General features: G+C 37.8%; 4 protein-coding genes across 7 annotated transcripts; 2 read left to right on the top strand and 2 right to left on the bottom strand.

Annotated features, from left to right (window-relative positions):
• Positions 1 to 309: 309 nt before the first annotated feature.
• On the top strand, positions 310 to 17,073 carry LOC126593140 (protein virilizer homolog). Of its 2 annotated transcripts, none has more exons than XM_050259045.1 (28): positions 310 to 544; positions 798 to 886; positions 2,966 to 3,089; positions 3,573 to 4,196; positions 4,339 to 4,707; positions 4,804 to 4,908; positions 5,055 to 5,237; positions 6,175 to 6,316; positions 6,455 to 6,588; positions 6,681 to 6,766; positions 6,843 to 6,891; positions 7,413 to 7,479; positions 7,579 to 8,057; positions 8,134 to 8,233; positions 8,642 to 8,769; positions 9,585 to 9,652; positions 9,731 to 9,947; positions 10,556 to 10,771; positions 10,924 to 11,079; positions 11,155 to 11,208; positions 11,299 to 11,513; positions 11,623 to 11,692; positions 12,223 to 12,491; positions 13,283 to 13,463; positions 13,563 to 14,906; positions 15,004 to 15,729; positions 16,038 to 16,109; positions 16,764 to 17,073. In XM_050259045.1, exons 1-28 carry the CDS (start codon positions 470 to 472, stop codon positions 16,782 to 16,784), a joined length of 6,363 nt encoding a protein of 2,120 aa, XP_050115002.1. In that variant the 5' UTR covers positions 310 to 469; the 3' UTR covers positions 16,785 to 17,073. The 2 variants fall into 2 exon arrangements, with proteins under 2 accessions (XP_050115002.1, XP_050115001.1); XM_050259044.1 differs by having other exon boundaries at positions 311 to 544; positions 6,407 to 6,588.
• A 1,814-nt stretch (positions 17,074 to 18,887) lies between these two features.
• Positions 18,888 to 21,318, bottom strand: LOC126593154 (uncharacterized). Of its 3 annotated transcripts, none has more exons than XM_050259062.1 (3): positions 21,098 to 21,318; positions 19,562 to 19,714; positions 18,888 to 19,428 (listed from the first exon to the last, which is right to left on the bottom strand). In XM_050259062.1, the coding sequence occupies exons 1-3, from the start codon at positions 21,276 to 21,278 to the stop codon at positions 19,400 to 19,402; spliced, it is 363 nt and encodes a 120-aa protein (XP_050115019.1). In that variant the 5' UTR covers positions 21,279 to 21,318; the 3' UTR covers positions 18,888 to 19,399. The 3 variants fall into 3 exon arrangements, with proteins under 3 accessions (XP_050115019.1, XP_050115018.1, XP_050115021.1); XM_050259061.1 differs by having other exon boundaries at positions 18,888 to 19,379; XM_050259064.1 differs by having other exon boundaries at positions 18,888 to 19,267.
• A 4,381-nt stretch (positions 21,319 to 25,699) lies between these two features.
• LOC126593633 (uncharacterized) lies at positions 25,700 to 26,839 on the bottom strand. Its single transcript, XM_050259728.1, has one exon. It carries the CDS (start codon positions 26,837 to 26,839, stop codon positions 25,700 to 25,702), a length of 1,140 nt encoding a protein of 379 aa, XP_050115685.1.
• A 4,159-nt stretch (positions 26,840 to 30,998) lies between these two features.
• On the top strand, positions 30,999 to 32,098 carry LOC126593148 (dof zinc finger protein DOF3.5-like). Its single transcript, XM_050259058.1, has one exon. The coding sequence runs from the start codon at positions 31,092 to 31,094 to the stop codon at positions 32,043 to 32,045; it is 954 nt and encodes a 317-aa protein (XP_050115015.1). The 5' UTR covers positions 30,999 to 31,091; the 3' UTR covers positions 32,046 to 32,098.
• The last annotated feature ends 28,850 nt before the right edge of the window (positions 32,099 to 60,948 follow it).

The raw sequence follows: 60,948 nt of genomic DNA, 5'->3' as shown, positions 1-60,948 counted from the left end.
TTGAGCATGGGTAGTGGAGCCTGTTGAGCAGCCCATATAGGCCCTTGAAATTTGATCCAACGGTTACAAATAGGGAGCCTATATAAAAGTTATAATAATTACAACCGTTGGATCAAATTTCAAGAGTCCAGATAGGCTGTTCAGCAGGCTCTAATCCTCATGCTCAGGAGGGGATCCGATTCCCATGAAGAAGTTAGTTTCTATTTAAATTAATTAATTAAACCCAAAACAATAATTAAAAAGTATTGAACAAAATTATTAATTAAAATAATTTTTTCAAGCCAAGACCTTTTTTCTCTCTCATTCATGTCGGTGACACATAACAAACCTGAAACCCCCTCCTTCCCTCCTCCTCACTTCAAAACCCCCACCTTTTGTTCCGGAGAAGAACCTCCAAAACCCTAGAAATTCAAATTCAACGACTCAAATTTCCATGTTTTCTTGATAAGACACTCGAAAATCACAGCGAATGGGTCGCCCCGAGCCTTGTGTGTTGTTCGCCCAGACCTTCGTCCACCCCCATCTCGATGAATACGTCGACGAGGTTTCTCTCTCTCTCTCTCTCTCTGCAATTTTTTGAATTTTCAATTGATCGCCATTCGGTTAATTTAATGCCTGTTTTGCAACTGATTTACGAATTTTTATTTTTTAGTTACTCTTACTTTCTATGGATTCTGTGTTGCCAATGCATTGATCGAACTACACCGTGTGTATAAATTTCTAAATTTGTTGAATTTATGCTTGGTTTTTACTATTAGTTAAATGTTACTCATTCGAAGCGGAATGTCGTTTTTTAGGTATTGTTTGCTGAGCCCATTGTCATCACTGCTTGCGAGTTCCTCGAACAGAACGTGTCGTTTGCTTCTCAGGCAGTATCACTTCTCGGGTAAGCGGCTTTATCGATTTCGGAATTGTTTCAGCCTTTACCTTTGTTTGTGAATTTTAGAATATTGTGATGGGATCTTTTAGATTAGGCCTGAACATGAACATGCTGGTCATTATATTCAGCATTCACATAAGCTTGTTACAAATACCGTATCTTAGATCCGGCCCAAGGCATATGTTTTCACATCTGACAAAATGTTTTTCTATCTTACGAATGCCATATCTTCTGCTGTAGAGTTTTGGTGGCATCTGCTATTTTGTCAGATGTGAAAGCATGCGTTTTGTTTGGGAATTCTGTTTGTCTTGATGTATCTCCCCTAGATATGAGTTGTTGCTGCGGATTACATATTTAGTGTTCTTCTAGAATTGTCGAAATTGGCGAGTTCTTTTAATTAATATTTCTATTTCTTATTAAAAGAGAAAATATAAAAACATTAGTGCAGTTGCTATTGCAAAGTTTACTAACTTAGTTAAAAGATTCAAAGTCAGAAATCTAGTGAGAGATTTTTTATGGGATAACCAAGGGGAAGGGATAAAACAGGAGTTATTTAGTGAAGGGGAATTCGTTTTAAGATCTAAGGAAAATGTGGTTTAGGTGTTGGAATCTTGATTAAGAGGAAAGCCCCTTGATTGTGGACAAGCAGTTAGCATTTTGTCACCTGAAGTAGGTATTGCCATGGTGCTAGGAGGTGGGGTTCCCATTTCGATGTGGTGTTCAGAGGCTCTTGAAACTCTTCTAGAAGCCTTTGAAGAAACATACAGGGAGTGAATTCCTTTTCTCAAAACCTTTGCTTTGAGATAGGATTAAATTTCTGAAGATAAATGGTGTGGGGATAGGTTGCTTATACTCACGATATGTCAATTGCCAATTTGTCACTCATCCTCTTACCTATTGGGTTGGAATTTAACTTCTAAAGGAGCCTAAATGTCTTTAAATTAACAAAGGCTTTCTTCCCTATTATCAATTTATCAAAATTCTTTGAATGAAAATGTTAACTTTTATTAGGCCTGGTTGATACGGGCTTTTCAATTAAAATTTCCTAAAACTTAAAAATCTTGTTTTAATTGGTTGATTGATGACATGTGTTTACCTATTCTCAATCCAACCCAACATAAATAATTTGGAATTCTAGGATACATAGTGAAGTACAAGTGCTTGTTTGGAGAATTACTCATGGGAGAGTTGAGACGTACAACAATGTTGACCACAGGAGGCCTGATATATCTCTTTCACTTTCATGGTCTTGTATGTGCAAACTTGAAGCAGTCATTTTTGTGGAGAATTGTTGTTGTGAAAACTTTTGGGGGGAAGTGTTGGGTATTGACATTTTTTTTACATTTGTATGGCTTGGAATGGCAAGAACTTTTGAATAAAAGATGGAGGAGGTGTCAGAATTTGGGGATAGATCAGAGAGTCAGGTTTTGAGCTTCTCTGTGGGCATTAGCTGCAGAGTTTTTAGAGATATCCCTTTGCTCTTCTGCATGCCTATTGGGGAGATACAGTTTATTGATTAGTTTTATTGAAGTTTTTTTTCCTGTGTTAGTAACATGTAGGAAGATTGAATGAAACTTTTGCATTAGATATCACTCTGTTTAGATGGTAGACTTCTTGTTCACCGCTTAACATTATGGCTATGTTTGGGTGAGGGACTGACGTAAAGTTAGTAAGGAATGGACTACAAAATGTTAGATAGAGGGGATTAGAAATGCACTTCATGAGCATTACAAAGGAATATGAGAGGGATTTGCAAATAACTACTTGTAAGGAGTCATTAACAAATCCCTCATACATGCTTGTGCCATGATTATGTAGTGCATCTCTAGTCCCTTTTGTAGTCTATTTCTTCCTCACTTAGCCTCCATGCATTGGAAATTGGAAGCCCCTCACCCATACTTAGCCTGTATTTGTTCTCTTTCTGAATTTCAAAAATAGGTTTCCATTCTTATACCAAAAATCAATAAAATTTTGGGCTTTTACCACTGAAATTTAGTTTGCCTGTTGTGCCAGATTATGCATGATAGATATTGCATTAGTATCAATGTCGTATCAATGTTTTGAAGTGCTAATTGTTGTTTACAGGGCTACTTCACCTCCTTCATTTGCTTTGGAGGTATTTGTTCAATGTGAAGGGGAGACAAGGTTCAGGCGCCTCTGTCAGCCTTTCCTATATTCTCCTTCTTCTTCAAATGTGCTAGAAGTAGAGGTAATTATCATATTTACACATGATTATGGTACATGCTGTATTTTGCAAATTTCTGCTCCTGTTTTTGAGTACCTTCCGATGGTGGACTGTCAATGTTGAGATGACGAGTATGTTCCAGTTTATAGATTTATTTGTTTTAGCTTTTTAAAATGTGTTTATTCCCTCCGTAAGTAATGATTTTAGGTCATCTTAAACTTCTTATGTGTAATCTACCTCTCTATGAGTAAATAAATTTCTAGACTAGCATTATACTAGAAAATCATAATTTAATGGGTGGACAAATGCACTTGGAGAAAAAAGAGTTGGGAACATTTTGGTTTCAGTTTGTTTTGTTCCTGTTCCCTTCTGCTTGTCCTAGCTATAGGTGAACCTATTGTTAATATTGATGAACAGTCTCCTTATGTATTGCTATAACACACATTTACAAGCATATTGCTGTTTCTTCTCTTGACTATTCTCACAGGAGTCATTGCTTATCTGCAGGCTGTTGTAACTAATCATCTCGTTGTAAGGGGCAGCTACCGCAGTCTGACCTTAGTCATATATGGAAACACGGCAGAAGATCTAGGGCAATTTAACATTGAAATTGATGATAGCTCGATAACTAATCTTGTTAGCTCTTCTGAGGGAAAGCTTGAAGACCTCCCTCTTGCTTTACATTCAACTAATCTGACAACTGGGGAATCCATATCAGCTCTTAATACTCTATCTCTACCTGTTGCGGCATCAGATATATCTGTTGAAGCTAAGCATTTATTACAACTGATGTTGAAGGTTTTTGAGTTGCCCAATCTAGGTGATGCATTGCATAAAGTTGTCGCTGCTGTAGTAACAGCTGCCACTTCTTATGTCACCTCCTCTTGGGGAAGATCCAATGAGTGTGAAGAGTTGCGCAATGTTCTTAGTGAGGCCAGAACAAAGGTTATGGAGCTCTATAAAGTCGTTAAACACGAATCAGGGAATGGCTTAGCTGAATCACATGAAGACAACGGGCTTTTTGAGTTTGAGGCTGAATTAGCAAATTCTAAACAGTTGGTGGATGTGTTAAGTCAGTACTTTCAGTTTAGTAGGGAGTTCTTGAGTGTTGTGCATCACCAACTTCCGCAGGTGATTAAATTACAATTTCTTTCATTTCTGTACTCCATATTTTCAAAATACAACAGACAAAGGCATGTGCTCTCTCTCTCTTTCTACCTGTGTGCCCACATTGAATGTGATCCATTTTTTAATGTTGTATCTTTGTTTTCAGAATACAAATGTCATGTTGGGGTTGAGTGTGGCTTTTCTTTTGTGCTCTGGAAGAGAGAGTTGCTTTCATTTTGTTAGTGGTGGGGGAATGGAGCAGCTTGTACATGCTTTTTGTTGTGACAAGCAGAATTCAACTGCCACTACATTACTACTACTTGGAGTTGTTGAGAAGGCTACTCAGCATTCTTTTGGGTGTGAAGGATTTTTAGGTTGGTGGCCACGTGAAGATGAAAACATCCCATCCGGTGTCAGTGATGGTTATAGTAGATTGTTAAATCTGTTATTGCAAAAACAGCGTCATGATATTGCTTCTTGTGCAACTTACGTCCTTCATCGGTTAAGATTTTATGAGGTTGCTTCAAGATTCGAGGTATACTTTCACTTTGGTGACACTGTTTGTGGTTTTACTTGTGTTTGTGCGACCTATATTTTAAGTGGTTTCTTATGGTAATTCTATTCTTTGCAGTGCGCAGCTTTATCGGTTTTGGGTGGTCTATCTACTGTTGGTAGAGTCACAAGTGGAACTCTGGACATGCTTATCTGTGCAAAGTCACAACTTAAAAAGCTGTTGGTCAGTTCAGTTATCATTTTGTTGCTTTTGTTTTCAGCTATGTGAATCCTTTGGATATATTTTTTCCACTTTAGATGTCACTGAAACTTGCATTGCAATTTTTTTATTCATACTTAATAATTACTTATTGACAAGTATTTATGCAGAAATTGATAAATTCACGTGGTCCAATTGAAGATCCTTCTCCAGTTGCCCAAGCAACCAAATCCTTGATTCTTGGTCAGATTGAAGGTTTGTTGTCAATCAAAGCATCCAATAACTTGATTGCTTCTTCAAATTGTTGTTTCTCAAATTCGGATATCGACATGCATTTGCTGGCTCTTCTCAAGGTAAATTTCCCTGTTTGCTCTTTCAGCTTCTTCCTAAAAAACTGAGCTATGGTTAATTTATATGGTTTATTTGTATAGTCTCTATGATGTATGGCCTATTACTGCTCCATATTTCACTATTATTCTAAATTACATACCTTTTTGTCAGTAATTTTAAAAGGGTGAAAGTCTAGGCTTGGGACTAACTTTGTTAGAATTGAAAACTAAACTTCCCAGAACATTGGCAGACCAAAATAGAGAGGTAGAAGTAGCATGTAGCAAGGAAACTAAGTATGTGATAGTAGGGATGCGGTGGAGAAATATAGTTTTGGATAGATCTGACTGACAGAGGATGGTCCATGTTAAAAAACCTGACTCCCCAAAGACTTGGTTGTTTATGTATTATATGTTAATGAACATAGGGGTAGAGTTAATATTTTATTAGCTCAACTCTATATCCAAATTGTTGCATCACCGTAATAATCACTTGGAAAGAGACTAAGAAATACCTTGCAGTACTTGGATCTAACGGAAGACTTGGCACAAAACCGAGCTCAGTGGCGTTCTAGGATTCATACAGCCGACCCCACATAGTGGGTTAAGACTTTGTTGTTGTTATTCAACTGCATGATCAAATTAAATCACTAAAATACCCTCAAGTTCGTTATCCAGAATCAACACAAATTAAACTCTCTAATCTGTTCATCCCTTAATCAGGTGAAGTTTTGTCCATAAAATTGTTTTTTTCCAACTTTCCTATCATTTTCCCATGTGTTCACACTCTCTTTATTCTGCATCACAGTTTAAATTTAGGTAGTTGTTCTTGTTTACTTTATGTATTGCAATTTATGTTGCAATTTGCAACTGATATTTTAACTTTTTCTTTGTTGCTCAATGTTCAAACAATATAACCATATTAGTTTTTGACTAAGCAATGTTTAAAATACCTTGGTAACAGGAGAGGGGATTTCTACCTCTATCAGTTGCAATATTGTCGTCATCCATATTGCGTTCAGAAGTCGGATGTGTGAGGGACATATTTGTGGATGTTGTGTCATCAATTGAGGCCATAATTCTCTCCCTTCTTTTTTGTCGCTCAGGTCTCTCTAATGCTCTCCTATTATCAACCTTCTTATATCTGTCAAATCCAGATCATGTTAATGACAATTATGACATGTTTTCTTACTCAGGCTTAATTTTTCTTCTGCACCACCCTGAACTTTCTGCAACAATAATAGGTGCACTAAGGGGTGCTGATGATGTGAATAAGGATGCGTGTCTTCCTCTTCGATATGCATTTATTTCATTATCCAAAGGATTCTTTTGTGCTCCACAGGATGTTGGAATGATTGTTGGGGTCCATTTGAGGGTGGTTAGACTTTTGGCCCCTGTTGATTTTAAAATCTCTGTTACAGACTTTCAGCTAAGAGCCTAAGATAGAAACTTTCTAATGCTTTGGTGCAGGTTAATGCTGTAGACCGTTTGCTTACTGCAGCACCTAACTCTGAAGAATTTTTATGGGTGTTGTGGGAACTGTGTGGTCTTGCAAGGTGGAACGAAATTCATCTTGTTGATTTTCAGTTGTTAATACATGGTCTTTAACCACTTTTCTGTTTTGATTTGCAGGTCTGACTGTGGACGTCAAGCATTATTGGCTCTGGGGTATTTTCCGGAGGTACTGATGAATTTGCTTTCTGAAACCATATAGTAATAATTATTGCACAAGTCTTCTTCCAACCAATTTAAACTAGCTTGATTTTAAAATACAACTTTTTTCATCTATATGGAACTTATCTTGGCTTTTGGAAATCATTCTTATATTAATGATTTACTAAATGGTAACTAATTTGCTAAGTTCTTATATTGAGTTCTAAATTTTTCATATTTCACATTATATTTTTGAAGTTTTGTTTTGTTTGATGGGTACAAACAGTTTGAACTTAGGCCTCATGTACAGGCCAAAGAGGGTTTACCAACTAACCTTAAGCAGTATTATGCAATTTTATTTTGGTATATAATTATTGTCACAAATGTAGATTTGTATGGTAGTTTTACAAGTTCCAAAATCTAACAATGTAGTATCTGTGGTATCTGAACAATAGTTCTGTATGTTGTTCTTGGTATTCCTATTGTTAGATTATTCTTTATAGATACATACTTCAGTTATTGACAAATGAGTGAATATCCATTTTGTAGGCTGTTAAAATTTTGATTGAAGCTTTACATTCTGCCAAGGAAACAGAGCCGCTTGCTAAAAATAATGGTTGTGCACTTGCCTTCATCTAAATCTGAAAGTTTGACAATTATGTGCTTTTTTAGTTATGTATTTAGTATTCACTCAGTTGATGTTCTGGATATTCAGGAGCCTCGCCGTTAAATATTGCCATATTTCACTCAGCTGCTGAGATTTTTGAAGTGATTGTTTCTGATTCCACTGCATCTTCTCTTGGATCTTGGATTGGACATGTTATGGAGCTCCATAGGGCTTTACATTCCTCTTCTCCTGGGTCAAATAGGAAAGATGCCCCCACACGGCTGTTGGAATGGATAGATGCTGGTGTAGTATATCATAAAAATGGGGCAACAAGTCTTATACGGTATGCTGCTATGTTGGCTTCTGGAGGAGATGCTCACTTGACTTCAAACATACCGCTGGGGGCAGATTTGGCAGATGTAGAGAATGCAATTGGAGATACATCTAGTGGTTCTGATGTGAATGTTATGGAAAATCTTGGAAAGTTTATATCTGACAAGACTTTTGATGGTGTTAATCTTCGTGACTCTTCTGTAGTACAGTTGACAACAGCATTTCGCATTTTAGCGTTCATTTCAGAGAACTCAGTATGTGATTTTCTACTTTTTTATTTACCGTTATAGTGAATTTTTTACGTTGCTCATGTTTATTTTGTTGATGTAGACTGTTGCTGCTACTTTGTATGATGAAGGTGTTATACCAATAATCTATGCAGTTCTGGTCAATTGTAGGTCTATGCTTGAGAGGTCCTCAAACAGTTATGGTATGTTGATTGGAAATAGTTGATTTGCATATATATTGTATAACCATTATAAGTGTTTCTTTGAAAAGTTTGCTACCAAACTTGTCCCATCAAAATCCAAATATTTCTACACTGTAAACTTAGGGGGAAGAGGTGATTTCAACATCACCTCAACTTTTGAGTGTCAAGAGTTCTCTGTACATTTATATGTCCTTGCTCTCTGTTCATTACGTTCTTTGCTGTCTGCAATTTGGCTTCCCCAACTTTTCTTCCTCTTGCTTATAAGTTTGTTGCAGTTACAGATTCCTCTCATTTCTTTTAGAACCTTCTCCTCAAATTAGACACTTCTTATTGTACAATATTCTGATATTTTAATAGGTCCATTTTGTTTGACTTGTGGAAATTTTGCTCTTATTTTGTCTTGAACAGACTACCTTGTTGATGAGGAGTGCAATACTACATCAGATTTATTGTCGGAACGTAATCATGAGCAGAGTTTAGTTGATCTTCTTATTCCTACAATTGTGTTGTTGATCAATTTGTTGCAGAAATTGCAGGTTTGCTACATTTTGTTCCTAGCTTCTATATGATTGATTTATGTATATGGGAAGTTTTGTTTGATTGAGAGAAGCAGCATTTCACATTGGAGCAAAGTTGTCTGTAAACGGTTACTATCCAATCTGGATGCTCACATCATTCATGTTAGAGATTCTAAAATGTTGGTAATCTCATTGGATAAAACAACCTTTTATCTAGGGCATAGGATAGATGTGTTGACATTAGCAGCTATGGTTTTGGTCATATTATATCATAGGATTGATTGGCTTTAAATCTAACTAAGTTTTGAGAAAATCATGACTAACAAACTGCCAGATGCTGAAATGTTGGTAATCTCACTAGATAAAAAAACCTTTTTATGTAGGGCATAGGATAGATGTGTTGACATTAGAAGCTATGGTTTTGGTCATGTTATGTCATTGGATTGATTGGCTATGAATCTATCTAAATGGAATTTTCCCTTCATACTACCCATGACTTGTAGAAAAGAGGGAAATCTTTTCCTTCTATGCAGGGCAGAGAATAGTTGTGTTTGGTTTTATCCATGAATATATCTCATTTTTGAGAAAGGATGCTTTCACTACCTCACGCTATAAACAAACTGTTAAATGGAAATTTCATTACATCCTACTGATTTGTAAATAGGAAATGCTTGATTGTTCCATCCTTCTGTTTTTAGATCTGGGAATTGCATGAACTTGCTGCTGCATTTTAATTTTCAGTTCATTTGGGACTTGCACACTGTTTGTATTTGTAAGATGTATGCTCTCACCGGTTGTAAGTTAAAATGTGGTCTTTTGACCGCTATCTGTAGGAAGTACAAGAGCAGCACAGAAATACCAAGTTATTGAATGCCCTTCTACGATTGCATAGAGAAGTAAGGTAACTGTGTCGTCCTCATTTTCCTCTTCCCTAGACGTGTTAGTTGTATTCATACATAATGAATTTATTCAATTGCAGTCCAAAATTAGCCGCATGTGCAGCAGACTTATCCTCTCCATATCCTGTTTCTGCACTTGGTTTTGGAGCTATCTGTCATCTTCTGGTGTCGGCACTTGCTTGTTGGCCGGTCTATGGTTGGACTCCTGGCGTTTTTCACTCCCTCCTTGCTAATGTTCAAGTTCCTTCTTTGCTGGCCTTGGGTCCAAAGGAAACATGTAGTTTGCTTTGTCTTCTGGTATGCATTTCTTCTCTTGTTCCTTTCTTTTGTTTTTGGGAATATAATGTAGAACAGTCATTGTAAGTGATTTAGTGAAAGATTAAAGAGACGTTTCATAAGGAGCTTCACTTAGAGCTGTCTGAGACTTTCCTAGTAGCAGGATCATTAAAAACAGCAGTGGTTTAGCATGCCTAGTCCATTTTAGTTATTCATAGTGAACTTAACAACCCTCGTGTATCTGTAACTAGTGGTGCTTACTCCATTCCCGGTTTCTGTTTATTGTGCGCTTGCTGTACCAAAGAGAGTGAATACATACAGCATCATGTTATACTGATTATTCACTTTGTAAATTTCGGAGTGATTCTTTTCTTGGCCGGTAACTTGGACTGTATTCAATGCTTTTGGTTTAAACTGCTTGTCTAAATTGTTATTTTGATATAATCAACGATCATTGACCACGTCTAGTTTCTTTTCTGATACTTTGTTTATTGAGTTGGTAAATGTGGCATACTTTGCCTAAACCATCAGTTATGTTATAATTTCCACCTTTGTGGGCTGCTAAACAATGTATGACACATGTTTTAACATGTTTTCTCTTGTGTTTTCTTCCTTTCTGGGAATGCAAGAATGATTTATTTCCTGATGAAGGGGTCTGGCTCTGGAAAAATGGGATGCCCTTGTTGAGTGCCCTTAGAAAGTTGTCTGTTGGGACTGTTTTGGGTCCTCAGAAGGAGAGACAGGTCAATTGGTATTTGCATCATGTGCACCTGGAGAAGATGCTCAGCCAATTGACGCCACATCTTGACAAAGTTGCCCAGATTATTCAACATTATGCTATCTCCGTATGTGATTTCTTTCAGTGAAGTTACCTGTTATTTTACTTTTTGTTTTCTTTCTCGTACCTCTGAGAGAAAAGAGTAGGCAGTGGACCCACTATTAATGAATACTCGCAGCTTTTGTCATCTTGCACGACTAATGAGATCACTTTAAACAGGCACTGGTGGTCATTCAAGACATGCTTCGAGTCTTTATTATTCGTATTGCTTGCCTAAGAGCTCAAAGTTTTCCCATACTTTTACGACCCATATTCTCATGGATTCGTGATCATGCGTATGATACATCTTCGCCATCAGATACAGATGCTTATAAGGCAAGTTTCTTGCCACTGTTAAAAATTAATAGTTTGTGTATTTTTGTATATTTAAGTATCCTCTTCTCTTTCCAGGTTTATAGATATATTGATTTCATTGCTAGCTTATTGGAGCATCCACGTGCCAAGGTTTGCATTTTAATTTCTGATTTATTTTGTTCCCTTCCTTTTGACTATCAAAGAAGCATTGGATTTTTAATTTCGGTTTTCCTTTTGCAGTCACTATTATTGAAGGAGGGTGCATTTAAGTTGCTAATCAGAGTGTTGGATAGTTGTTTAGTTGCCACTGAGACAGAAGGAATAGAGAATCTTGATGGTAGAAGTTCAGCTACATTTGGATTCGGTTTGCTCAATTGGTGCCTCCCTGTATTCAAGTCCTTCTCATTGATTTTCATTCCTCAAGCATCTCCACACCATGCTGGGGGAAATGATTTGTAAGTAGATAATATACATATACATATATATGTTAATGTTATTTCTTTTCTTTTTAATTGGATGATACAATTTGAATTTGTGTATGCTAAACTACTTCTGGTTTAATAGGCACGAATTTGAAAAGTTGAGTACTGAAGATTGCAAAATCTTTTTAAAGTATTTCCTCAGGTTTTGTCAGGTAACTCTTTCCTTCCTCTGTACCTGAAGTTGGACTAGTGTATGTTGGTCAATGGGATATTTTTCCAGTAGCTAGTTTTTGTTGTTTACTGTCTCGCTGCCCAATGGATCTGAAAGAGTAAATAAGAATTGCGCTTGAACACAAAATAAGCAAAACTTGGTATTCTGAAGACATTTGGGAAAATTGAGTATTAAAGATGATAATGATAATAATTTTCTGGGACTTCCTTCTAATGATTTTGAGCTGTTATGGAATTATTAATATGACAAGCGACTATATCAACTTCACATTGTAAAATGTTGACTCAGATTACTAATATCTAGATGAGGAAAGAATTCTTTAGTTATATATATTTTTTTGCAAGAAAGTAATTGGGGAGAGATTGAGAAGTATAAAGCACCATGGACGGTCCATCAGAATCAGACAACTAAGATATAACCATACTATTCAAAAACTGTACCAAATGGAAGAAACCAGTAAAAGATTTGGCTCTTCTTATTTGATTTGTTGAGAGTATCCTTCCTTTCCAGGTTCTACCAGTTGGAAAAGAATTACTTGCCTGTCTTACTGCTTTTAAAGAACTGGGTGCTTGCAGTGAAGGTCAAAAAGCTTTAGCAGCCACTTTATATCCTGCCCTCTCTGTTGAGGACCATGAATGGAGAAAGAGTCCCCCATTGTTAAGTTGCTGTAAAAACTTGTTAAGATCAGTTTACTCTAAAGATGGGTTGTCAAGTTATGGAATTGAGGCCGTCAATGCATTGTCTGTGGGATCTTTCCGCTTCTGCCTTGATGGGGAAAGGTGACTACTCTTACCTTATCGGCTATTTTACCAAATCATAATTTTAGGGTAGACTTGTTAATTGTTGTATGTTTTGAGTTGTTTAACATTGTCAATTTGTTTGCCTAAAAACCATCTAGGTTTCATGGCATTGTGTCCTTGAACTATGTTCTTTTTTTCCTTCTACTTCTTTCATTTAGTTGTTTCACATACTTGGCAAACTTCAGAGCTATAAAAGATGACTGTCCCTTAAAGTTAAAGTGTTTTTTTGTTTGTTTTTTTTTTCATATGTAGGGAGTTTGTTGCTCACTGAGGCTAAGATGGTGCCATATAATTAATTTTGCCATATAATTAATTTTTCCAATGGGCCTTTTGTAATGCGACGCACATTGGCTAGAATTAGAAGTACTGGGATATCCTCAAACAGATTTTGAAATGCTTGCAAGTCAATTTTGAGTATAGTGATTTTGGCATTAGTTGCGAAATATGTATACTTTAGGATTCATTAAAATGTTATTTCCTAAGTAAACTTTAGCTTTTTTAGAACCATTATATTAGTATTCTATTTCCTGATCACCTGAAGTAACTTTGCATTACAATTGTATGACCTTACTTGAACAGGGTTTGTGCTACAGGTTGTACCTTTCTGTCCTTGAGTTCTGAAGTAATTTGGGGCGTCTCTATGCACATGTGTTATAATATATATATTGGCTTTGGTTTCTTCTGTTCAGTATCTGCATTCTTTTAAGCTTTGGAATGGAATTTGTAATATCCATGTCACTGGTTAGACTTATTGCTTGGTTCTTTGTTAGATTGAATCCAGACATGGTTGTTGCGGTGAGACTCCTGTTCGGAGTGTCTGATGATGATATAGCTGAAGCAGATGGTGTGCCTGATGAAAACTTGAGCTATATTCATGAATTGACCTCTCAATTGAAGACCATGGAGGCTGATCATATTGCCGGCTCTGATACTCAAACCCTTCTGTATCAGGTATAACTGGTTTTGATTTCTTCTTTCATGGGATTCTTTGTAATCTCCAAAATTGTTTGCATAATATTAATATCTGACATCATCTTCATCAATGCACAGGTTTTAGAATCTGCGAAATCATTAACATTGCTATTGCAAAAACCTAGTTCGTCATTAAAGGTGGATGATGTCTTTTCTGTTGATTCTGTACCTCTGTCACCAAATATTCTAGTTTCTTTAAATACCCATATAATGCCAGATGGTGGTGCTGAAATGGATTGTGATTATCTTTACCAAGGATCACTTGGAGACAAGTTTCACTGGGAGTGTCCTGATAAATCATCAGAATCAAATCTTAAAAGGAAACAGCTGCCATCACTTGATGGCCCAAATAGGCGTGCGAGAGGAGAAAACTCCCCAGCTGAAGCTGCAAATCAAAATGTGTTTTCACGAGGACTGGGTTCAACTACTGCATCATCGGGTCCTACTCGTAGGGATACCTTTCGGCAGCGCAAACCAAATACCAGCAGGCCTCCTTCCATGCATGTTGATGACTATGTTGCAAGAGAAAGAAATGATGGTGTTTCTACTTCTAATGTAATAGCAGTCCAGCGGGTGGGATCTACTGGTGGGCGACCTCCGTCAATTCATGTAGATGAATTTATGGCCAGGCAAAGGGAACGCCAGAATCTAGCGTCGCCGGTTGTTGCAGATGCGGCTGTACCGGTGAAGAGTTCAACTCCTGTGAATGACACAGCTACAGAGAAGTTCAACAAGCCTAAACAATTGAAAGCAGATCTTGATGATGATCTTCAGGGCATTGACATAGTATTTGACGGTGAGGAGTCTGAACCTGATGACAAACTGCCCTTTCCTCAGCCGGATGATCACCTGCAACAGCCTGCTCCTGTCATTGTTGAGCAGAATTCTCCCCACTCTATTGTTGAAGAGACAGAGAGTGACTTGGCGACTCCAGTAGCATCTAACATGGATGAGAACACACAAAGCGAATTTTCTTCTAGGATGTCAGTATCACGTCCTGAAATTCCATTGACTCGTGAACCCAGTGTTTCTTCAGATAAAAAGTACTTTGAGCATTCTGACGACTCGAAGACTGCTATACTACACAAGGCTTCTAGTGGTTTTGACTCTGCAACAACAGCAAATAGTCCTAGATTCCCTGTTTTTGCTTATAATAACTCTGCAGCATCTTCCATACAGATACCAGTTGATTCTAGGATGACTCCACAAAATTTCTTTCCAAAGAATAGTCCGCAACATGCTGGCAATGTGCCTCCAGGATTTTATGACCAGAGATTTCTTCCAAATCAACCTCCTTTACCTCCCATGCCACCTCCCTCAACAGCTGTGATATCGCAGACTTCTGATTCTGTTCCAAGTCAATCATCCCCTTTTATGAACTCTATGACTGATGTACAGCAGTCACTTCCGACACCCTTTCAGGTAAGTTCTGTAGACATTTTTCTTCACCTGTCTCGTGTAGCTGTCTCTTGCTGGTTTATATGCATTTATGTAACCTCTTTGCTGTGCTTCATTGCAGATTCGCTCAGATTATCTTTCTCCCTTCAATAATGGTTCCACATCTTCAAGAAATTTCATCTCTTCTCCTAGTGGGGCTGTCAGACCACCTCCACCACTTCCTCCTACACCACCTCCTTTTTCCTCTAGTCCATATAACTTAACGCCCAATAGAACTATTACACAGTCTTCAGTATATAATCAGACAAGTGTGGGAACAACTGAACTTCTTCATAGCTCTACTACACCTTCAGGGGCCAGAGTAAATACCTACTCGCCATCTCCGCACATGGTTTTCCGACCTGGTTCTAATTCTATGAGTCCTTATGGAAGCATCCCAACTCAGCTGCAAGGCGACAATGCAACTGTTTTGCAGAATCTCTCTATCGCTCAGTCTTCCATTCAGGCAATTCATTCCCTTGCTCAGTTGCAGCCGCTGCAGCCACCACAGGTTCCACGCCCTCCACAACCACCTCAGCATCTTAGGCCACCTATGCAAGCTTCACAACAGTTGGAGCAAGGTGTATCTATGCAGAACCAAGTTCAAATGCATTCACTACAGATTCTGCAACAGCCACATGTTTCACCTATGCATGCTTACTATCAATCCCAACAGCATGTACAGCAGCAACAGCAAGTTGACCATTCTCAACAGCAGGCAATGCATCAATCAGGGGATGGTACATCCCAGCAACAAGATCCAGCAATGTCGTTACATGAATACTTCAAGTCTCCAGAAGCTATTCAGGTATTTGTTACGTAGGATACTTGCAGAGCGAAAAAACCTTTTCATGAGTTCTGGATTTCCCTTCAATTTTGGAGACCATTTGGTGCCGTCTTAGGGGAAAAAATGCATCTGTGAAGAACTTCAGTTTTAGAGCTTTCTTCAAATAGACTTTTTAAAATGAAAACAAAAAACAAAAAAACTTTTGTGAAAGATGTTTCTGGAGATGCTCTTTCATATGGACCCTTGCACTTTCTGCCTAAAGCTTTTAGATGTGTTTGACCGATTTGACCTTTGCTCTCTTGTAATTATTTGTTTTCCTTCTATGACAGTCTTTATTGAGTGACCGAGATAAACTTTGTCAGCTTTTGGAGCAGCATCCAAAGTTAATGCAGATGCTTGAGGTATTTTCTTTTGTCTTGGGCTCCTATATCAGCCTGCTAGTTCGTGTTACCTCTTATTAATGGTGTTGCTTTTCTTAATCTTGAATGATGGGGAATACATAATGAACACCAAATGTGTAGGGTTTTAGATATAAATGAGGCTAAAACAGTTAAAAAAAAAAAAAAAAAAAAAGAACGCATGTGAAATGACTATAAATGGTTTTGAATGAACCACAAGGAATCTTTGTTATCAAGTGTTTTTAAAGTTCTATTCTTTTAATTTCAGTTTTGGTTAGTATGGACCGTAATAATCTGATAATATACAACAAAGTGCCCAGGCTTGAATTCTCTCCTCCCATATAGGTCCTTAGTTGACAATTGACGTGCGTATTACTTGATGGCTTAAAGCTTCTTTCCACTGGATTTGTTTGGAAATTTCTTTTTATGGCTTAAACATGACGTCTTGTCTTTGTTTGCCCTGAACATGTCTTTCTAAATTTTAATAACCGAGTTGAGTCTCTTCCTCGTATGGCTTTTGGTTTACTTTATTTGTTCTCTCCTTGTATGTTTCTGCCTGGAGAGGGGCATATTTCTTGTTTGTCCTCGTTGCAAGGTGACCTTGGATGCTATGCCGTTCTAACGTTCTAGATTTGTTTGGTTCTTGTGAATTAACAGGAGAAGTTGGGCCAGATATAACGGAAGGACCAAGAATCGGACGAGTTTCTCAGGCTTCCTTTTAGGATATACTCGGAGCTATCAAGTGATGATCGAAGTCTTGCAACCCCAAAGCATCTAGGAGGTTAACCTTTGATCAATCATTTATTTTTTTGGTCACCTGAAATTTTGTATCGCTAATGTACTATAAAACTGTACATTATATTTTTCCCACCTTGATAATGTAATTCAATCCTATAAGGAAAGGTGTCATATTAGTGTAATTCCTGCCTGGTTTAATTAGCTGCAATTCAAACGCGTTTAATCGGTAGCTCGAATGTGCATTTATGACCTCATCAAAACTTTTCACAAGGTTTTGTGCTCGAATTTTGTATACTCGGGTTGAGTTCTTCCAAGGTTGGCCAATTTGTTGGGTATTCAATTATACCTATTGCGTGTGACACACCCCGATCCGAAATGCCTACTTGGACTTCGAATCGAGCTGTGTTGGCCGATACTTGGAAGGTGACGAAATCATAAAGTGTAGTGCAGTGAAAAAATGAGGATAAATTTAAACCTAAAAATGCTTAAATATAAGAGTGCGCTGTGAGCGGGAATGAACTCATTTCACATGTGATGTCAGAACATAAGTAAAGTAGAGTAGGGTGGATTGAGAATCATACTATCGAAGGTAATCTTTAATACAAAGATTTGCCACGAATCATTGTTGATAAGAACGCTCAGCTATTAAAACCTGGAGGGGTGAAAAATAAGGGTGAGTGGGCCTGAAAATAAAGTTTTATAAAAACCTTTATGAAAACATTATAACCCTTCATTGTAAAACAAGTATAGTTTTCAAAATATAGTTACTACGTATGGTATAAAAAAATATTTACCGTAACATGCAAAGTCTCAAGAATTCATTACGGCACAATATCTTGTAACTAAGGGTAGGAGATCCAAAATCACAAAATCTCAACAATAATATAAGTAAAATCAGGTGCTCAACAATCTATGCTAGCACACAAGTCGAAGTCACCTAATGCGACCTGTACGACTGAACTGATGCTAATCAATCTATGCTAGCACACGAGTCGAAGTTGCCTAATGCAACCTGTACGACATGATTGGGTGTAATAATAATATACGCTCTAGTGCTATAATCACGTGAAGACTGGCACTATTCGCGGTCACCTACGAGTCGGAGTTGCCTAATGCAACCTGTACGACAAGACTAACACCTACTTGGATCCAAGGCGAGCGTGCGGTGCGGATGTGAACATACATGTGAAAGATTGGCCTTGGCCCTGGGCGAGCACTAACACCAGGTGCAGGATATAATCATGCCACATCAATTCAACAATTCTAGTTATTATAATACTATTCATGACCATAAATATAATTAAGGCATCCCCTTAATAATAAGTTTACCCATGCATCCCGGAGGATTATTTCGTCATTTCCCAACAATGAGGCATTTCTTATAACGTTAATATAATCATGGCAATCACAGAGAGAATTTATTTATAAATGTATATATGGAAACTAACCAATATATATATATATATATAAAGTAAAAAGACCCACTCACCTGAAGTTCGCGCTACAACTCTCTAGCACGAATATTGAGGCGTCACAAACGATTGTCGCCTAGAACAAATATCAAATCACGTTTCAGAATTCTTATCGATAGAACACGTAACTTACATAAAACACATCTCTAAGGATGTTCTAGAATGATTTGAAACCCATTGACCAAAAGTTAACCATCGGTCAAAGGTCGACAGTAGGGTCCACAGTCCTACGTAACTCAATCTGAAAGATTCGCACCTCGAATTTCCGATCCGTAACTTCCCAAGAGTTTCAATAAGCTTCTAAAACAACATCATTAAGTTTCGGAATGATCCAACGGTCGGATCTCGACCAATCGTTAAAATTAAGTGGTGGCCGACGTTTTATTTTACGAACTTATAAATCCAATTCGGGAAGATCTGTATGTCGGATTCCCGATCTGTAAGTTCCTAATGTCCTCAAATATTACGTACTATAACGTATTAAAGTTTAGTGACGATCCAACGATCGGATCGTCGATTCATTTAATGTCCAAGTGACGGTCTCTATCAAAACTATAGTCTTACAATGAGATTTCGTCAATCGAACGTCACATATGGAATTAGGGTATCCAAATTAGTCTAGGAAGGGCAGGTAGGGTCGCAGCCCACGCACCGCCTAGGCTCATCAGAAAATTCAACTATTTCAAAAAATTCTCAAATTTTACAGGAATGAAGATCTCAACGAGTAGATCAAGTTTTATACATGTGGCCAAGTCCAATTCGGCCGAGAAACGTCAAAATTTTCCCATGAACGGTCGGAACCCTAGTTTTGGGTGTGCTTTGATTCGATTTCCATGTGAGCTTTGACTCTTCTACCACGGCTTGGGCTTTGTTCCAGACCTCAAGAGAAGTGTTTTGGTGGTGGAGATTGACGTGATTGCCTTCAGAAATGGCCGATCGCTGGCATTAGACCTGACATTCATGTTGTGTTTTCATTGTTCATGTCATTTTCGTGTCATACTCGATATCTTAACGGGTCGTGTCGTGTAACACCCGTTAAAATAAACGGGTAAAATAACCCGACCTGAAATTGATCCGATAATATTAACATGTAATATGACCAGACCTATTACCTGTTAAGGAAAATATATTTTAAACCAATAAATAATCAAATGAAAAACATAATACTAAATAAGTATATACATACCATATTGTCACATCCAAAACATAAAAACACATTTTTCTTTAAAGTATATTTTCACTTACCTAAATTGATTGCTCTAGCCTTTTTCTTTGCAAGACTCGTATTTGTATTGTCTATACTTTCGCTTCCAAAATCTCGTTCTGTTCCCATTATAATCTCCATGGACTCCTCATCACTAAGGTTTACTGAATCTGAATCTCTAGCATCCATTGCTTCTGAAACAAAATGGGTATAAATTAATTAATAGCTTTTTAAACAGGTAGGATTCTAGGAACATCCGAACTCAATCCAATTTATAGAAGCATGAACGAACAATAACACACACCAATAATGGATATTACTAAGCAATGAAGTGACTAATTAAACATGCCTAGTATAGACATTATTTTAGTACAACTTACAATTCAAATAACAACACTGATATAAGACAATGGTAATTTAAAAGAAATTGGCTGAAGAGTTGAGTAAGGTAGATCCACCCATAACCCAACCTCCAGGAAAAGTTAAGTGTTCAATTTCATGATGCATAGATCCACCCATCACTCTCTAATATATATAAACTAATAATTGTATCAAAGAATCGTCACCAACGACGTAAATTTGTTACAATGGTTTAAAATAGAAATGTCATACTCAAAACACTTAATAGTTATATAAAAGCTTTGACATTACTATACATATATGCAATATGAGTAATCAGTACTAAGTACTCTAACATATGCTTCGTTCCACACACACACACACACACACACACACATATATATATATATATATATGTATGTATATCATGTCAGTGGAGAGTATAAGCATGCTAAAAGTATAAACACTGATTACCAACATGCTTCTTTAACAATACACATATATCCATACATATATATGCAGTAGAAAAGGTACTTAATAAGCATATCAGTCTTTTGCATTCGACCAACAACTTCTACATATAATAGATCAAAGCAAGTATCTGCATAAAAATGGCCCTGACTAATATATAATGGACAAATCGACTCCACTTGATCAATCCATATCATACAAAACATGCGTTTCAGCTTTTATACCAAACTAGGGTTTAGGTCTCTGCATGTAAAACTAGTTATTGTATCAAATAAGTATTTGCATAGAAAAGCTTGCAGAGACATTTGCATATAAAACTAGGTTTCCCTAACAGCATTCATAGAAATAACCATGGAAACAAGTTCTGGGAATAATGACCAGAGCCTTAAAAGCTGCAGGTCAATAGGATTTGGAATCATAAACCCACATGTTCTTCAGTAACCCCGATCTCCCTTTTCGTATCCTCTCTAATCGAACTCTCTCTAGACCTTTTTCTTTCTCTCCAATTCGACAGGATATATAAATATGCATCCCCATCCTAGGCTTCCCAAAATCCATATCCTCATCCTTTTTTAACCTCTAAATTCCCTTCCACAATGAATCTAAATCAACACCATCTTGCAATTCTAAGTACAGTAAAACTTTGTTCTTGCGGAGATCGATTAAAGCAGTAACATAACTTAAAATGAAAAAACAATAACTGAACTTATTTAGGAAATAGCCAAAATCTTACATATAAATAGCCAAATTAAGATGCAAAATCGAACCTGGAGTGGAATTTGGAGAATAGAGATGCAGAGATGCAGAGATGTAGAGACGACCAGAGATGACAAGGATGATTCCGTCCACTGCACGAGGGAGGAGAAAAGAGAGACTGAGAAAGGCTACCGGAAGAACTAAACATACGACGGGAGAGAAGGGCCAGGAAAAAACAGACGGCGGGATCATGAGAGAGGGTTACAGGAGTGGGAGAGAGAAAGGGATTAGGGCTTTTGTTTTGATCAAATGGTAAAATTGAAAAATATTGGAATAGAGAAGGGGTTTTTTCGTCCAAAAAAGTTCTAATAATGTAAGTGAAATAGAATCCAACGGTACATATTTACTTTCATTTATCTTACAGCTGTTATTTAAGTAAAGTCTTTAATAGTTTTTTAATTAATGTAGAAGTGTAAAAAAATATAGAAAAAAATATATAAACGCTTGTAATGATAAGCTTTACAACTTTCATGAAGAGCTTAACTTTGAAATTCACCACTATAATCATATAAATCATAGATCAAAATTTAACCGTTGATTGTTGTTTACATTTACGCTTCATTGTTCTCATCAAATTTTGTCTTTTTAGATTTTGTTTTTTAAATACATGATCTATTAGAGGATGCATGAAGATAAATAGTTTGGATCGTTAATAGTATATTAAGAGTTTTACGGTTAGTGAAAATATTGATATCGAAATGTGATATCAAAAGTCTGAATTGTTCATCTTCTTACATCCACTAGATGATCATGTTTTCAAAAAAAAGAAAATTTAAAAAATGATCAGTAAGAAGAATAAAGTGTAAATGACAATCGACGGTTAAATATAAATTTAAGGTTTATGGATTATAGTGTTGGATTTCGAAGCTGACCCCTTCATGAAAGTTGTAAAGCTTGTTACTATGAGTGGTTGAATATTTTTTTTACATTTTTTTACACTTCTACAATAATTATTATTAATTTTATTAATTTTTCCCTCAAATAAAAAACATTATTCATGAGGGTTTGGAGGATTTTAAAAATCTAAACGATAATGTAAGTGTAACAATTATCTACTCGTGGAGGAATAATGATGAATCACGAGTGTTTATATATTTTTTCACATTTTTCATACTTGTATGTATGTCTTCTTAGTTCTTGCCTATACAAATACTATACTAGTTTATTTTAATTTTGGACAACAACATATTAAGTACAATTTAACCTAGTAATGATAATAAGGAACTCTCATAATAAAAATAAATAATGACTAAAACGTTTTTTTTAACTTATATAGAATAATAATACAAAACTATATATTTAATATAGAATATATTGTATATATTAATATGGCTATTGTATTTTATAATAAATCTTTTAGTAATTAAACTTTAAAATTATCAAAATATTTTTTTTTCTTAACGGGTCAAAACAGGTTACCCACGTGTATACCCATTAAGAACCTGTTATTAACGGGTCACCCGATAATAACCTGATTAGTTATCGTGTTGACCCGAAACCCGTTATTTTCGTGTTATGTCAAAAACTGCCGGGTCTAGTCGGCGTGTCCCATCCCACCCACCGATGCAATTCTTCGTGATTCCGAGCCTAATTTCTTCAGATTTGGGGTGGAAATGATAAGGAGAGGGTCGCAGGGTACTTCCCAGATGGTGGTTTAGCTTAAATGAATTTGGCCTGCGGAACCCACGGATTCCATTTATTTCAACTGGGTTGGGTCACAAAACGGGTTAAGGAGGTGACCTAGTTTCTTCCCCCTCATTCTCTCTTCCCTCCTTTCCCTCCTTTCCCTCCTTTCCCTCCTTTCTTTTTTCTCCTATAGGTTCCTTCCTTCCTCTCTCCGCTCCCATTCGGCCAACCTCTCTCTCTCTCCCCCACCCGGTTAGGTAGCTCTGCCCCTTCCTCCTTTTTTTCTTTTCTTTTTCCCACAACCTCTCTACTAATATTAAACTAATAATATAATAACAAATAATTTTAAAATAATAATATAATAATTATGAGAAATATATAAAATAATAGATAGTAATCTTTACAAAAGTGCTTTTCGGATTTGTAGTTCCGTAAAACCCCTATCGTAACTTCGGTTTCGATTCAGATTACGCTTACATGATCGTCATGTCAAGAACTTCGAGAGTACGGTGAAATAATAAATCGTATGCGTCACGAAAGGTGGTCAACGAAAGTCAACAATCTAGCCTCTAGGGCATTTTCATCAATTCACTCATTTAAAAATTAATAAAATCGTAAAGTTAGGGACATGTTGTTACAGCGTGCATGCAGTATCTTACTATCTTTTTGTCAATTTTAGGGTTTTTGTCACAAATGGTCCCTGAATATACAAAATCAATCAATGTCGTCCCTAACATTCACTACCGTACATCAATTTGGACCTTTAGTTGAGATTCCGTCAACTATTTCGTTATTATGTATGTGGGACCCATAAATATAATAAAATGGTGACACATGGATCACACAAAATAAGGGTTTTTATCGCAAATGGTCCCTAACATTGATCAAACTCCTCATTTTGGCCCTGAGTTTCAAAAATTGATAAATTTGGTCCCTGACTTTCAGTGGCGAAGCTACATAGGGGCAGTCGCCCCTTCACTCACCGAAAAACAAGCCTAGGAACGAGTCTTAAGCCCCTCTAGTTCGGCCGGAAACTGGAAAACATGGTGGCTGTTTCTATTTGTTCATACTACTGCGCTGCTTACTGTGCGCAAGGCTTTTGTTTTTTTAAAGTAAAACGGCATCGTTTTACTTGCTATTTGAATAATGTATATGATTATTCATATTGATTAATTGAATTGAATTTTTGTTTATTGAATAATTTGTATGATTTTTGGTATTGATTAATTGAATTGTTAGTTTAATTAGTTATTAGTCATATTGGTATAGTCTACTCTAGGATTAAGAGTCTAATAATTTTTTTTTCCATTATACAGTTACGTAATAAAACGATACTATAAGATCTTGGACATAGACGTCGAATGCTTGATTATCCACCAAATTATTATGAAGCAAATCGTAAACACTATCTCTAAAATACCCTTGCCAACCTAAATCCCACATCATGCCAAGGAAAGTTAGCGATAATTGATGTTTTATCCCTCATTGGTTTGTCATTTTTTAACCTTGCACTCCTTTAAGTTCACATTTCTCCTCGACAATTCCTAGCTTCGCCACTACTGACGTTCATTACCGCACATCAATTTAGTCATTTTGTTAAAATATCGTGATTACTTTTTGTTAGTGTGCTGATGTAGTCCCGGTAGTCCAATCATATGACGCCACGTGGATTAACTATAAGAAACTATTCTTTTAAGAGTGAACCAACTTACGAGTATTCCGCGTTGGCATTTCTCTCGTATCCCACAACCCCAATTGGATAAAAAATTCAATCTAAATTCGATAAAATCGAATCCAAATTCAATTCAAATTTGATAGCATTATAACCAACTAGAGGGAATGAGGAGTGGGTTTAGGGAGGCCAAGTGCTTTACCAGTGCCATGGTACCTTATTTTTGATTCTTAGCACACCAAGATGAAGATGATGATGTCTTTTTATTCTTTTAGTTTTTGCTTTTGGTTTCTTATTTTACTTTTAGTTTTAAATTTATCGATTTTTGAAACTCATGGACCAAAATGAGGAGTTTGATCAATGTCAGGGATCATTTGTGATAAAAAAATCCTTATTTTGTGTAATCCATGTGTCACAATTTTATTGGATTTGTGGGTCCCACAAACAAACTAATAGAATAATTGATGGAATCTCAACCGAAAGTCCAAATTGATGTGCGGTAGTGAATGTTAGGGATGACATTAGTTGGTTTTGAAAATAAGGGACCAAAATGATGAGTTTGATCAATCTCAGGGACCATTTATGATAAAAACCCGTTAATTTTATAACTGAGAAAAATTGTTCGTTCACAAGATGGACGATGCTTGTGGGGCTGCTGTAGGTTGTTTAGAAGTTTTTTCGAGTTCTATAATGTGACAGTATAATCAATAGCGGAGCCAGGAATTATTTGGTGGGTGGGCTAAACTAAAATTATTACTAGGAGATCAAATGGTTAAATTTTTTTGTTACTTACATAAAGTTACACAATGACAAACTTGAAAGCAATAATTTAAAGTAAGAAATTTAGAATAAAGCAAGTTTCAACTAGATTTAACAAAGAAAACATTTGAAGTTGCAACTTATAGTAGAAAGAAACATACATCATCAATCTTGTCATAACAACTTAACAAATGAAAGAAAAAGTACCTATTCAAGTTGTGCCCTTCGATCCTTAATGGAATTGAAATCCTTGGTTATTTCTTCTGAATCAATCTTTTCAGCAAGCTCTTTTTCAATGTACACAACCATTGAATTTGCTAGAAATTCACTTTCCATCTTGTTGCGACGTCTTGTTTTAATAAGATTCATTGCTGAAAAAGCTCGTTCAGTAGTTGCTGTAGAAACGGGAAGAGTTAATACAAGTCGAATTAACCTATCAATCAAATAGTACCTTTCAGACCTCTTTGTTTCAACAAATCCCCGACATAATTCCGAAGTAGTAGACATTTTTTGAAAGACAGGATGATGCGGTACGTCTGATTCATAGATTTTCAACTCACATCTCAACGTATGTAGCTCTTTTTTCTGTGAAATCCATAGAATAAAATTTCTCTGCAAGCTTGCAAATGTGATCAATGTTGAACGCCTTAAAAGCTTCTCTTGGTTCTAAAGCTGAACTGAGAATAAGAAGTTCCATTGCCTCCTCACTAAACCTGCTATTTAGCTCTGCCAACTGAAAATCTATTGCATTATTGAAGATATCAATGTGATAATGATGCTCAAATGTAATATGATCTGTTTGCTGACAAGAACGGCCAGTTCCTACTTTGTATTGAGCATTCATATCGAGCATATCAATGTCATGTTTTTTGCAGAATAAACTCACTTTATCAATAAAGGTAGCCCAACCATCCAATCGCAACTTCTGGAGGACATCTTTTGTAATAGTGACTAGATTCATAGCATTCAGAATGTCTTGTGACTTATTTTGCAGTTCACGACAAAGGATATCAATGATTCCCATGATCTCCTGCAATAGATGCACGATGAAAGTAAATTCAAAAGATCTGATTGCATTATAAGCACCAGTAGCTTCCCCACGCAAAGAGTTTGTAGCAGATCTATCATTCTTTATGTTCTCAAGTACTGTACAAGACGCGTCGTACATATGTATCAAGTCACACACTGAATCATAATGAGAACCCCAACGAGTAGCTCCAGGTCGATGTATAGTACCGATTTGATTAGCTCTTCTTCCCGTCTCAAGTTCACCAGCACCCACTAACTCTTCAATGTTCACTGTGTGTGCAACCTGCAGCTGAGTATGACGCTTTGGAGAAGTAGTAATAACATTTACAATTGAACCTAATTTTGAAAAGAATAACCAGATAACAGCTACTTCTTTTGATGCTGCAACTAATGCCAATTGCAGTTGATGAGCAAAACAATGCACGTAATAAGCAGATGAACACTCTTTAATAAATAAAGATTGTAGCCCATTCCACTGACCTCGCATATTACTCGCACCATCGTAGCCTTGACCTCGTAACTTGTTTATAGGCAACTCATGGAAAGCAAAGACTTTTTTTATCTCCCTGTGAAGTGTTGTTGCAGTAGTGTCTTCAACCCACACAATATCTAAAAACCGTTCTCGTAGAAAACCATCATTATAAACAAATCTTAAAATAATGGCCATTTGCTCTTTATGAGCAATATCATGTGCTTCATCAACAAGAATACAAAAAACACCATCCCCAACTTCTTCACGAATTTTTCTTCATACTATGTTGGCGAGAATGTTCAAAACCTCCTTTTGGATCATGGGTGAGAAATATTTGGCATTTTTTGGTGCATTTTCTAAAACAATTGCAGCCACCTTATCATTAAACTTGGCTGTATGCTTTACCAATTCAATAAAATTCCCACGATTTTTCGAACCCATTGATTCATCATATCCTCTAAAAGGACATGATTGAAATGTAAGCCATCAAACACACTCAATTGTAGCCTTGAGTTGCAACCGATTCTTCAAAATTTCTTCTTTTGATTGTCGATTAATAACCTTGTCAACATGCTGAGATGGATTCATCAATTCCTCCACACGTGAAACACAAGTATTATGTAATGAAGATGGACCTCCAATATGAGAAAGAAATATACAATTCTTTCCATTGTTAACTCTTTTCCAATTGTTAAACCCATCAACAGTTAGTGTCGGACAACTTGCTGGACTAGTCCCAAAAAGAAAGCATGGGAAACAATATACTCTATCTGTTGTCGGAGAATATTCTAACCATGGAAATTGTGAAAACCAAGAATACTGAAATCGACGATATTGTGATCCAAACCGAGACCTAGGATACTCAAGAAATTTCTGTTGGTAAGGCCCAACTTTGATATAAGCACGTCAAACTTCATCTTGTTGATTAATAGGATGCTCATGTATTTGAATCCGTTTCCCCGGGTCTCGTTCCAATTCCAAAGAAGCATCATCAAAAACTTTTTCTTGAGGTTCAATTATATTAGATGTTTGGTGAGAATCATGAGGCTGCTCAGTTGATATTGGTGCGTTATCATTAGATGCAGAAGGTATATCACTCTCTAATTTATCACCATCATCTCTTTTTTTGAAAAATGAATCAATAGTTCTTAATCTCTTCATTGAAGGTTAACCTAACAAATTGAACAACAATAATGCAAGTTTATATAATAAATTATATTTCTAAGAAATCTATTAGACTATCTGAAAAAAAAAAATTAAACTTGAAATCGAAATTTTAAAGTACGAATTCTTAAAATTAAAGCAATAAACAAATAAAATCATCAAGACATAAGAATAAAGTGGTTAAAAACTTACCTGATAAGAAAAATCAATCAGTTTTCTCACTTGTAATGTATGCTTGGTTTCTGTGATTCTGTTTCTGTGAATTGCAGTGTAGAGACGACACAGATGAGACGAAAGCTTTTCTGAAAGTGACAGAAACCCAAAAAGTCGAAATATAATAATAAATTAGTACAACTCCTAGGAAACCTAAAATAATAAAATAATAAATGTACTTTTTAAAACCGGATGGCTATCCTAGAAAACCTAATCTAATCACTATACTACTCCCTAGGACCCTAGAAACTAATCAAATAAAATGACTTAATGGGACGTGTGTGTCAGGGTGTGTATGCAATTTGAAATTTAATAATAATAAATTTTGATATTGATTAAAGTAAATAATTTATTTAATATTGATTAACTCTTACTTTTTTTAAAAGTAGTCATTTTGTTCAGAACTTTTACTTATTGGGTGGGCTTTAACAATTAAAAATAATAAAATAATCTAAATTATCAGTATTTTTAACTTTAAACAACTAAAACTCTCCCTATGCTAGAGCCCACCCTAGCCTTGTTAGTGGCTTCGCCGTTGAGTATAATGTCTCGTGTATAAGAAATGAGCTTGGGTGCCGATTCAAAACCAGATTTTGCGGAATTGTAGTTTTCTTCCTGTATGGTCCCTGTTAGGGTTTAGGAAATATTGATATTTGTGGAAATATCGACATAGATATTCATGGAAATATTGATATCGATGCAAACTTTGGGAAGTTTTTAAAGAACAGAAAATGACTATGAAACTATAAGGACACGAAATTGATTAAATATTCATCAATTAAACATACAATTTTCATAAACTTTGACATATCAAATGAATACATTGCATGTGAGTGTGTTCTTGAGATTGTAACACACTAATATGCAAAAACTTCTTAATTTTCAGAAGCATTCATGATTAGGTTCTTTAATATTTCGACGACACGGTAATTTTTTTGACCTCCAGAAATGTTAGTGGTTTAAAAAATCTATAATTTCATGAAAATGTCAATATATCAATGAACGTTCATGAAAGTATCAATATCGTTGTAGTTAATATTATTTAGGAATGTGATCGTATAAATCTAAAAATAGATTATGATAGGATTTTGGAGATCTAATTCTTTTATGACTTGCATTACTTGTTAAAGCCCACTTGATTAGTATACATAAGGCATAAGGCCACAAACGAGCGTATGCAATTCACAACCTTACTATAAATAAAGGCATAAGGTCATAAGAGAGCGTGTACAATTCACAACCACCAAGCTCTCTCTTTCTCTCTCTTTCTCTCTCTTGCCGTCCCTCTTTTACCCTCACTCAACAAATTTTCCTTCAACAGTATATCAACGAATGTTTTCATCCGTCGCCCTTCTACTGATGTGTTTCTTAAAGCTTAGTATGAGCTTTTGCTCATCTGCGCATGAAAGGACGAAAGAGAACGGCTAAGATTTATGAAAAAACATGTGTGAAGAAGAATTTCCAAGCTTAGTATTGGTTTCCTTCCCAAAAGACATAAAATTCACGAGCTTACGGATCCAAGAAGCCCATGATCCAAGAGATCCTCCATAAAGTATAACTGTATATGCGTAGCTGAGCACCGACCCAAGGGACATTCCCACTTTAAGAAATTCTAGGCTCAAGAGCTCCCACATGATCTAGCTTTGCAGTACTTTTACTTGTTCTTGGTGTAATGTGTTTAATACCAAAAGATGAGGACTAGCGAACAATTTGTGTTTAGGTTTATATGGTTGAGAACAGATCGATGCCATTGATAGGCATACTAATTAAAGTACAATATGGATTGGTTTTACACTCATTCCCGATCAAAGGTAGGTAGTTAACCAAACTAAATTAGTGCTCACAATTTTTATGCTAGCGACAGTCTACACTGTATTAATCTAAATTATAGAGAGATGACTCAACTTGAATGCAAAGGGAACCATATTACTTTAACCTGTAAGGATGTGAAGGTTAAAGAGTCTCACATCGATGAAAGGAAAAACCTTGCAAATGCTTATAAGAGGTTGGGCTATTCTAGAACCCCAACTTTCTTCATGATATCAAAGTAGGTTGGCCACACGTGCGTCACCTGATTAGTGTGTCTATATGCTAAGCTTGAAAATTCAATAAACGTGAGACGGCGTGTTGAGAGTCTCAATTTCATGTCAGGAAAAGGAGGATTCTCAATCAGTAATAAATTGGAGTGATTAGTTTTAATTAAACATAAATCATAAAGAAAGCTGCCTGCTCCTCAAAGGGACCTGAAATTACCCTTTTCGAGGGTTTTGCTTCCTTCAACTCCCTCACGACTGTGCATGATCATGGCATCATTATCCTTGTGCTACGTGTGGCAAACACCGACACCCGCTATCAGCCTACGGGGACGTGACACACGCACAACCCTAACTCCCTTTGCGGCCTCAACGCCACCGAAACCTCCTGTGCACGGGTGCATACACACAGTCAACATTTCTATACAACAAACTTCACTCTTACATAATACTAATGGCATTAGAGTATTTTAACTCAAAATTTTGAAACTTTCTATTGCCTATTTGGTTCATTGACGATGATCACTTTTTATTTTATTGAAAAGATTCTGAGTTCAAATCTCATAAATATTGAAAATGAAGATTAATTGTAAGTTCTTACGTACATGTATGAGATAAAATCTCAACACATATCCTCAAACTTGGCATGAATTAAGCCAAATAATTACACAATACAAATTAGGCTTATTCTGATACTCCGATAGAACTAAAAACGTACCTTTGAACCAAAATCAATTAGCAATCGTTGAAGACCATAATTATATATTGAAAAATCAGAGTTTACATTATCAATGTGAGAAAATCTCTCAACACACTACATACTAGTGTGCAATGTGCACGGGGTTGTGTACTCTACACTACTTCTTTCTTAATTATAATTATTTTACCCCATATAAGCGTATAGACTGTACTATTTCATTTACATGCAACCCAACTCAGCCTTCTCTCTCTCTCTCTCTCTCTCTCTCTCCAACTCTGAAAGGATGAGGGAGTGTTGGAAATTTTGATGAAGCCTAAGAAGAATTGGGTCATTGGTGATGGAGAGAGCAGGATGGAAACCAAACGATGATCATCATCACATATCTCCCAATTGTCCCCGGTGTGGTTGTTCCAACACCAAATTTTGTTACTACAACAACTATAGTTTAACTCAGCCAAGGTACTTTTGCAAGGGGTGTAGGAGGTACTGGACCAAAGGAGGGTCCCTCAGGAACGTCCCCGTCGGAGGTGGCTGCCGCAGGAATAGAAGAGGGTCCAAGTCTTTAAGGCTATCCGCCACCTACACCACCAGCACTACAGAAGGTCACGCGCATCACAACACAAATAAGAGTAGGGCCAGTACTTATGAGGGTGCTCATAATTCCTATGGCACCAACGTGTTGGGTGATTCCACAAGTCCCTCAGTGACTCAAGATGGGTCACATATTGATCTTGCTCTTGTTTATGCAAATTTCTTGAAGCAGAAGCCCGATAATTCAGATAGTACTACCGGATCTGATCATCAACTACCAGAATTGCCAAGCGAATTCGACCCGGCAGCTTTAGATTTTTCAAGCATGGCATTAAACATGAACAATGCAAGCTCAGACAATACTAGTACTCAGGTAATGGATGATCATTATCATCAAAATGGTCTTGTTGGGTCGCTTGGATGTCACACTCTATCTCATGATCACTTGTCCACTGAAAATTGTAGCACCAATGACCGTATGTACTTTGGTGAATTAGACCCATTAATTCATCATCCAGAGAAGCATCATCATCAACACACAAGTGAAGTAGTACAATATGCAAGCGATTTTGGGTTGCCCCCATTGCCAGGCCAAGAGGCATTGTGGTCTACTACTTCTCAAATGATGGATTGTGGTAGTCATACAATGCAAGCTGGTACATCGCTACTAGGACATGAACTTCATAATCCAAACTCGTTAATGGGTAGTTGGAGCCCGTTTGATTTGCCATGTAACGAAACTTTCTCGAGGAGTACATGATGAGAGAAGAAATGTTGTTCATTGTTTTCATTTTGTTTTAATATACTATGAATATGATTAATTATGTATATAATAGATTGAAAATTAAGAATCACACCATGAATAATCCATAAATATAAATATGATCCTTTTACTTCAGTTTTGTGGTAGTATGTACTAATTATATTCAAGAAAAATTAGCTGATATTCGAATTTTAAAACTCCGCTGAAATAAAATAACGACAACATATTACCAAACTCTGAAAAAATGATCATTTCATCTATTGAGATATGCATTTTCATCATTTCAACCAATTTCCCTTCATTTAATTAAAATCCAATCAACAATTTCAATTTCCATTTTAGTGAGTGAGGCACATATGTAATGCAGATTATTCAACTAATCTAACGAAAGGTATTTCTCAATGTTATCTTTATCAGTTTAAGAGAGGATTATTACTTTGTAGCTAGCTAGAATTTCTTAGTTACTCTAGGATATCTTTTCTAAATTCATGCATTGCGCAAATGAAGCTCCTGTATAGAAGTTTCTTTAATTTGTAAGTTAGTAGACCTTTCTATTATTTGGAAGCTCCCACAGAAGCTTCTGTGGCTTAATTGTTGTTCCCCTACTCACTAAAGTTCAACTACTCGATCAATTTCCGACGAGGAAAATTATTAGGGCCAAAGCCCTACTATAATGAAAATTATTACTTGGTCAAACTGCATGTAGGATTGTAGGTTGACATGTTCCAAGTGGTGTCTCTGCCTCTTTTGAAGGGAAAAGTAGTCACTCTTGTGCCGTTTATAACCGTCATTGGAATTAAAAAGGAAAAATACATACGAAACTTTCAAATTTATTGAAAGCATGTTCTGGGTAGCCATGAAACCCCATGCAGCTAGCATGCGCAAGTTTGAAAATTTCAGAGGATTGACAATTGAAATGAGTCCGTAATAATCTCATATATATTGATGTGTGTACTAGTGGTTTACTAGGGGAGGTTGCCAAGGTTAGTTAAATATTTTTGAGGATTACATGAAATTTAGTGCAGCGCATGATCCCAGAAGCTCCCATGATCCAAGAATTTAATTAACTGACTTCCACAACCTTCTTCCAGCCGACAAAAATCTAGTTTACAGTGCCTGCAAAGTTTGATCAAATCATTTATTGACTTGTAATATGAAGATTAGTGCTCCCCAAATCTATCTTGCAACATTATGAAATCGCCAATGAGAAGTACACGTTCAAATATGATTTTACTTCATTGATAATGTCAACGGTAATAAAAAACTGCTTAAGAGCTAATATGAGATTTCCAGAATACTCTAATTTAAGGGGGTGTCTTGGATATATAGTTTGATGAATTTTCATAAGGTTATGAATACATGGATTTTAAAGGAGTTTACTTGACTTTCATGGAATCCATGTGGATTTTGATTGAATTATACATGACTTTTATAGAGTTTGTGAGACTTTTATCATAAATTTTAATAAAGTTATGTGAATTGTCATGGACTTTTTATTAATCAATTTATTAATAAAGTATTGTTATTTTTAATTTTTTCACATTATTTGAAATGATTATTATGATCATGACAAAGTGGTCGTATAAGGTGGTGGATGTGCCCATGTGGTATTTTTGGCAATATGATGGTAGTAATGGTGGCGTATTTGGTGGCAACGTTAATAGTATGGGTGAAAATAGTGGTGGCAGTGTGGTGTTGGAGTGGGGCGGTAGTGATGTTGTGGTGATGATGGTGGTAGAGGTGGCAGCCATAATGAATGTGGTGTCAGTGATAGTCATGCTGGTGGTAATGACGACAATAAAAAAGTGGTCATCGGAGGTTGTGGTATGGTGGTGATGATCATGACAAGATGGTGAAAATGGTACCATGGTGACGGTCATAGGAAGGTGGTAGTAGTTAAGGTAGTGTGGGGCGGGTGGGTGTGGCAGGGAGAGGGAGTGGGTGGGAGTGGTAGTGGCGATGACAGTGGTGATGGGGGTGGTGATGATGCCCATGGCAATGATGGTGGTGACGACGATGATGACCATGGTAGTGGTGGGCTAAAGAGATGGTGTTTGGGCCATAAATGAAATAAGGCATACTATAGTACTTATTTATTTTTATTTAGGCAAAGTCACACAACTCCGGCCCACTAACTTTGACGCCTAAACTTGGGGCTCAGACGACAAATTCATTTCACTCTAACCTGTGCAAGGGCTCGGACAGGTTCTTATCCGAAGTGCATCTGCCACATAGGCGACCAAAGCCTAGGAATATCTCGCCCCCGTAAATGCCTATGCATGCGTAATCCAACACACTGATTTCATTACCGTGATCGTGCTAACCGTCTCAAGACACAGTTGAAGGCCACCTACCCAAAATAATAGTCATTGTTAATGCTAAATGCGCAATCTACCCTTACTTTAGCTAAATGATATTATCGAGGTTGCGCCTTCTCCCTCCCTATAAATAAAGCCTGAGGTCTTCAAGGTCGAGACCTTCATCAAGTTCAATCTCTACGATTAAACAAAAACTTTGAGTAATTATTCAATTAACCCAACTGCTTTTCAGCACAAACCCAATTGCTCTTTAGCAAAAACTCTCTTAGCTATTCAGCTACAATCTCAAAGCTTTTCTTCAAAGCAAATACTGCTTATGATCCCTAAGATATAAAACTTTCACAACTCTGCCACCTCGTGGTATGATTTAGTTGATGTACAATTCCAACCACCCTGATTTCCTCTATGAGAAACATGTTTTGTACTAAGTCCAATCAAACACCAATCATCTCAATAGACTCCTCTAGCATTATCTTTCCCTTCATGGACTGAATCTTACTAGATTTTTACTGATTTCTTTACATTTTCAGTCAATTACATTTAATCATGTAGCTTAGCCCATCGGCCTAGAATTTACTTTTGTGAAACGTTTGTAATCTTGATTACATTTTGTTTCTCGTTTTAATTTATACTTTACTTCCATTTAATTTTTAGGCAAGCATACACGAAGCTACACTAAACTTTAAGTTCACATTTGCTCAATGAACAAAAAAGAACTCAATTGAACCAGTGTCCCACTCGGTGCACAATCATTGGTTAAAAAGTCAGATTAACGCGCAACTTCCACACACAATCAAACACAAACTTTATTTGTTGGCAACCTTCAACAGTGGCACGCCTTTTTCCCTCGAGCCACCTCGTGGCACTGAGACCAAAAGCAACACTCAGGGCAAATATGCGTTGAACCCAGTCCAGACTTCGTTTGAATTTTGACACCAACAAATGATCATGGTAAGGTGGTGGTGGCGACATGGTGGTGAAAGGGTAGTCATTGCATATGGTGAGTGGTGGAGTATATTATCAAAAAAGAAATAAAAAATGAAATCCATTAAAATCTTAGGGGTAGAGGTTATGTTTGATATGCAATAAACTTACTATAAAAGAACTCAACGTTCATCAAAGTCCACGACTTTTTAAAATTCTTTAAAATCAATGAAACTTTGAATACACATATTTTTTTATAGACTCGCAAAAAGTCATAATTGAATACCATAAGATTTTTTGACTTTTTAGAAGACATAAAAATCCTTTTCAATACAGTGTGTCTTTTATTTACTCCTCCAAAGTCCGTATTTCCTAGATTTCAAAATCAAGTAAAGTACATCAAATTCCATATACAATACATTCCCCCACCACCTTAGTCATTAATAGGATTCCTTGTTCTACAAGTATTGTAATTAATCAGTAATTCGTAGGGCAACTAGAAGCTCTTCAATTAATAGTCTAATAACAAATTATATAGTTGGTATTCTAAAAATTTAATTATGACTCTTTATAATTAAGATTAATTTTCTTTATATATATATATATATATATTTGACAGATTAATTCATGGATAAAATAAAAAACATCACCTAGTCAAATGCATGGTACCTAGTACCAATTCTATGCCTTTTATGTTAATTAGCATGTACTAGCTAGGTTATTTATAGTTTCCTCATCCATCACGCAATCGAATAATCGATCACATAATCTTTTTGGTGAACGACGTGAAAATTAATTTGTTTAATTTCCAACTTTCCATGGATGCGATTGTAAGTTGCAAATGCTGACCTGATCATAAGTAGTGGATTGCAACTTGAAAAATTATGGAGACAGCATGCTTCTACTTGTCTAATAACATACAAATGTCGGGCGATCGAACTTGGATGATATCCTCGCGTCATGATATATGCAAAAGTCAGTTAATTAAGGCTTTACGATGTGCAAGCTGTTTTTGGCCCCTGAGAGTAGCGAGAGGCTCAAGATTTGCATGGCTTTATTGTCACATATTATTAGTTGACTATGAGTTGGTGTTAATTTAATTTAATTAATTTATTTATTTATTTTCGAGAATTGAACTTGCAACATAGTAAGTAACAAATTAAATTATTTAATCTGCACCACATAATATGCTGGGGTTATCATCTTAAATAACTATATAGATATAATTTTTCAGCAATGGAAATAAGTGATCGAGCATATATGTTACTATATATGGGCCCAGATAAAAAAAAAACTTTAAGAAGGTGATCTATGATCATATAAATTAAAAGTTTAACCGCTAATTAGTTAGTAATTTATTACAAAATTATGCATCCATGTGTAGTCCTGAGTCCCTGATGCAAATCCTTTGTGAAAACAAAAAAAAAGAAATTAAAAGTTCAACCGCTAATTAGTTAGTAATTAAAAGTTTAAAAGTTTAAACTAGATTGCTTGTTTTCAGTTTGACCAATCAGTTTTACGTTGGCATTCATCAACGGAACATGGTTTAATGTCATCGCTAAGCATGATGTCAGTAGCTAATGTGTACGCAAATGCATCATCGACGATCATCTCATTCCTATACCAAACCTCGTCACTGCATAGTGGACTGAAATCTCGTGATTCTCGAGAGGTCGGTTTGTCTCGTCTAAGACATCACCGTAATCTAGAATAACCTCATGCGTTGGAACGGATGAGTGAGCGATGGTCAGATTCAAACTAGGATCACTAGTTTGTGCCATTTTCCTCTTCTGGGGTTGTGAATCCTTTGAACCAAGGGGTCTGCCACGTTTCAGGGTCGGAGTAGATGATTGGTTAGCAGCCAATGTACGGGGTTGCGTAGAAGGTGTGGCCTCCCCACCTTCAGGGACGGTCCGACCTTCCCTAGTGGGATGGTGATGTACACAGGGTGTATCTATCCTTGCAGGTGCGTTTGCAGCGGGTATATGTGATCTTGTCACCTTAGCTAGATCATTAAAAGCATCTGGCATGCTCGGAGCAATGCTCTGGAGATTTATAATTCGTCGCACTTCAGTTTCAGACAGATAAAAGTATAGGGTTTAAATGATATCTTTATTCTTCTCTCTCAGAGGAATATATATAGTTGTATAAGAGGTCCTATAAATCAGGAAACTAGAACCCCAATTATATAGGATATCAATCACATGATTACATACTCAAACAATACATCTATAATCCCTGAAATATAGCATTGACTCACGCCAACACTCCCCCTCAAGTTGGTGCGTAGATATCTTTCAAGCCCAAATTGACAAGTGAGTCTTGAAACATCTTTGCTGCCACTGCATGGGTTGACACATCAGCTAACTATTCGTCTGACCTCACATATGAAATGTCAACCAACTTGACATCTAGCTTTTCCTTGATAAAATGCCTATCCACCTCTACATGCTTGGTACAATCATGTTGAGCGGGATTATTAGCTATCTCCTTAGCCGCTTGATTATCACAATACAACAACATAGGTCCCTGTGGCTTGACTCCTATCTCTGTAAGAAGAATCCTCAGCCATAATAACTCACAAATCCCATGTGCCATACCACGGTATTCGGCCTCTGCTGTTGACCTAGCAACCACATTCTGTTTCTTACTTCTCCAAGTCATAAGATTTCCTCCAACAAATGTAAAGTACCCTAATGTAGAACATCTCTCAGTAATATTTCTAGCCCAATCAGCATCAGTGGACCCTTTGACCTCCAAATGCCCATGTTTCTTGAAAATCAATCCCTTTCCAGGTGCACCTTTCAAATAACTTAATATTCACATTACTGCAGCCATGTCATCTTTACTAGGAGAGTGCATAAATTGACTTACTACATTAACAACATATGCAATAGCTGGTCTCATGAGAGACAAGTAAATCAACCTTTCTACTAGCCTTTGGTATCTTTCTTTATTTGCTGGGACTTGGTCCGGGTATATCGCCAAATGATGATTTTGAACTATAGGTGTTTTTGCTGGTTTACATGCCAACATCCCTGTCTCAGACAAAAGATCTAGAACATATTTCCGCTGAGATAAGTAAATACCATCACATCAACGAGCAACTTCAATTCCCAAGAAGTACTTCAAACCACCTAGATCTTTCATCTCAAACTCTGAACAGAGATACTCTTGTAATTCCTTCATCTCCTTTATGTCATCACCTGTAACCACCATATCATCCACGTAGATTATTAACAAGGTGACCGTACTCCCCTTGCGTTTAATAAACAATGTATGACCTGCATTCCCTTGTTGGTAGCCATATTTCTTCATTACATCAGTGAATCTTCCAAACCACGCCCTAGGTGATTGTTTAAGTCCATATAGAGCCTTTCGAAGTCTACACACTTTGCCAGCTCCATTTGGCACTTCGTACCCAGGTGGAAAATCCATGTACACTTCTTTTTCCAAGGCTCCATACAAGAAAGCATTTTTCACATCAAACTGTTTCAAAGGCCAATCAAAGTTAGCGGCCAAGGACAACAAAACACGAATTGTATTCATTTTTGCAACAGGAGCAAAAGTTTCTTGATAATCAACCCCCAACGTTTGTGTGTACCCTTTAGCTACCAATCTTGCCTTGTATCTGTCTATGGTTCCATCTACTTTGTGTTTGATGGTGACCACCCATTTACATCCCATTGGTCTCTTCCCTTGTGGTAGTGACACCACATTCCATGTTCTATTCTTTTGCAAAGCTTCCATTTTTACCTTCATAGCTTATATCCATCGAGGGTCTCACAGGGCCTCTTCCACTTTTGTTGGTATCTTAATTGTGTCTATTTTATTCACCAAGGCTTGGTACTTGGGTGATAGTCGATGAATAGACATGTATTGTGCAATTGCATATCTTACTTTTCCATTTGGAGAAAACCTGTCAGGTGGTTTCCCATGATTTTCTCTAGGGGGTAACACATATGTAGCCAAGTTATGAGTCTCATTAGATTGAGATGAACGTACCTCAAGGATATCATCGGGGACATGGGCATGTGCAAGTGGAGGATGAGGGTTATTATCTAATGTGATTGTTTCAGGCCCACCAGTCTCGTCAATGGGTTGCTCCTGCCATGATTTGTCACTAGGCTGATCCTGCCTTGATTGCCACTACAATCAGTGGGTTGCTGCTTATCAATAGCCTGCTATAATCGTGGTCTAACAATGGGCTGCTGCTTGTTAGTGGCTTGCTGTTGCCTATTTTCCCCCAGCAACAATTTCATTTGGCCCGTCTATCTCAAGCTTGGTCAGCTCGACATTAGTGGGTTACTGCTCATTTGTCGTTGCATCCCGTAAGTCCCCAAATTCCATATCTTTTTCTGTACCTAAATTCGGTTCACTTCCACTGTCTTGCCAATTAGGGATGACATCAAACCAACTATAATCTTCACTTGTATTCATCTCCCCCTGAAGAGTAAATGAGGTTTGATCGGTGAAATTTTTTTAATTCTCAGAAAATGTGACATCCATAGTGACATTTAGATGCCGAGTTGGTGGGTGATAGCATCGGTATCATTTTTGTTGGGCATTAAATCCCAAAAATACACAACGAACGGCACAAGGATCCAATTTACTACGTTGGTTTTTGTGAAGATGCACATAAACCACACATCCAATTATGTGTGGTGATAACTGAAGTGAGGACGGTAAAGTAACATAGTCCGCAAAGGCTTCCATCAGGGTGCGAAAATTACGAACTCGGGAGGGCATTCGGTTCATGAGATAAACTGTATAGGTAACGACATCTGCCCAATAAAAGTGGGGTGCGTGAACGCTAATAAGAAGGGCGCGAGTGGTTTCCAATATATGGCGATTCTTGCGCTCAGCCACACCATTTTGTTGTGGAATTTGAGGACAAGTAGTTTAATGAAGGATGCTGTGTTCTTGAAAAAACTGAGAAAGTTCAGAATTAAGGTATTCTCCACCATTATCAGACCTAAGAACCTTAAGCGGAAGAGAATATTGGTTTCTTATCATCTGGTAGAATTGTTGAAAAATTAGACCCACATCACTTTTATGTTTCATTGTATAAAGCCATGTCATTCTCGTACAATCATCCACAAAGGTAACGAACCAACGAGTTCCATGTTTGGTAGCTATTGGGGAAAGACCCCACACATTGGAGTGAACTAACTCAAATGGTACTGTTCTTTTACTGAAACTTAAATGATAAGAAGCACGATGACTTTTTGCAAGAATGCAATCATTACACTGAAAATCAAAGTCTGAAACGCCGCTAAATAAAGATGGAAGCAATTTTTTTCAAATAACCAAAAGAAGCATGCCTTAGTCGACGATGCCATAACCAAATTGTCTTGATCTTATTGCTATGACCACTGCAGACTTGATTTACTCTACTTGCGATCACATCATCCAGATAATATAACCCTCTCCTCTTAGTACCACGCCTAATGATCGCCCCTGTTTGGATATCCTAAAGAAGGCAAAAAATGGGAAACATTTGCACAACGCATTCTAATTGTTCGGTGACATGACCAACTGAAAGTAAATGATTTGATAATGATGGAACAAGTAGTGTGTTATGCAGAGATAGAGATGGAGTAAAAGAAACAGAACCTACTCCTGTAACAGGTGCAACATCACCGTTAGTTGTGATGACATTCTCCTTGGACGGGGGAGGTTATGCGGTGAAACAAGGCTGCATTGTAGGTCATATGGTCAGTAGCCCCAGAGTCTATTATCCAACCAGAGTCGCATGTGGTGGATGCCATTAAAGCAGTACCCATTTTACATGAATATTCAGAATCGTCAATAATTGAAATTTGTTTAATTAGGGACAATATTGGACCGATGTCTTTATCCTTGGCTGCTGCATCCTTGTTGTGCTCTAAGTCATGATCTAAAGTCGTGTTACCCCTGGGCCCAAACCAACTTGCTGCAACAACAGCTATGCCAACCCTGTTTTAAGCCAACTTGCTGCGACAACAGCTATGCTATCTTTGTCGACCATTGGAATTTTTTCAGTGAGGTAGCCATGCTTGCCAAGTTTGAAAGCATGAACCTCTATCAACTTTGACCAGCTTTTGAAGTTCAAGTCACTTAACCGAAATCCAAACAGTACGCCGCTGATGTTGGTGGACTCCATCGAACTGGACATGGGTTAGATGGTAATAAACTCTCAAGTCTTTCTATTTTCTACCATCGCACCAGGTTGATCGTGATTTGGCAAGATTAAATTTTGATGTAGCTTTGATGATTACAAAGTCACGAGGGTTTTGTTTGGTTTATGTGTTCAGATTTTAAGAACACCAGGATTTGTTTTTTTTCTTATGCAATCTTTGCAGAATGCATTGACTTGTTTTAGGGTTTGGGAAGAGACAGGTCGAAACCTGCTCTGATGCCAAGATAAAAGTATAGGGTTTAATTGATATCTTTATTCTTCTCTCTAGGAGGAATATATATAGTTGTACAAGAGGTCTTATAAATCAGGAAACTAGAACCCCAATTATATAGGATATGAATCACTTGATTACATACTCAAACAATACATCTATAATCCTTGAAATATAGCATTGACTCACGCCAACACTGGGCAGTGAATGGATCTAAATGAGACATAGTGGGGGCATACCATGATAATTTGTGGCGTTCTCCAAGAACGTTAGCATGCTTATCTCCCCCTAACGATGGGAAAACTGTCTCATCAAAGTGACAATCCGCATAACGTGCGGTAAAGAGATCTCCTGTCAAGGGTTTTAAATAGCGAACAATTGATGGCGAATCATAACCAACATAGATTCCTATTTTTCTCTGATGACCCATTTTGGTACGTAGTGGCGGTGCTATTGGCACATAAATGGCGCACCCAAACACCTGTAAATGCGAGACATCAAGTTCGTATCCAGTGACCAACTGTAACAGTGAATGTAGTTAGGTAGCGGTAGGCCTCAGGTGGACCAGTATAAATGCGTGCAATATTGCATAGCCCCAGGTAGACACTAGTAGTTTTGTTCTCATAACCAAAGTCTGAGCTATCAATTGAAGGCGCTTTATGAAAGCTTTTGCCAGGTCGTTTTGGGTGTGAACATGAGGTACAAGATGTTCCACATCAATCCCTACTGACATGCAATAATCATCAAAAGTCTAGGATGTCCCAAATGGTCATGTCAAAGCAGCAAAGTGCCTTGGAACTCAGGCATAAGGTCGGCCACATGGTGGGCTTCTATGCCGCAATGGTTGTGATGTACAACCCACTCGGGAGATGTTCCAACTTCTTGTAAATACGCTTCTGGGCATATTTATACGAAGTGATACAAAGAAATTTAGAACCATTATCTTCAGTGGTTTCAACATGATATTGATTATCTCGAATATCTCTAAAACTCAGCAACGTTCTTCCAGAGCGTGGAGAATAAAGTGACTCTTTAATGGTTAAGACGGTACCATTGGACAACATGATACGTGCCTTTCTGTATCCTTCAATCAGGTTAGATAACCTAAAAGAGTTGTCAGAGGTGCTTTCTTGGGTATAAAGTTAGCAAAATAGTGTCACGCACGCAAGATGGTGTGCGTGGTAGCACTATCAGCAAGACAACTAACTTCCCTACTAGACATACCTAGAAATAAATTGATTGAATTGGTCACATGCATAAATATAAGTCCATTCATTCAATTAAGCAATTTAAGAAATAATATCCATAAAATACAATCCATAATTCAAAACAAACCAAAACCAAACAAATTATTCCAAATACTTAGAAAAATTGTTCAAAATTAAACCATAAACCTAGAAAAATAGGGGAGAAAGGCCGGCCACTCCTAGTGGTTTGACCACTAGGGGTAAACACCCTAAAAACATGCCTAATTTATTTTTCCATAGGCGTTGACGCCTCCTGAAAATCTGATATCACCATGGATGTAGTAGCATCTTTCGGATGATCCACATGTGCAAAGTTAGACTTACGACGGGAATGATACTTGGCAATAGCCTCGTGGTTAGCTCGGCATGCGCATGACCAATGATCCTTTGATCCACATCGGTAACACATGTCCCTTTCAGTGGAAACCAGCTGAGTGGTAGCTTTTCTTTTATTCTTGAAGTTTGGGGCCATGGGTGCAAAGGGTGGACGTTTTTAGGTCATATTTCATCCCTTAGGGCCGACATTTTGTTAACCTTAGGCCCGTGGTTAGGCTTGCCACCCATTACCATGGCCACGACAATTCTTTCGTCATTTATGGCTGCTAGAATTGGTCGCATGCGCTTCAGGCGCGACGTTCGAGCTAGTCGGTCGAGCTTGATAATTCTTCATCAAAATATGGTTATGCTTTTCAACGATAAGTAGTACAGAGATCAAATTTGAAAACTTGGTGAATTTTTGTGCCCTATATTGTTATTGCAGGATAATATTGGTGGTATGGAATGTCGAATAGGTATTCTTCAGGAGATCTGATTCAGTAAGTTCCACTTTATAGAACTTTGGTAGTGATCAAATTCTACAAACTTCAAAGTTGTATTTATTCACGGACTTAAAGTCTTGGAAGCGAAGATGCTGCCTGTCGTGTCTTGCTTCAGGTAAGTATATGTCTTTCTGGTGATTGAAACAGTCAGCTAGAGCAAGCCAAAGGGTGAGTGGGTCATCCTCAGTGAGGTACTTGGTCTGCAGAGCATCATGAATGTGTTTTCGAATGAAGATCATTGCAGTAGCTTTCTGAGCTTTGTCGATAGGTTTATCATTGATGGGTGCCTTAATGGTGGCTCTAATACCCTTTGTAGTAACTTTCTGAGCTTCGTCGACAGGTTTCTTCCAGATACTTCCAGAGCGGTGAAATTGAGCTTGTTTAAGTTCGACATGTCCCAAAAATAGAAGGTACAAAAAAACGTGATTAGTCATATGGTGATCCATAGACATATATCGTAGAACATTCGGGTTCTATAGACATGTATTGGTTTAATTTACGCATGAAAACTACAGGTTTCATGTGGTAAGTATTGAATGAAAACTTCAGGTTTCAAAGCGCTAAATATGAAACTACAGGTTCAATTTAGTTTTTTTGAACAATTAGTTCATAAATGAGAGGTTCTTGCAAAAAACACATAATGCAATATACTGACTTAAGTTTAGTGAATTTGAATTTCTTCGGGAACTCAATTGTGAGAGCTTCGTTACTATGAAAGTATGTCAACAGTTCAAAGTATAAAAATAAATTATTGAATCGATAATGTCTAAAAGTGATCTTTAGGTCAATAATTTTGGATTTAATTATCAGATTAATGGACTGTAGGTCACTTTTAATTAATTCAATAAATAGGGACCAAACATGGTCGATCGTGTAAGAAAAATAATATGGGAGAAAGGCCTTGTGGGTTTGGCTACAGGCGTGTTGGGCTCGGGGAGGGCTGCAGGCCTTGGGTTGAGAGGGTTTGGGGAGCTCAGCAGCCAAGGCTGTTGGCTTTGGGTCGAAACTGGTACATAGGATAGGCCCAGCAAAAAGCTGGCCTTTTAAGTTGGTCTGGGGAAGCCCAGCAAAGTTGTATTTCATGTTTTGGGTCCGGGGCAAATTAAGCCTAGTAACATAAAGTTGTTGGTGAGTGGGCCGAGACTAGGACGAAGCCCAGTGAGCATATGGGCTGCTGCAGGCGAGCCAGATCATGTGTAACAAGGAAGCCTAACGCTCAGGGCTGTTGGAATTGGGCCAGGGACTCGGGACAAAGGGCTAAGAAAAGGCTGCAGGTTCTTCTTGGGTGGGCTAAGGGACTTAAGGCCCTATAAAGCTAAGTAGGTCGGAGGCCTAGGGTCCTGGTCAATGCAGCAAGGCCTAAATGGATGCTGCCGTGAGGTCCAAGGTGTCTAAAATGACATCGTGCCATGTTATGCTCCATACGGTTGGGCTTCAGGCCAGGGGTGGTGGCTCGGCGAAGCCACGGTGGTGGTGCGGCGGCGTTGCCACATGTTTCCCAATTTTTTTTCGACATCCCTAGGGTTTGAAAAACTCTAAATTACTTCTAATTTATTAATATGCTTTGACTCACAATTCCACATAGCAAATTAATTGCGTAATGCATGAAACATATACATATATACATATATATACATATATACATATATATACATATATACATATATATATATTGACAATCATATGAAACATATACAATATATATATCGTAAGGAAATATAAACATAAAGGGGTTCATGCATCATGGGGAATGTTTTCATGCTTCGTGGACGTTTCAAATATCTTCATGTATTTTAAGTGTACCTGATTAGCAGAAAACAAAGAATAGCCTTTGAATTGTGTGGAAGATAGCCTCCTCCTACAATCCGTCAAGTCCTCAGCTTCTAGTAAGAACGTGCTGGTAACGTGTTGTAGGCCTATTTAACTAAGATATCTAAAGGTTTAGAGAGAGGGAGGCCGGTGGTAGTGAGAGAGGTAAGACATAGATTTAATTGTGAGGTGTGTGTTGTATCATCCCCATTGTGCCTTTATTTATAGTTGTAGGATAGGCAAAAACCTTACCCTTTAGGATTACAACTCTTAATAGGTAATCAACTCCTAATATGAATATAAGAGATATTCCTAGATCTACTAGGATTTACACAATTACATTCCTATTCTAAATATGATTGCAACAGTTTGGTTATTTTGCAATAATTCTCATTAAAAATCTTTGTTTTCATTTATTTCTTCTTTTGTTTTGTTGTTTTTAACTTCTGGTCCACCATTCCCCATCTATTTCTTAATTTCTCCTCTCAACTCTTAGTCGAATTAAGTGATGAGTAGCTAGTGATTGCGGTTCGTAATATCTTCTTCTATCTTTATCTTACTCTATAGCTTACTCTATGATTGTAATTTCACTTTATCTTACTCTTTCTATTGTTCACTCCACTTGAATAGGTTCGATTCATGTGGTGACAAGTTCGATATACCAATTTATTATAGTTAGTTTACTGTGTGCAAATCCTCATCTCTTTGTGTAAATATACTGCTTTATAAAAAATAAACAAAAATATGATAAATCTATGGTGCGTATTAGAAATTAAAAAAATAGAGCTTCACATTTCTAAAATGACCCCTTATATATGTGAAGTAGCAGATTCACCACTACTTGTGTCCACTGCATAATATTTCTTACGATCTGAATTGATCATTTTAAAGTGATGTCATCGCTGCAACAATTCACTTCAATTGGAAAGTATTTAGTTATCTAACTATACTTGGGTTTTTATTTTTATTTTTTTTATTTTTTTTATTTTTTTAAAGGGACAATTGATGATAAGTCACGGTTATCCATATATTCCGGAGGCTGAGAAGACTTATAGAGGCATTTCAATCTTTCCCTCGCCACATTCAAGCAAACTCACCAGCTTGGAGTTTCAATCCAGGGACTTCCTTGCTTTTTGTATTTTGGCAGCCGAAATCCATGCCGTTACCACTGGGCCACTTGGATTTTGACTTTGGCCAAATAGTTAGACAAATCACAATGTTGTAGATGATGCTTTAGCACAATGGGGGAAAAACAATCATATCTAGGTATTCTGGTGCAAGTTTGATCTCCACCGATCTCCTTCACCCAAACAACTAACAATTTAACTCACAACTAATATCATTTGTCAAAACAAAAACAAAAACGTAGGTGTCAAACAATTCCCAGTTGACCTCAATTTTCTTTAACTTTAATCCCACTTATTGAGTAATTGATTTTCTATGATCCATAAATAGGAAATTTGAAAATGTCCTTTTCTAGAGGCTTGAAAAAGACCTTTTCCCTCTTATTACCAAACTCTCATAATTTTTTTTCTTTTTTACGTGTCAAAAAACTTAACTAATCCTAATTGCATTGAAATTTTTTGTTTAGTTTCTATTGCTCCTGACCCCCTCAAGAGCAACTCGACCTCATCTCGACGCCCTTGAATAATATAGCAGCAAGTAAATATAATACTCAAGACAAGAGAAATGATTTGACAAGCATTCGAGGTGTCTTCCAAGGATCTCGAGAAATGAAGAATAGGCTAATGGTTTGCATGCAATTAAAACTATAAGAAAAATAGTCTTCTACTTTCTTCCCACAACAACAACAACAACAACAAAGCCTTTTCCCACTAAGTGGGGTCGGCTATATGAATCCTAGAACGCCATTGCGCTCGGTTTTGTGTCATGTCCTCCGTTAGATCCAAGTACTCTAAGTCTTTTCTTAGAGTCTCTTCCAAAGTTTTCCTAGGTCTTCCTCTACCCCTTCGGCCCTGAACCTCTGTCCCGTAGTCACATCTTCGAACCGGAGCGTCAGTCGGCCTTCTTTGCACATGTCCAAATCACCGGAGCTGATTTTCTCTCATCTTTCCTACAATTTCGGCTACTCCTACTTTACCTCGGATATCCTCATTCCCAATCTTATCCTTTCTCGTGTGCCCACACATCCCACGAAGCATCCTCATCTCCGCTACACCTATTTTGTGTACGTGTTGATGCTTCACCGCCCAACATTCTGTGCCATACAACATCGCTGGCCTTATTGCCGTCCTATAAAATTTTTCCTTGAGCTTCAGTGGCCTACGACGGTCACACAACACGCCGGATGCACTCTTACACTTCATCCATCCAGCTCGTATTCTATGGTTGAGATCTCTATCTAATTCTCCGTTCTCTTGCAAGATAGATCCTAGGTAGCGAAAACGGTCGCTTTTTGTGATCTTCGCTAGATTGCTCCGGTCATTAGTGTGGATAAGTATATAAATGGATAGAGATATGAAAGCAAACACAAGATGTACGTGGTTCACCCAGATTGGCTACGTCCACGGAATAGAAGAGTTCTCATTAATTGTGAAGGGTTTACACAAGTACATAGGTTCAAGCTCTCCTTTAGTGAGTACAAGTGAATGATTTAGTACAAATGACATTCGGAAATATTGTGGAAGAATGATCTCGTAATCACGAAACTTCTAAATATCGGAGTGTGGTGTCGTCTTGACTTGCCTTATCTGTCTCATAGGTAGATGTGGCATCTTCTCTGGAAGTACTCTTCCTCCATCCAGGGGTGGTATCTTTAACTGGTGGAGATGCACAAGGTAATGTATCAATTTCACTTGAAGCTTACTTGTAGTTTCAGGCTTGGTCAAGCGCGATACAAACCATGTAGTAGGAGTCCCCTAAGTCGCCGAGCTAGGGGGTCTGCTGAAAGAGGTGACAGACAAGGTAAGCAATCAGAGCTCCGACTGATTGTTCACCTTCTCCCCATCTTGCAGCAGCATGAAGGATAAAGAGAAGAAAAATGAGAAGAGATGATATGAGATACTTTTGCTTTTGAAGAAGTAACTTTCCACAGGCTTATTCTTGAACTGAGCTGGAGGGTTTTCTGGTTTCCTCCAGAGTATAAGGCCGACTGAAGAATTTGAGGGTCAAAACAAGTCCATCAAATCTAGAGTACGTTCCACCCTGCTGATATGGGATACTTTTGCTTTTGATAGAGTAATGGATGTATCGGCACGTGTGCTGTTACGCTTGTCTCCACATGCTTCCTTGTATCCTTCGCACTTGCCCTATCTGTTCCTCAAGCAGATGCGGAATCTTCCCTGGAAACATAAGATGTTGAAGATGAGTACTCGAGAGCAATGCCAGGTAAGTAATCAGGTAAGGGGTTCCAGGCAGTCAGTTCCTGGCTGGAAGCTTGATTCCAAGTGCTGACTGATTGCTCTCTTTCTCCTTGTCTTGCAGGTAAAAACAAGACCAAAGGAAAAGACAGGGAAAAAGCATGATATGGGATACTCTTGCTTTTAACCCTGATGATATGAGATATTCTTGCTCTAGTATAGCTTGTTTGCAGAGGTATTATCGGGGGGAAAGAAAGCTGAATATTTCGAAAGGCTTCGTTGGGAGTGCCCTCTCAGATATGATGAAGGGTTGAGCATTTTTGCAGGTCTGCCTGTTCGTTGGGGATGGAGGTCGACATATATAGGAGTCTCCCTAACAACAAGTAGTAATGCTATTCCTTTACCCTGCTTGGTCATAGCACGGTAGTGGGAGCTGCCAGTTTCACATGTTTTAACTCTGTCAGAGCACTTTGAAAAAGTGGTCTGTGGTATCTGGCTCTCGAGATTCGGAGAACGATGCCTCATCGATTTTTGAGAAAGCAATCATGCTGGGGGTCTGGCTCTCGAGATTCGGAGAGCAGTGTCTCTTCTATTTTTGAGGAAGTAATCATGTTGGGAGTCTGGCTCTCGAGATTCGGAGGGCGGTGCCTCTTCGATTTTGGAGCAAGCAATCCTGTTGGGAGTGTTGTCTCGAATGTGAGTAAAGGTTGGGCATGTTTGCTAGTCTACCTTGCCACGAAGCACAGAGGTTGACACACAGGGACTTTCCAATTATCCAGCAGTGGTACTGTTCCTTTACCCTTGTGGGTAATAATATGGTAGCTAGACCTTCAAAATTTATGTGTCTAAACTTTGCTAGTGCTGTTTCTTTGCTATTCTTTTACCTTTCTTGGTCAGAGCGATGTAGTGGGAGCTGCAAGCTTCACGTGCTTAACTTTGGCAGAGAACTTTGGCAAAGTTATCTGTGGTACCCATGAGCTATTGTTGCGTGTGGGAAGTGGGTGATTGAACAGTAAGATTCATGTGCTTTCTACTTCACCAGAAGTCTTCGACAGAATGCCCATAATTTCTGCAAAGCTGAGTGTGCGTGTGACAGGTGCTGACAATGCTAGAAAAGTAGGTGCCTCTTCGATTTCTGAGATCGGCCCTCGTGGTCTCTGAGCAGCCCAGCTTTTGAGAAAGCGAGCGCCTCTTCGATTGATTCGGAGAACGATGCCTCATCGATTTTTGAGAAAGCAATCATGCTGGGGGTCTGGCTCTCGAAGATTAGGGGAGCAGTGTCTCTTCAATTTTTGAGAAAGTAATCATGTTGGGAGTATGGCTCTCGAGATTCGGAGGGCGGTGCCTCTTCGATTTTGGAGCAAGCAATCTTGTTGGGAGTGTTTTCTCGAATGTGAGTAAAGGTTGGGCATGTTTGCTAGTCTACCTTGCCACGAAGCACAGAGGTTGACACACAGGGACTTTCCAATTATCCAGCAATGGTACTGTTCCTTTACCCTCTCTTCGATTTTTAAGAAAGTAGTCATGTTGGTAGTCTGGCTCTCGAGATTCGGAGGACGGTGCCTCTTCGATTTTGGAGCAAGCAATCTTATTGGGAGTGTTTTCTCGAATGTGAGTAAAGGTTGGGCATGTTTGCTAGTCTACCTTGCCACGAAGCACAGAGGTTGACACACAGGGACTTTCCAATTATCCAGCAGTGGTACTGTTCCTTTACCCTTGTGGGTAATAATATGGTAGCTAGACCTTCAAAATTTATGGGTCTAAACTTTGTTAGTGCTGTTTCTTTGCTATTCTTTTACCCTTCTTGGTCAGAGCAATGTAGTGGGAGCTGCAAGCTTCACGTGCTCAACTTTGGCAGAGAACTTTGGCAAAGTTATCTGTGGTACCCATGAGCTATTGTTGCGTGTGGGAAGTAGGTGATTGAACAGTAAGATTCATGTGTTTTCTACTTCCCCAGAAGTCTTCTACAGAATGCCCATAATTTTCGCAAAGCTGAGTGTGCGTGTGACAGGTGCTGACAAGGCTGGAAAAGTAGGTGCCTCTTCGATTTCTGAGATCGGCCCTCGTGGTCTCTGGGGAGCCCAGCTTTTAAGAAAGCGAGCGCCTCTTCGATTTCTGAGATCGGCCTTCGTGGTCTTTGAGCAACCCAACTTTTGAGAAAGCAAACGCCTCTTCGATTTCTGAGATCAACCCTCGTGATCTCTAAGCAGCCCAGCTTTTGAGAAAGCAAACGCCTCTTCGATTTCTGAGCAGGCGCCTCTTCGATTTCTGAAGCTCCGTCGAGTGCAGATTTTTATAGGGGCTGGCATTAAGTTCCAAATCACACTTGGATCTCCACCAGTAGAAGCTTCATTCTTGCACTTCTAAGATCTTGATTTGTCCGACCTCTTCTCTCTTCAACACCTTTGAAAATGTCTGGCCCCTCCGACCGTCGTTTTGACTTGAACCTTGTTGAAGAGACAGCCCCGCCTTCTCCAGACAACATATGGCGCCCATCCTTCGTCTCCCCTACTGGTCCTCTTACCGTTGGGGATTCCGTGATGAAGAATGATATGACCGCTGCGGTGGTGGCCAGGAACCTTCTCACTCCCAAAGATAACAGACTACTTTCCAAACGGTCTGATGAGTTAGCTGTTAAGGATTCGCTGGCTCTCAGTGTTCAGTGTGCAGGTTCTGTGTCTAATATGGCCCAACGCCTATTTGCTCGAACCCGCCAAGTTGAATCATTGGCGGCTGAAGTGATGAGTCTCAAACAGGAGATTAGAGGGCTCAAGCATGAGAATAAACAGTTGCACCGGCTCGCACATGACTATGCTACAAACATGAAGAGGAAGCTTGACCAGATGAAGGAAACTGATGGTCAGGTTTTACTTGATCATCAGAGATTTGTGGGTTTGTTCCAAAGGCATTTATTGCCTTCGTCTTCTGGGGCTGTACCGCGTAATGAAGCTCCGAATGATCAACCTCTGATGCCTCCTCCTTCTAGGGTTCTGTCCAGTACTGAGGCTCCAAATGATCCCCCTCCGGTGCCTTCTCTTTCTGGGGCTCTACCGACTGCTGAGACTTCTCCTAAGCAACCTTTGTGAAGGCTCCCTCTTGTGTGTTTATTTTGACTCATGTATATGTACATATTTGTAGCTTATCGGGGATATCAATAAATAAGCTTTCCTTCATTTCAACGTATTGTGTTAAATACACCAAAGCCTTCTTCGCTAAGTTCTTTGAATTTTCTTTTGTTGAAGCTTGTATGTTGAAGCTTTCTGAGTGGAGCATGTAGGTTGGGGTAGTGTTCCCTTAATTTCCCGAGTGAGGAAAACTTCTCGGTTGGAGACTTGGAAAATCCAAGTCACTGAGTGAGATCGGCTATATGAATCTTAGAACGCCATTGTGCTCGATCCTGTGTCATGTCATTCGTTAGATCCAAGTACTCTAAGTCTTTTCTTAGAGTCTCTTCCAAAGTTTTCCTAGGTCTTCCTCTACCCCTTCGGCCCTGAACCTCTGTCCCATAGTCGCATCTTCTAATCAGAGCGTCAGTAGGCCTTCTTTGCACATGTCCAAACCACCGTAACCGATTTTCTCTCATCTTTCCTTCAATTTCGGCTACTCCTACTTTACCCCGGATATCCTCATTCCTAATCTTATCCTTTCTCGTGTGCCCACACATCCAACGAAGCATCCTCATCTCCGCTACACCCATTTTGTGTACGTGTTGATGTTTCACCGCCCAACATTCTGTGCCATACAACATCGCCGGCCTTATTGCCGTCCTATAAAATTTTCCCTTGAGCTTCAGTGGCATACGGCGGTCACACAACACGCCGGATGCACTCTTCCACTTCATCCATCCAGCTTGTATTCTATGGTTGAGATCTCCATCTAATTCTCCGTTCTTTTGCAAGATAGATCCTAGGTAACGAAAACGGTCGCTCTTTGGTATTTCTTGATCTCCGATCCTCACCCCTAACTCGTTTTGGCCTCCATTTGCACTGAACTTGCACTCCATATATTCTGTCTTTGATCGGCTTAAGCGAAGACCTTTAGATTCCAACACCTCTCCAAAGGTTAAGCTTTGCATTTACCCCTTCCTGAGTTTCATCTATCAACACTATATCGTCTGCGAAAAGCATACACCAAGGAATATCATCTTGAATATGTCCTGTTAACTCATCCATTACCAACGCAAAAAGGTAAGGACTTAAGGATGAGCCTTGATGTAATCCTACAGTTATGGGAAAGCTTTCGGTTTGTCCTTCATGAGTTCTTACGGCAGTCTTTGCTCCTTCATACATATCCTTTATAGCTTGGATATATGCTACTCGTACTCCTTTCTTCTCTAAAATCCTCCAAAGAATGTCTCTTGGGACCCTATCATACGCTTTTTCCAAATCTATAAAGACCATGTGTAAATCCTTTTTCCCATCTCTATATCTTTCCATCAATCTTCGTAAGAGATAGATTGCCTCCATGGTTGAGCGCCCTGGCATGAACCCGAATTGGTTGTCTGAAACCCGTGTCTCTTGCCTCAATCTATGCTCAATGACTCTCTCCCAGAGCTTCATTGTATGACTCATTAGCTTAATACCCCTATAGTTCATGCAATTTTGTACGTCGCCCTTATTCTTGTAGATAGGCACCAAAGTGCTCGTTCGCCACTCATTTGGCATCTTCTTCGTTTTCAAAATCCTATTGAAAAGGTCAGTGAGCCATGTTATACCTGTCTCTCCCAAAAGTTTCCACACTTCGATTGGTATATTGTCTGGGCCTATTGCTTTTTTATGCTTCATCTTCTTCAAAGCTACAACCACTTCTTCCTTCCGGATTCGACGATAAAAAGAGTAGTTTCTACACTCTTCTGAGTTACTCAACTCCCCTAAAGAAGCACTCATTTCATGTCCTTCATTGAAAAGATTATGAAAATAACCTCTCCATCTGTCTTTAACCGCGTTCTCTGTAGCAAGAACCTTTCCATCCTCATCCTTGATGCACCTCACTTGGTTTAGGTCCCTTGTCTTCTTTTCCCTTGCTCTAGATAGTTTATAGATATCCAACTCTCCTTCTTTGGTATCTAGTCGTTTATACATATCGTCGTAAGCCGCTAACTTAGCTTCTCTGACAGCTTTCTTCGCCTCTTGCTTCGCTTTTCTATACCTTTCACCATTTTCATCGGTCCTCTCCTTGTATAAGGCTTTACAACATTCCTTCTTAGCCTTCACCTTTGTTTGTACCTCCTCATTCCACCACCAAGATTCCTTTTGGTGTGGGGCAAAGCCCTTGGACTCTCCTAATACCTCTTTCGCTACTTTTCGGATACAACTAGCCATGGAATCCCACATTTGGCTAGCTTCCCCCTCTCTATCCCACACACATTGGGTGATTACCTTCTCTTTGAAAATGACTTGTTTTTCTTCTTTTAGATTCCACCATCTAATCCTTGGGCACTTCCAAGTCTTGTTCTTTTGTCTTACTCTTTTGATATGTACATCCATCACCAACAAGCGATGTTGATTAGCCACGCTCTCTCCTGGTATAACTTTGCAATCCTTACAAGTTATACGATCCCCTTTCCTCATTAGAAGAAAATCTATTTGTGTTTTTGACGACCCACTCTTGTAGGTGATCACATGTTCTTCTCTCTTCTTAAAGAAGGTGTTGGCTAAGAAGAGATCATATGCCATTGCAAAATCCAAGATAGCTTCCCCATCCTCGTTTCTCTCCCCAAAACCATGGCCACCATGAAAACCTCCATAGTTGCCTGTCTCCCTGCCCACGTGTCCATTTAAATCTCCTCCTATAAATAACTTCTCCGTCTGAGCAATTCCTTGCACCAAGTCTCCAAGATCTTCCCAAAATTTCTCCTTCGAACTCGTATCCAACCCTACTTGAGGTGCGTACGCACTAATCACATTGATAAGTTCTTGTCCTATTACAATCTTGATTGCCATGATTCTATCTCCTACCCTCTTGACATCTACAACATCTTGTACCAAGGTCTTGTCCACGATGATGCCAACACCGTTTCTCGTTCTATTTGTGCCTGAATACCAAAGTTTAAACCCTGAGTTTTCTAGATCCTTTGCCTTACTACCAACCCACTTAGTTTCTTGTAGGCACATAATATTTATCCTTCTCCTCACCATAACTTCCACTACTTCCATAGATTTTCCCGTTAAGGTTCCTATATTCCACGTTCCTAAACGCATTTTGCTCTCTTGAACTCTACCCTTCTGTCCTAGCTTCTTCACCCTCCCCCGTCTAATAGGATCAAAGTACTTCTTTTGTGTGTCCCGGGTAAAGTTGATAGGAGCATATGCTCCCAAACAACTTTGAATGGAGTCGTTCGAAAAGAAGTTTCTATGGCCCCCTTGCTCATTTAACACTGCATCCGGGTGCCGATGGAGATACAGCGACCCTTGCTCACTTATCACTGTGTTCGGGCCACACAGCGCGCCACTTACGGGTGACGCCCTAGCTTTAGCGCGATTTTGTTCTGGATTCATTTTCATAAGGATTCGACGTGATCATGGAGTGCCGGCTGTCGACTACCTGACGCCCTCCCCCTCCTCCTTTATCCGGGCTTGGGACCGGCCATGTAAGACATAGGCGGAGTTTTCTACTTTCTTCCCACAAAAAAAAAAAAAAAGAAAAAAGAAAATTCAAGTCTTTTACGCGTAATTTTTTTTTTTTTCAAATTTGAAAAGAAAATTTCTTTTTGAACCTGGAAAAAATAGCACTTTTCTAAATTCCTAGGCATAATCAAATATTTTAAACATAAATTTTAAATTTGGTAAATATTGAATTTTATAGGATGCATAAAACAAACAAAAAAACTCTAAAGGGCCATCAATTATATGCCCTAAACAATTAACTATGACAATTTAACCTTAATTTGACTGCATTAACTACATTGGGGAAGTAGCAGAGATGAACAATTATAAAACCAAAAAAATGAAGTTTTACAGGAAGAAGAGAAATGTGAGAAAAAAAATGAATGAAGGTTTTGTATTGAACTCAATGAACTAATTTTACTATCTTACAATAGCTATATAGAGCTGACTAGAGGACTAACTCATAAGCTTTGAGTAACAAACTCTAACTAACTCTTTCAACTAACTATTACATCATCCAATCCTTTATAACTGTTTTGATGAGCTGGCAGTGATGAGTTGGTAGTGATATATTCAACATCCCCCCTCAATCTCAGATAAAGGGACTGAAAACATAACCTTCACAAAAAATCTTGAACTAAGCATTTCGTCAAACACTTGAACTGCATAAAGTTGTAAACTTTCTTCCACATCGGAAAACAGATCAGGGATCAAAGTCTCAAAAAATATAATTCAAAAAGCTGATTAGAGAACACACCACCAAAAGGAAAGAACTATATCGAAGGCACCGAAGAAAATGCACCATAAATTGATGACCGGGTGTTATTCCTAACATGGCACCATGTCCGGAACAAAACCCATTTCCAAAGCAAACCCCAAGTTGTAGACCACCATCACGAGCCCCTCCAAGATGAAGGCATTCCACTGGATCTATGATTTTGCATGAAAACCCATTTTCTTTCCTAGTATCAGGAGGTGAAGAACTCAATGAAAATCTAAAAAAAAATTCCCAATTGAAGAACCGAAAATTCCCACTTCTATTTGACGATTGCGGAAGCACATAAGAAATTAACAGAACCCACTAACTAACTGCATTTAGATTACACCACAATTTCAAAGACCCATTTATCACCAACAATCTTTACGCAAAATTCAGAAGGAAAATTTACCCAGTAATTACAGAACATTTACAAAAGCACTGAAGAACTTAATGGAAGAGAAATAAAACTAGAAGATGATGAAATCTTATGAAAAATAGAACCACTAGAATCCATGGGGCGAGCTTGGTGGCTTTGATACCATTTTAACTACATTGGAGAAGTAGAAGAGGTTAACAATTATAAAACCAAGAAATGAAGTTTTATAGAGAGGAGAAATGTGAGAAAAAAAATGAATGAAGGTTTTGTATTGAACTCAATGAACTAATTTTACTATCAGTTTACAATTAAAATATATAAGAACTAATTCATAAGTTTTGAGTAATAAATTCTAACTAACTCTTTCAACTAACTATTACTTCATCTAATCCTTTACAACTATTTTGATAAGCTGGCAGTGATGAGTTGTCAGTGATTTATTCAAAAGAAAGCACGCGATCATGAAGCATTGTAGAAATCACATGAAATACATATAACACTCGTAAAATTGTTAAACATGCATGCACCAAACAAATCTGATCGTGTCTTCCTCAGCAATGTGTGCTTTACAACTCAGCATAAACTACAAAAGAATGAAAAAAAGAGTAAAAATAAAATAAAAATTCCAAGACAAGTGTATCTCATGATATTAGTCAAAGTCCCAGTTGGAAAGACAATCCACCTATCATTGGAACTCAATATATGGTCCCCGTTCATTTTAATGAAACATAAAATAATATACATGCAGAATTACAATTTTGTTTTGTATAATGCTTTAGCTTTTCGTAAAAAGGGAAAATGTCTAAGTTCATGCATATGGTACAATCCAATCCACTCTGCATGTGGTCAGCTTCAACATGTCTATCGTCAAGCCAGTATGGTAGCGGATGAATTAGCCACGCTTGGTCATGTGAAGCCTAAATGGTTTTTTTTCGGATTTTCTCATTTTCTTTTTGTTGTAGCTTGTAAAATTAAGTTTAATATGAGGCACTTAGGGATCTCAAGGGCATTCTGAAAAAAAAGTTGAGATTATATCATAAAACTAATTAACAATATAGATAGTAGTATAACTTTTTATAAGCACATGCAACGTTCCTCCTCCTATCAATGTGAGATTCATTCTCAATACGCCCTCTCATGTATGGAAATTTTTTTAGCCTAATATGTGGACAACACAAATAAAGGAGGTAACATGGAGCGTGTGTGGCCATTTGGCTTCATATGTAGGACAACCTGCTCTAATAGAAAGTTGAAGTTCTACCATAAAACCAACTGGAAAAATGGAGAGTAACTCAACCTCTTATAAGAACATGTAAGGTCCCTCCTCTAATCAATGTTGGATTTATTCTCAACACATTATCATTGTAAGTTTTCAGTTTATCTTTTGTTTAAAAAAAATCCAATCTAATTCAATTAATGCAGTTAGTTTCATACTTTGTTTTATGGATCGTTTCATAATTCTTTTGATCTGATATGAATTAAAATTATAGAAATTATAATCTTTGATACGTCCGGTACATTGTATAATCAAAAAAGTTTTTTGGGCAGTCTAATATTATCATATTATTCCCACTTAGTACTACAGTCTAGTGATATTTCTCTTTACTTGTAAGTGAGAGGTCTTAGGTTCGATTATCGTCAAAGACGAATTTAAACTACATTATTCTTAGCCTATTGTGAGACTAAGCCCACCATCTCCTCTTTAATGTAGATAATATTGTTTATTAGAAATAAATCTGTCCTCATATTATCTAGGGTCATTAAGTTTGATTAGAAGACTTTAATTTAATAGCCAACAAATCAATTGGATTACCAAATATTCGATTGATCCTACCAAGCAATGACCATAACAACTGGATACATATATATGAATGGGACTTAACTTAATGTGAAAGCTTGTTGCAGAAAAGAAACATGGAAAGTGAAAAAGGTTTAAGAAATACGACAAACAAAGGAAAATAACGAAGAAAAACTATGATAAAAAGGAAGTTTCTGCGTGCTGCTGTGCACCGAAACATGCCATGACCTACAGGCAGTGTTTTAAAAACTCTCACCTAGCGCCTAAACGTGATAAAAAAAAAGAATTTTCTGTGTGCACCGAACCATGCCATGACCTACAGGTACTATTCTAAAAACTCTCACCTAGCGCCATCTAGGCATCGTTTAGGTGCTAGGCAGTTGACCACCACTCTGATTAATTCTTAGACGTTTGAAAATTAAGAAATGACATTTAAACCTGCTTAGGTGTCCTCCTAGACCGCCTTCCTAACCTACCCAGACACACCTAGGACACGATTCTCACTTAGGCAGAAAAGATATAATTTTCATTTTGCATTTTATTTATTTTTTCAATAAATTATTAGAGAGGTGTTGAATACTTAGATGAACACACATTGAATGCTTGTTCCTCATGTTTTCATTATATTCTAATATTTTATAATCTATATGTCATTCTATTTTGCAGTTTTGTCATCCTAATAGAATTATGTATTTTTTAAGTATAAACAGACATTTATTTATACGATATATAATATACTTCAATCCGCTTAGGTCTCAGCCTAATTGCCTAGGCGCTACGCCCCAACCTGCCGCCAACTAGCGTCTAGCAACTTTTAGAACCTTGCTTGCAGGTCTTAGCTGCATTTTCCTTTCTACTGGGTGGAAGGTAAAGTTTCCTTTTTTTTTATTTTTTTATTTATGTGTTCTCTTTTGTATATACTTAGGTGGCCGCTGAATTTTTTTTATTTTTATCCACACACATCTTTTTACTTCCCACACATTCTATGTTGATTTATGTTCTTTGATTTTCTTTTTATTTGATTCAATGGTAAAAAATTAGGAGTGGTGTGAGAGGTAAAAAGAGGTGCGTAGATAGCACCACCCACTCACTGGGTTTGTACATCTACTAGATAGAGGGAAATTAGTACAATAAACATATTTTTGTTGAAAACCTAGTCCATTTGAATTAGGGTTTTTTAGGTTTTGTTTTATAGAAATATAACTTGTAGTTTAATATAAGAATAAAGTTAGTCACAATATAGTCTCTCACGGATTATGTAGCCGTCTCGGGAATTTGTTGTGTTCTCTTTCTTTAATTAATAAAGTTTTATTCATAATTTTATTTTCGGTTTGAACCACATTATTGCTAGCCCATTGTGAGGCTAAACTCACCCCCTCCCCTATAATATCGTTGTTCAAAAAAGAAAACAAAAACTATTTTGACATCAATGCATAAATGATCAATATTTATTATGTCGTCATTATATATATCATTGTTGTCGTTATATCATCGCTGAGTCGTCGATATGTGATTAATATGTTGTTATTACTGAAAATGATCATTTCTACCAACTCAATGTCAAAGTATGTTTGTTGTAGCTGTTTTCCTTAAAGAAAATGCATCTAATTAATGTCTTAGTAATATCTATTCCACACTATGTATACTTAATTACATGCAAAACGTACTATGCTAGTTAATATATAAAATATTAATGTTTGACTTGTGACATGATGTTCTACAATTTGATTTCAGGTAACGTGCCACGTATTTAAAGGGTGGAGGTGACGTGTCCGAAGAATATGACTCAGTATCGACTTATTGCTTTATACAATGTCCTTTATAAGGTGCTTTCGAAAGTGCTTACAAACAGGTTAAAGTGAGTGATGCCAAAGGTAGTAAGTGATAACCAATCAACATTTGTGGTAGGGAAACATATACATGATAATATCTTTGTAGTGCATGAGATTTTACATTCCCTAATGCACCAAAAAAAGGAGGACATGGCGGGTATGGCTATAAAATTGGATATGGCAAAGGCGTATGATCAGGTAGAATGGGAATTCTTGCTTGCTATGATGGCTAAATTGGGGTTTGCGCTGATGTTTTGTTGGTGGATTAAGGAATGCATTTCATCAGCTTCCTTCAGTATTATGGTGAACAGGAACCCTACGGGATATATCCTCCCACAAAGGGGGTTGAGGCAAGGGGATCCAATCTCCCCATATTTGTTCCTTATTTGCACTGAAGGGTTTTTTTGCTCCAATTCGGAACGGTATGGAGAGAGGTGCGTTGCATGGGTTTAAGGTGACACTTAATGGAATACCGATATCGCATCTCTTTTTTGTGGATGATTCGGTATTGTTTTGTGACGCGTCGGTGGAGGAAGCGCAAGGAGTAGTGGATGTGATGAAGACTTATGTGGCCGGGTTTGGTTAGAAAATCAATATGAGTAAGAGTTCGCTTTCTTTAGTTTAAAGGCTACGAAAAAGAATAAGAAAAAGATAGAAAGGACTCTGAACATTCAGAGCAAGGAGGGCTTTGGGAAGTATTT

This window comes from Malus sylvestris, chromosome 12 (assembly GCF_916048215.2).
Source record: "Malus sylvestris chromosome 12, drMalSylv7.2, whole genome shotgun sequence".
Classification (NCBI taxonomy): domain Eukaryota; kingdom Viridiplantae; phylum Streptophyta; class Magnoliopsida; order Rosales; family Rosaceae; genus Malus; species Malus sylvestris.
This window is presented reverse-complemented; position numbering and strand designations above follow the sequence as displayed.

Coding starts and splice junctions, on each gene's coding strand:
- LOC126593140 (XM_050259044.1), top strand. CDS start 470: ATGGGTCGCCCCGAGCCTTGTGTGTTGTTCGCCCAGACCTTCGTCCAC. Junction 4,197..4,338: donor TGCATCACCAACTTCCGCAG/GTGATTAAATTA, acceptor CTTTGTTTTCAG/AATACAAATGTCATGTTGGG. Junction 14,907..15,003: donor CACTTCCGACACCCTTTCAG/GTAAGTTCTGTA, acceptor GCTTCATTGCAG/ATTCGCTCAGATTATCTTTC.
- LOC126593154 (XM_050259061.1), bottom strand. CDS start 21,278: ATGATCCCGCCGTCTGTTTTTTCCTGGCCCTTCTCTCCCGTCGTATGT. Junction 19,715..21,097: donor TTCTCCAAATTCCACTCCAG/GTTCGATTTTGC, acceptor ATTTTGTTTCAG/AAGCAATGGATGCTAGAGAT. Junction 19,380..19,561: donor GGCTAGAGCAATCAATTTAG/GTAAGTGAAAAT, acceptor GATCAATTTCAG/GTCGGGTTATTTTACCCGTT.
- LOC126593633 (XM_050259728.1), bottom strand. CDS start 26,839: ATGGCCATTATTTTAAGATTTGTTTATAATGATGGTTTTCTACGAGAA.
- LOC126593148 (XM_050259058.1), top strand. CDS start 31,092: ATGGAGAGAGCAGGATGGAAACCAAACGATGATCATCATCACATATCT.